At 28.2% G+C, this 67,485-nt stretch overlaps 3 protein-coding genes across 3 annotated transcripts; 2 read left to right on the forward strand and 1 right to left on the reverse strand.

Moving 5' to 3' along the window:
* The first annotated feature begins 11,306 nt into the window (after positions 1-11,306).
* Positions 11,307-14,945, forward strand: LOC100868941 (trypsin-1). Its single transcript, XM_086915847.1, has 5 exons — positions 11,307-11,377; positions 12,180-12,336; positions 13,163-13,301; positions 14,133-14,240; positions 14,560-14,945. The coding sequence occupies exons 1-5, from the start codon at positions 11,332-11,334 to the stop codon at positions 14,854-14,856; spliced, it is 747 nt and encodes a 248-aa protein (XP_086771973.1). The 5' UTR covers positions 11,307-11,331; the 3' UTR covers positions 14,857-14,945.
* Positions 14,946-16,412: 1,467 nt separating this feature from the next.
* LOC100871918 (trypsin-1-like) lies at positions 16,413-25,531 on the forward strand. The gene is made up of 7 exons (XM_012495482.3): positions 16,413-16,470; positions 16,570-16,622; positions 17,303-17,391; positions 17,484-17,622; positions 18,520-18,636; positions 20,993-21,139; positions 25,376-25,531. The coding sequence occupies exons 1-7, from the start codon at positions 16,413-16,415 to the stop codon at positions 25,529-25,531; spliced, it is 759 nt and encodes a 252-aa protein (XP_012350936.2).
* Positions 25,532-27,156: 1,625 nt separating this feature from the next.
* On the reverse strand, positions 27,157-31,886 carry LOC100869057 (trypsin-7). The gene is made up of 6 exons (XM_003689704.4): positions 31,817-31,886; positions 31,006-31,064; positions 29,878-29,966; positions 29,623-29,764; positions 28,829-29,092; positions 27,157-27,521 (listed from the first exon to the last, which is right to left on the reverse strand). The coding sequence occupies exons 1-6, from the start codon at positions 31,884-31,886 to the stop codon at positions 27,375-27,377; spliced, it is 771 nt and encodes a 256-aa protein (XP_003689752.2). The 3' UTR covers positions 27,157-27,374.
* Between the last annotated feature and the right edge of the window lie 35,599 nt (positions 31,887-67,485).

The raw sequence follows: 67,485 nt of genomic DNA on the forward strand, positions 1-67,485 counted from the left end.
TCCACTCGAAATTAAAATTAAGTAAAAACTCGTTTAACTGATTTAGTCGATTTAATGGTTTGCATTTTTTGAACTAGTTTTCTTAATCTGACCACCATGAGACCATCAATTGTCCGTAGTAAAATCTAATTAAAACTTGTTTAATCTAAAGTAACTTTTGAAGAAACATTTTTGTTAATAACATTTTAATGAACAACGATTGCCAAGTTAAATGGTATTCGGTATAATCTTGACAAGATATTATAAAAAATCATCAAGATCGAAAGATGGTACTTTTTTGTAAATAATTATTCAATATTATTATATTTTATTTTATTTTCTTTGTATTCGTCATTAATTTTATTAGTGAGAAAATTGTTATTTTTTTCATAATATATCGCTATTTATTGAGAAATTTGTGGGAAACATATATTTGAGAAATTCTATATCTTCTACTTGATAGTATATTCTACTTAATAATTGTTTGCGAAGAGATTTCTCACGAATTAGATTATTTTCTTCGAGTGAAAAGAAATTCTTCGAGGAAAAATTATACGACGAGAACATATTAAATTATGTTAACGGTAAATCAGGTAAATCAACGCTCTCGAAGAGACTATGTCTTCGTTATTTATGTATAATTTCATCGATTTTTCTACCTACTTTCTTTGTTTCAACGGCGATGTGCGTGAGAATCTTTACAAGTTGCGAAGAGGGAAATTGTCGAGAAATGTTCTTTTCAGGTGGAAAAATGGATCGTTGTTCAAAGCTTTAATAATTAATATAATACATAAGATACTTCGTTTGCAACATTTGCATTAGACATTGGTTTAAATGTCTTTTTCTTTAAATATTTCTTCGAGATCTCATCGTTGAAAAACGATGTTTGTTTTAAACGATTTCAACAAGATCTCGATACATTAGCCGAATATTTTTACCTATTTATAAAGGAATCAATGTTGCTAATTTATCGATAGATGCAATCGATACAAATATGATCATATACAAAAAAATATTAGTAAAAGATTCGATTAATTTTGAACGAATGTAATTGACAATGAGACTTAACAACAAATTGAAGAAAGATTCGCACGAAGAATCGCACGATTGTTAAGTAATTAAAGATATAAAATTGTACAAAAATATGAAGTTTTGCTGAACTGAACACCGAAAGAGACGATCAAATTCTATAATTTACGCTTTGCTTTGATTTCACTTTCCTTACGATCATGCTCGACCGTAAAAAAAGTTCGTGTAGACAGTAATAGAGAGAGAAAGTAACGCTTGTTGCGTACATAGCGCATTTAAAAAAAAATTCCGACATAAATATGTGTGGCGTACGACGGACAATACGTGAAACAGAAATGTGAAAGCTGATTGCTCGGGGGCGAGATGTAACGAAGGCTGTTGTACTTACAATAACGTATTGTTTTAGCGTACCAGAGCCAGAGGCTGTATTGTGAACTACTCGCTTTAATCATTCACGGTGTAAATAAGCTAACAATCGTGTTGAGACGTTACGAGATCGATAAGATTATCTTCTTATTGCGAATCGAATATTCAAATCATACATATCGATATTCATATCGATCGTGAAATTAATTTATCTAATTTTGTCATTTTTTTTTCTAATTAATATATAAAGTATTTAAAAAAGGCTGATAATGAAAAAAAATTTGCATTGTGTCGAGGGTGCAAGATAATTTAATGCAATTAGTTTTTTGATTGATGAACACGGTCAATTTTATTTTTTTAAACAGAATGATATAATTTTTATTTAATGATTAGCCCATGACTGAAAGTTATTCAAGATCAAAATAATTTATTTTTAAGAAATAAAGAAAATCTTTCACAAAATTGTTTCTCTCCTAATTTGGCAACATTCGATACAAATGTAAACCATATCGATCATCTATTTCTCCTTTTGAATAATACATTTTGGAAATTACAAGTTGCTAGATGGATAAAAAATACACAAACTACACCATTGTACGAATCTTAAAACGTTCTAAAAAGAACAAAAAAAAAAACAAAATTAATATGACCATCTATCAAAAAATTATTCGGAAATTACGTACTCCTCGATACCATGCATATTTTTCATTTGCTAATCAATAATAGCCAAGAAAACCCGTTTCAAGTGAAAAAGATTCGCGAGAGAGAGAGAGAGAGAGAGAGAGAGAGAGAGAGAGAGAGAGAAGAGAAGAAAGAAAAAAGATAAACTTTTTAATCGAATTTGAATTTATCACACTTGCAATGTTCCCTAATTATAACTGACAGCTTTATTTACATATTCTATACCACCACTCGCAAAACCAACCTCTTTTGAACCCGAGAAACGAAACATAGAATAGCCTGACCTCATCGAATCTCAATAATATCTCTCACGTATCATCCTTAATCCGTTCGAGCGCTAATCAAATTGAAGAAAATTCAAACGGGCGACAAAGGGACGAAGCATTTATCCCTTTGACAGTTTGACAGGGAGCACGGAACGCCGAGCACGCTTTCCCGTCACGGAAACTGAATTTGAAGGGGTATTTTCAGTTACGAATTACCCCCCCCCCCCGAAACTTGACTTCAGATCTTTTCAACCATTCTATCCTCGCGTACCTCTCGTCGTTGAATTTTACTTACAATTTCTATACCCTCCCCTCCCTGGCCTGCTACTGCCAACATTCCTGGGGAGAGAAAGGGTTGCATAAAAGCGGGACACGTTGGAGAGGAGAGGGATGGAAGAAACGCCCAAGGCTCTCCTCGCGCAACGTGGGTACATACGTTACGCCGTTTTATTTTGTCATTGTTTTCCCGGAACTTTTCGTCCGCCTCTGCGAGCACACCGCCCGTAAACTTACTATTTCCCTTGACGCAACTCCTTTCACCTACAGGCGACACGTTCCACGCTTCCTTTTTTCATCCTGCTCCCGCATCCCTCTCCGCGCCATCAACCATTCTCCATTCCGCCGTTTCTCCTGCCTTTGATTTATTATTTCGTCGTGTAATTTTCGTATCGCGCCTCGAACGCCAAGTTTGCCGCAAAGTTTCTCCCGTTTCTGAAACGATATATTCACCAGTGTTTCCCCTCTCCCCCGCTCCCCTTTTCTTCCGCTTTTAATAATCAGTGACGTTTCGGATATTCGTTTCCGTTTACTTTTCTTGGATACATTTCGCGACCTTCTCCTTTGTTTCTAATAACACGATATTGACGTTTCAGTAATTCAGTTTTTTTTTTTTTTATTATTATTCTTTAAGATGCAAGGATATTGATTATAACGTATAGAAAGAGAATTGTGATTTTTTTTAATTTATCAAACGAAAAAAATTTTTTTTTTTTTGGAAAAGAATTAAACAGAGATTAAGACAAAATGAATTAATCAATTGATCGATTTTTCGATTAATATAATGAAATGGGCGAGAGGCGACTTGGCATGGGATCAATTTTTCAAGTCGCTTTATTATTCACAAGTTTTTCTTTCTTTCTCTTTTATTTTTTTACAACAACGAACGAAGCCGGTATCTCGTTTCTTTTTCTTTTTTCTTTTTTACTTTACTTCACCGTTACGCTTTTTATGACGTTCACGTATTAGGGCTTGTACGTGTTGGAGGGAAAATAGTATGCATCTCGCACAGAGACTCGAGTTTGCGAATGTAATAAATTCCCTCTGTCTTTTGTGGAACAGATGCACCGCAAAATAAGAGTTTGAATCTTAAACTCTGTTTAAACTTTAGCAACAAGCTGCGCCACGCGTGCAGCTGCACGCCGTGTTTATTTGATCTTGATCACAGTATTTAACGAATAATATATGCCTCGTGAATAATTTATTCAGCGGGAGAGGAATTTTTAAAAAAAAGATTAATAGAATCAAAAAGATAATAACAATAATACCGGAGAAATTTATTAAAAGAAATTTATGAAAAGACTTTATTAAAAGATGTTGGAGGATATTCTGGAAGTGTTATGGTATCAAGAGTATCATTTGGTTAGATAGTGTTTTGGAATCAAAGATATCCATACCACTGGTGCCAAGTTGATCCCAATGCAGAGAAGATCCTGAGATACTAGACATCTAAGTGATCTTGATTTCAATCAAACCTACGAACTAAGAGGATTGTTACGTTAAATGGATCCTGCAAGTGTTAGGGATCCTGAGATAGAGAACCTCTTGTCAAGTATATTCTAGAAATAATCTCGCAACATGGAATCTATCGCGGAATAATAATTCATACAAGACCAATGATATAACTTAACAGCAAATGAAATAAAATAACGATATTAATAAATCGCTATTTTTTTTTTTTAAAGTCAAATTGTTGCTATTTCGTCTTTTATCCGTCAATCCAAGAAGATTGAAATTACGACGAAATCTCATGGTTTCCCCGCTCGTCGTTTCATTATTCAATTTATTGGACAGTTTAATAAGGAAGGAAGTTCAGTCTGTACGACGCTTCGGAAGTATTGCACAGTCTCATCGAGGCAGGAAGCGGAAGTGGGCGGAGGCGGGAGTGGAAAATCCAAATTGCGGCACAAAGCTCGAGCGCAATCAGGTTCACGATAATCCTCGCACCTTCGAAGACTTTGGTACAATCGCAGAAGCTAATTATGTATCCGGCTCCAGATCCAATATTACGCGTTCTTATATACGCGATTGTTATAGCAATTTGACAATTTGTGTCAAGAAAGCTTTTATGTACGATCACGTGTCTGTCAGATGGTGTAATTCCATTTTAAACTGACTTATTATTTAATTATCCTTTCGTACGATTCTCTCTTCAAATTAGGCGAAGATGATTTGCAACGCGTTGATTTTCAAGAGCTATCTCTTCTCACCTTTCTTCGATTCAAAAAGTGTTGCGAAAATTTAAATATTTACTCGTGAAAGTTTGAATAAAATTACCGCTTTAAACTCTTTGATCGTTGAACGATGATTACGTCAATGGGTCACTTAGAGATGGAGAAACGAGCGAGTTGGAGATGAGAGGAAGAAATATTTGAAATTATAGTACGAAAGAATAATGTATAACGTTTCAAGTTTTAGATGGGCACGAATTTTTAATCGATATATTCTGGATTACACGAAGCGAGCTTGTTTATGCAAGTAAATCTAATAAATATTATTGTATAAAATTATTTCAGATCTTAGAAGAATTCAAATATTTATTTTTATATAAGAAAAATATAACAAATTTTTTTCTCGTCGATAAAACTCGGTCTTGGTTGACGTTGAAATGAAATTATATGATGGCAACTGTTCTGTAGCAATCACGTTGAAATCTTCGATATTGACAATCAGTAGACGAAGTTGCTCGACGAATGAAAACGGTCAAAGATGAGTAAACGGAACGGAGGGAAGACAGACTTCAGGGAGGAGGAGGAGAAACAGGAAGTGGTAGTAGGAAGCAGCAAGGGAAAAAGCGGTTAGACGAAGAACTAGACTCTTTCAGGATTGCACTCGTTAGCCCTTTCACGTGGACTTACGACTTGGTCACACATCTTGCCAGGGAAAAAGAAACGAACCGTGGTGCATCCTTTTCCTTCCGTTCGAATTGCACTGCCAATTTTTTTGTCGATTCTCGTTTCGAGCTATCGGGAAATTCTCACAACTTCGATATCAATAGCTTTAACCCTCTCGATTTTCGCCAATATTGACAATTTCGTTTTAAACCTCTTTGCTTTCATTTTGACATCTTGAATCATCGTTTGACGATATGTAATGTTGTTATTTCAGTGGTGTCTCTTCGAGCTTTCGACGTCTATTTTTCAATTTTTTTTTATCATTATAATATAACTATGCTCATTCCAGTTAAAAATCCTTCATTCTCGAATCTTTTTATTTTAAATAGAAGCAGTTCATTTGTGAAACGATTATTTCTTTTTAACCAACTATATTCGAGTTTTGCTCAAATTTCATCTTTGAAAAATCCCTTATCAAATATTAAAATACTCGTTTAATACAAATTCATCAAATTATATTAAAAATTCCATTCTCTTTTCCAAATTGTTCACGATTTTGAAAATGATTCGCTCGACGAAGTTAAAAAAAAAAAAAAAAAAAAAGTGAAAAAACCGAGTCATATTTCTTTTTACAATCGCTCGACACGGGCAAGTTGCTCGAAAGAAGTTTCGCGCGAAAGTCGTTTCGATTCTTTGACAGACAGTTGGTTTCCTCTCGATGACATATTCAATCAGGGCAACGAGAATCTGAGAGAAGTTTTGGGGAGGTTGTATCGGGACTAGTTTCGGGTTCTCAACGAGTGGAACGAAAGTTGCACTCGATTCCCAAGGATGAGCACAGGCTGGCGGGGACACGTATCTTACGCAGGATCAGCAAAATCCAGCAGAGGGGGATTGGAAGGGTGGATTCTGCACCGGCGGAGATTTGATTTATATGTTAATCGACGATGGCGGCCGATGTCGGCGAGTGCACAGCCTGTCGTGCTACTCTTTCACCCCGTCGTAACAATCCTCGAAATATGGTGTATAAGTAGACAACGCTGCCTGCTGTCGTGCGGTCGTGGTATTACATTTGATCCGGCACGGTTTGCTAAATCTTAAAGATATTGCTATGCGAGCAAGCCAAATCCATTTTCTCGATGGAAAATATATTTAGTGGGATTTTGACCCGAGTTGAGCTTCGTTGAAAATAAAATTAAAAAAAAATTCCAATATCAGTCGTTTAAAATTTAGAGAATGTTTTTTTTCTCCCTAATCTGATCTGACGTTTCTCTCAATTTTTTAATATTGAAAGATTGCCTTTATTAATTTGGATTGAAAAAAAGAAGAAGAAAAATCAAATCTATAAATATCTTCATTGGCTTTTTCAGTATAATACTTTAATAACGCTATATTCGTATTACTGTGCCTCAAAATTGGAGCAAGATATTTTTATGTTAAAAAGTTTTATCAAGTAGTATGCATTTAATTATCATATTGCAATTTACTTCATATTGCAATATCTGTGAACAAAAACTTATTGATTTATGTATTTTGTTTTGAAGTATGCGTCTGATCTTACTTTATTTTATTTTTGAAAGTTTCTGATTTTTTTTTTACTATAATTTTAAAAACAATTAAAGTAATCTATTTATAAAGATATTGCACTTACATACAGTGAAATAAATAAATATCGTACAAGAAATACATTTTCACGCGACTTCGTTGATTATGAAAATCAAGCGAATGTGAACAATTAAATATACGAATATTTCGAAAGCATATGCACCATTTCGAATCACGATTACGGTTAAATTAGATATTATCTTAAGTAAAGCGATCGGTAAACAACCAAGTATCAAAATACCTAAAAGTAGGAAGTCTCTAAGCCCACCACTCAACAGTTCTCAACCGACTGGTGAAACGCGCTCTAAAAACAAACGTAGCAAAAGCAACTAAGAACCATCTCAACCAGCTACTTCTGCTTTCAACGCAAACTTTCGAAAGTGTTTCCTTAAAGGTCGAACATCCCTCGTCTCTTCGTTCCGTTTCCGCTAGACGCGCGACTCGTTCCGCTCGACCGTAAGTCTGGCTTTTAACTCGTTCCACCGGTGAAATAATCGCAGCAAGAATTTCTATTAGGGAAGTTCCACCGCGGATTAAGAGGGGTTATCAGTGAAGAAGAAGAGGGGAAAAAAAAAAAAGAAAAAAAAAGGAAGAGAGAAACCGGATCATCCATTCGAAAGTCGGTCTGATCGAAAACTAATTAATTAGCAATGAACCAGACGATGTCGATGGAATCTTTGCTTGTAAAGCTATGAGAGATTCGCGCGATTCCTTTCTCTTTACGGATTAAAAGTTTTCACGATCGAAACGTCAATGGGGGAGGAACTGATCGAGCTTCCGGGCGGAATTCGAAAATTGCTCGATCGCCATTGTTGAAAACTAATTTTCCTAATTTTCTTTTTCCTTTTCATTTGTTGGATGGTTAATGAGATGAGGCGAGAACAATCAAACGAATTTGATTTTTATTATATTTTCCAATCTCATTAATAGAAGAAAATATTCCTTTTTTTTTTCTTAGGAGAAGAAATATTTCTTTTTAAATGTTTCTGCTTAATATAGATTTTTTAAACAAAATATTCGTTTTCATACAAAGTTGTTATCTTTAATTATATAGGAAGAATATATTTTATCTAATCATAAAATTGTAAAAATCCAGAGTTATCAATTTGAAATATTTAAAAAATTTTGCCTAATGTATTTTTAATTTTTTGTATATCTATATTTGATCAAACCAATGTACATATGATACATACACATATATATATAGTTTGTCGAATTTTTATTTTCTATTTGTACTACAATTAATTAAATAATATCAAAATAATTACAATCATAATCTAAATCGATTTCAAAATTGTAATTAAAGGAAAAGGAAATCTTTTTCTATGTGAAAAACTATCTTCATATTTCCAAGAATTTTCGTTTATTAAAATTTTTTTATCATCAATTTAATTAGTTTTTTATCAGATATATATATTAAATATATATGATTAATAACGTATGAACAATAAATTATTGTGATAACATTACGAGAAATCTTATTATTATATTGCTATTGTTCAATGAAAAAATTTGGATATCGTTAACAAAAGATTAAAACGATATATTAAGGGATTAAGAAAGATACAATTGTTCAGTATTAGTTGTTCTCGCTTGTAAAACATATTACTGTCTTTGCGTGAACCATCTTTGAACAATTGATAAACGAAAATCTGTTTCTTCTCGAGGATAAGGATAAGGATAAGCTTTTGAAGAAATCTAGATCCGTTCGTTTTGCTCCTTTTCTTGGATACCATTATGGTAATTAAATCTGGTGAACTACACTAGACACGGAACACCTGTGGAAATGTAATGAACGATAATCACGTTCGGTGTTTCAGTAATAGCGGAAGATAAGAAGAAAAGATGGCGTAAAAGATGTTAAAGAGATAGAAAGCTAAAATTAAGCTTAAGAATCCTAAGAGATAGAGTTGGTATAATTTAGTCGAAGCTTTGAAACATTGTAAAAACAATTAATTAAAATATCCAAAGAAACAAAGACTACGTATTTAATTCCAATCATCCAAGACTTTTATCCGCGAAAATGTTGAAATCAATGTTTCTTTTTCATCAAAACGAAATAAAATAAGATAAATAAAGTGATATGCCAGCTAATATTGGTGAATCAATGAGATTTTTATCTGCAAGAAATGTTGAAATCGATGTTAATTGATGTTTTATCGAGGGAAAAAAAAAATGTAACGTCCGATCGAGATGGTTAATAAAAAAAACATAAGTAATTTTGCTCGAGTCGCAATTTCGGGATTTAATGACAAAGTGAGCAACAAAGTTCCCAAAGTGGACAAATTATACAATTGACTTTTAGAATTGTTACGAACTAATACCCACCGGTGTGACACGGTTCCCCTTTATTCCATTTGAATCCTGAATTCTCGATGTTTAATCGCGGGACAAGCGATCCATATATTTGCTGACAAAATGTGTAAATCAACGTGTGCAATTAGCCTTCAAATTCTAACGATCGGTCGCAAACGCGCGATCGGTCCCCGGTTGCTAATAATATGCAGTTACGATTGTAAATTTAGACGAATTAGACTGATGTTTGAAGAAGATTTACAATAATTAATCGTTCTAATAAATTCGTATCGAAGGGTTAATTCTGCGAAAATTTTTTTAAATCATCGCGAAAGTTTGTGAAATATTAAAATTAACATGTATTTATTTGGATTCCATTGTCTTGTAATTAATTATATTCATAAAGATACGATGAATCTTTTTGTATAAATATCTAGAATATAATTAATTCCGTTTATATAGAAATTATTTAACAACGTTTTTCTGATTCTGTTCTGAAATCGACAATTTATAATTTACAGGATTTATTATCCGAATTGTATTAAATTTTAATAAAAATACGCTTATAACGCAATTGATATGATAATATAAAAAATGATTCCTATTATAAAATTAGATATTTCTCTTTCAACTGCCAAATTGCGCACATTTTTTAGCATAAGTATAAAATAATATAAAATTTGCAAGTAATTGTCCATTTTATCCATTTGTTTTTTAATGGCAATGCTTGTATATTTTCAAATGTTATATACTTTTGCAAATTTTATATTCTCACTTTCTAATTTCTTAAGTATTTCCAATTTTATTTCAATATTTAAAACATTATGAACGTTTAACATCGATTTTAAATTAAATTTTATTTCTATTGTGGGAAAAGACATGTACATTGTTAAGAGACAGTATAATCAATCAGTGGTATTATTATAGTCTTTTAACAAAAGCATATAGATTTTTAAAAATTTTAATCATCGATATTACTAATATATATAGTTTTCTTTAATTAACCTGGTTTTTTGATTACAAGCGATTTATTCGTTATTTTATCAATGCATATTCGACGTCGAATTACTAAAAAGAAATAATTACAAAAGAAACAAAGAAAAAAATGTACGCGATATATATATCAAAGTCAAAATTCGCTTTAAATTAAAATTGCACTTCAGTTGTTGAAGTAAGATCACTTTAATCTGTTTTGAGAGCATGAAACCGTTTGATGTTCACACGTTCTCTTTGACATACAAGTAAGAGATTCGTAACGAAAGTTCATCGTGAAGTGTTAAAAAGAAAATTTAATACTGAATTTTGTGTTAATTCAGATGGAATAAACTCTATCTTTCTATATGAATGTACGTAGATATTAACAAAGACATCGATATAAACCTATTTAATATTTTTTTATTATTTGGTATCACATAATTTTTACAGAATATCTATAGTTTTGTTTCTCTTCTTACTTGCATCTTACTTTTTATCACATATTCATATCAATTCAATTCATATTAAAAGTATAAACTCTAGAAGAATCTAATATAACATTCTAATGTAAGATAATGGAAAATATTTCAGATAAACGTATTAGAAACTTCAAATTTGAAATTTCTAAAAAATTTTTTGAAACTTAGTAAAAAATGACGAAAATTAAAAACAAAATCTCTTCTTTATATTTCTTCTTGTTCGTTAGAGTTTCTTTAATTATTAGAGTTTCTAATTAATAACTTACGAAAAAAAAAAGAAAGGATAAAAAAAAAATAGAAGGAAAATTTTCTATCAATTTTAATTTTCAATTTTTTCAGCAATCTATCAAGAAAAAACTCATCAGAAAATGCACACAGGTATATGTTGTAGCGAAATCATTGAAAATTTCTTATCGAGAAAAGCATTGAAAAAAATCCTATCATATTTTTTGCGTATTATCAGACATCTTTTATTTCGCGATATCGTTTGCCTATAAAATGCTTCTTCTATGCGTTTTGCATTCTATTTCTTAGTGTGATATCAAGATGTTTCGATATATTGTAGTTATTTTTTTCTTCACCGAATCCTTCGGTAAGTAGAAGTAAAAGTGATTTTTTTATTTTTTCTATACGATTGTCGAAAAATATTATACACAATAAAGAATATTAATCAAAAATTTTACATTTTTTTGAATTTTCGTCGTTCAATTCTAATATTCAAAGTTCAATAACTTGGCGAAAAGAATCGTACGTTTTGAAGGATCATTACAAAAAGAAGATTTAAGATTTAAATTTTCTTGTAGATTCAGTCATGAAAATAATTTTTCAATGTTTTTCAAATTTTTATGAAGAAAAATATATCTTTTCTATTTGTTACATGATATAAAAATATCTGGAAAAATCGAATTCAGGATTATGAAAAATTTCACAATTTAAAATAAGATTGATTCGATATTTTATTTGAAATAAAATCATACGATATTTTTTTTACAAAATTATAATAATTTAAAATATCGATAATTTTTCATCGGATATTGATTCATTTATAAATAATTCTACTCCGATTTTTATTATAATTTGTTAATTTTAAAAGAAATGCGAGCTAATTAAAATTAAACATTGGATTGAAATTTTAAAAGTGCTTTGAAAAAATATCGGTATTTTCTTTATTTTATATTAATTTACTATCATAAACTTCATAACGAAAATACACTTTTTTTAATCTATGTAGAGATACATATAGTTGCTGTGTGTAACAAAAGAACGAAATAGAAAAGAATAAATTGATAAATTTTGAAATTTTAAAATTGTTTTTCTAAAACATTTTTATTTGGCGATTTTGAAACGATCGATCGATATTAAAAGACTCGTATCTTATTGTATTAATTTGATAGGTTACAGGTTATTTCCACCAGACCCTCAAATCGTCGGAGGAACCGAGGCCGAGATAAGTCAACATCCTTACCAGCTCAGTTTACAAACTACCGGCCACATTTGTGGTGCTTCAGTGCTCAGTTCTCAATGGGTCATCACTGCGGCTCATTGTGTGACGTAATAACAAATACGAAAAGTTAACAGTGTTAAGAAATTTGTGAATATCAGTGAATATTTATAATTTTGCATTACTTTACTGGTATATAGATCTTTTAATAACTCATATTAAAATTCATTATTCAAAATTATTATATATATTGTGAGAAGCAATGAGATCTTGTTTTAATATTATAATTTTATGAAATTCTATTTATATAAATTTTATTTTCGATATTTTGTAAAATCGAAATATTTACAAAAAAGAGAAAATTGAACAGAATTTTATAAAAGAATAACACAACATTGCTATCGCAAGTATTAAAATAATCCAGAATTCAAAGTTCTTTTATGAACATTTATTTGCATTCCGCACAAAGAAAATACTTTTGATAGTGTTAATTTTTATTCAGTATAATTTTTCTTTCTGACTATACAAATGACATCTGTAACTCAAATATGAGTCAAAAATGATTTTTAGTCGACGATTCGAGAATTAATAATCGATAATTATATTTCAAAATATTTTATTATAATTGTGACACGTTAAACTTTTATAATCATTTTTCAAATTCTCTTTCGAATAATTGAATCTCGTTAGATATCATATATATTGTCATCTAGGGATCGGAATGTTTATTGATTCACGATTATAATTATAAAAATTACCGCGATATTAAATTGGTCTTGTGGCTCGCATTCCATCCCGATTTCCATTATGTAATAATAATAAGATCGTTAAACACGATACGCATATTTATTATTAATGTGCATTTCGTGTATGAAGAAAATGTATATAGAAAATACTACAAATCATTGACATTTTGATTTGTTTCATCAATTACAGATCATCATCTGCTAATCGATACAGCCTACGAGCAGGTAGCAACTATAAAAACCAAGGCACTCGCTACACCGTAAAAAGGGTCATTGTACATCCTAAATATAATTCTAAAACTATTGACTACGATGTGGCTGTTTTAGAGGTATGTGAAAAATAAAGACATATGATAATATTATAATAGCAATATTAATATGTCTTTAATATTTATAATGTATTTATACGATATATTATATGATAATATAATATTTTTAAAATCTAATGTAATAATATAACTTTTTGTTTTAATTTTTAGTTTTAGAATTTATTATATTTATTTTTAAGAAATATTTTAAGATTTTACTGTTTGAGAGTTCTCAGATTTGTTTATTAATTTAAACGATATATTTTAAATATTTTTTCATGCTTAAAATGTATTTTAAGAAGTGAGGATCGCCGCATAATTCAGTGTTAATATTTAAATTTTAAATTATAATATGATATTCGAAAGGAAAATTAATTTAATATTATCCTTTTGTGTACTCTCATTAAAAAGAAAAGGCACATGATGATGTATAATATTCTACATTAATGTCGTGTATTAATATATGTAAAAATATATATATATATATAAATTTCCGAACATATCACAATTAAAAGTATTTGTTTGTGATTAAATTATGAAGACAATTATGAATGAAATTAGTTTAATAATGCATGTATGCATTGCTTATCTTAATATTTCTCTATTTATCGTTCATCTAGAGAAAAAATTAAAAATATCAATCATCCGATATTAATAATGCTGATAATTTATACGATAATTTATAATTATAATCTTATCTCTACAATGACATCAGTAATAAAATACAATATTTTAATGTTAAAAAATTTTTTCAATCATGTGCCATATATCACTTTAATTATATGAAAGAACGACAAAGAAGTTGAAGTTGAAATTAATGGAAATTTTGAAATTACGAAAATTCTGATCCAGATTAATGGTAGCATACAATTGAATTCAAATGTCCAACCTGTAAAACTCGCCACCTCAGAACCAAATGCTGGAACGATGGTGACCGTAACTGGCTGGGGCGCAATTAAGGTAAATGAGTCATTTTATCATTATTTTATTTTATCTCGAACATATCGAAAACAGATAAAACACATTTTTACTTGAAAAATTATTCACGATTTGTCAATCAGTTGAGAAATTTAATCGCAAATTTTAATCCCAAATTCCTTATTCCAGCTTTTAATTTACTTTCATACAACTTTATTACTCAATATTTAATTTATAATATGAAATATTTGTGAATTATATTGGAGTTACAATCCATTTTTTAATGAATGGACGTCGTATTTTTTATTTTAAAATTCAATAAAATTCATTTCTCAAAACTCATATACGATATCTATTACAGCAAGGTGGATCGACTTCGACACATTTGATGAAAGTATCGATTCCCATAGTAAGCAGATCTCAATGCCAAGCTGCTTACAAGAATTACAATACAATCACCGATAGGATGGTATGCGCCGGTTATACCGAAGGTGGAAAGGATTCTTGTCAAGGTGATTCTGGTGGTCCTATGGTGGCTAGAGGAACCCTCTACGGTATCGTGTCATGGGGCTATGGATGTGCTCAGCCAAAATATCCTGGCGTTTATACGAACGTGGCTAATCTTGTGTCTTGGATTAAGAGTAACACTGGTATATAAATATGATATATTATAATATTTTTATTCCGATATAATTGTAATATGTATAATAATTGTAATTATAATAAATAATTATAATTGCAAAGAAATAACGAATGTTTTACATTCAATGTAGCATTTTATTTGTAATCCTTCATCTCCTTTGTATCATTAAAAATGTGAAATATATTGTGAGTAAATATTATTCATGAAATTTTTATCAATTGTCAGTATTCAATTATTGACAATTATATTTGTATAAAAAAATAAGAAATGCTGGAATATTCATCAATTTATGAATAACATTAATAATCGTGTTTTAGATATTGCTTAACTTTCGCTGGCACATTTTTTCACACAACAAATATTATTCGGTGTAATTGCAGTTGTCAAGTTATAGAAATAATTTGTCATGATTATAAAGCAAAGACAATAGAGATAGTTTCGTAAAAGATGAATTCGATATTTTGACGACGGATTAACGATACGATATTTCTTTAATCGTGAACTGATTTTTACGTCTGGCTACATTTGATACCGCAATTTGATATACCGCAAACTTTCTCCAACAATTTATCCAGGTGAATAACTCAGATCGAAGTAACTATTACTTTGATTTGTTTCCACATTGAAATTCTTTGAAATATCGTTCTATCTTCTTACTTTATTAACTTTCAATTTCTAATATCATTTGTTAGAAAAGTATATCACGAATATTATTATAATGAAAAATGGAAAATTTATAAAATTATATTCGAGAAGTAATTTCGAAGATTCTTCGAAATAATATTGTGAATAAAACGAAAAAAAAAAAAAAATTGTTTTAATCAATTCTTTAATCCTCTATAATCTTCTAAATCTTTTAATTTAATTTAATCAAAATGAAAATAATGTGTGAAGATAATTAATCTTTGATGATAAAATTAAACAACTATAAATAACTGTCACATCATTTTAAAATTCTGCAATTTATAGCTTTTCTTCTATCTAATCTTCTTTTATCTTTAATTAAGAAGCAATATCAATATTTAAAACAATTTCAATGACACATAGATACACTATTTTTATAATATCTAATAATCTTTAATTTTTAATTTTAGTCAATTGACTAACTGAAAAGAAAACTTGAAAAGTATACCGAGAATGATCGAAGGCAGAGACGAATTACGTATACAAGAAATACGTTTTATCAAATACGCCGGATCGATTAGTTGCGAATTGCTTCAAATTGGACTATATGACTAATCTTGACACGATTGTTCCATTATTTCGGTCTCGATACGATATCGCTAATCGTAATCTCGTTTGAACTCGATGAAACCTTTTTTTTTTTTTAATCCGAAACTCCTGAAAATTCCCTTCTTTCTTTCTTTCTTTTTTTTTTTTCATCGAATTTATCGAGATACGTGAAATGAATTCCTTTGAAGTTCACGCGATGACACACCTTCGACAGTGGATAATGATCGATTGTGGTTATCAACGAAATATTTAGACTGTGCATAGGTATATATCGACAACTTTTGACCTGGTTCCACCTTCGATAATTCAACCAGTTAGTTGTTGATTCCCGTCGATCGATGTTGGAAATGGAAATTAAGAAAATATTACTTTTATTTTCCGTTTTTTTCGCGGATGGTAAGTTTTTTGTTGGTAATATTTGAAAGATTATTTTAAAATCGTATTATAATATTAGTTTCACGAAAAAAAAAAAATTATTTTGATTTGTGTGTGCAGTTCTCGCGTCCGAAAATTTGAAATACGTGAACATCACGGATTATCCTTATCACGTAAGTTGATGCATTGCAGAAATTTAAAGTTTATCGTTTATAAGAAATAAGAATTAAAATTAACAAGAAAAGATTGCATTATAAATCATATAAAAAAATTGGATTAATTTCATTATGCAAGCGAATCTATGATCATTCATAGAGAAATCTAAATATATTAATAGTTTTATTAGCAGAAATAAAAAATTAGAGAACAGATTTTTTTTATTATACAACAGAATATTGTTCTTTGGCTCGTAAATAAATCTATTCTAATGCATAGTTGAATTAATTCTAAATTAATATCTATCAATATCTAATTTTTTAACAATTAAACCATTTTCCAATCCTTAATTGCATCAATTTTACAATAAACGAAATCATCGCTGCGATCAACATTTAAGTGAGCATTTCTTCCATTCACCTAATCTACTAACTCGAAATTTCCGCAGAAAAACATTTATATCAATGAATTTCAATCCTTTTCAAAAAAAAAAAAAAAAATAAAAACATCGTAAGATCTATCATCTTTGCACAAAATGAAACGAAGCCAATGATTGAAATTACACTTTTAGAATATAGAATATTATGTAGGATATGAAGATTGTTATTCGTAATCGTTCAATTTTCTAAATATATATTTTTACACACGCTAAACTGAACACGCTATTTTTCTCGCGATTGTTCATCGTACGATATAGGTATCCATCGAGAAATATGGGGTACACACGTGCAGCGGAGCGTTGGTGCACGAATTGTGGGTAATAACCGCGGCGTCCTGCGTTTTTCAGTGAGTATCGGCTGCGAAATTCCGTGCAACTTCGTACAAATTGCGTATCCACGCGAACAACATGAATAACGAAACGTTGTAATTGCTTACAGGGCAGACCTGTCCACGGTAACCGTGCGAGTGCGCTCGTCCATGCTTTCAACCGATGGAGATCAATTGGAAGTGGGCAATATCGTTGTGCATCAGGATTTTGATAAATACGTTCTGCTCAATGATATCGCGCTAATCAAGGTACGAGATAGCTTTAAAATTTCGGATTTTTTTCGAATAGAATAGATTTTAAATTCAGACGATAGATAAGATTACAGGTAATTTAATTTGTAATTTGGGATATATAAAATAATTTTTTCTTGTAAAATATCGTTTGATTAAAAATTATTGATCTGATTTTGAGAAATTTTAGAAAAAAATTGGGAGACGTGTCCTAAGATTTCTGAATTTTCAGAAATCTAAATATTGTTTTTCAATTTATTTTCAATAATCGTATTTCAATGCATTTTAATATTCGTAGCAATCAAAAGTGTAATCAACCGAAAAATATATAAACGCTTTCGTATGATAAAAAAAAAAAAGAGAGAGTAAAAAAAGATATTAGCGAGATAGAAAAATTGAAAAAATGTGTGTTATTGAACAAATTGCTATTATTTTGATCGATAAATATTTCCATTCTGACTAAATATTTTCATGAAATATATCTTTTCATCAAAAATACATTTACAAAAGACTATTCCGAAAATTTTCTTATATTTCCATCTTTTTTTTTTTTTTATTCCGTTTGATCAATGTTCTTGGTAATTTTCAATTGAATAACTCTTTTACAAACAGATTGTATCGCTATCAAATGTATTAATAACTTGTTACAAAGAGGAATTCGCAAAAATGAAAGCTTTGGTGAACATGGGAAAAATTCAATAAACGTTCCGCCGATGATGTATCATTGGGGAGTTGAACTCGACGCGTATCGATAGCGTGCACGACGTTAATTCCCGAGATTATCGTTGAAATGTAAAAGATAAATTTTGCGGAAGAATTTATGTTCGTAAAAAACAAAAAAATATCATTTTGAACAAAATATTTGAAAGAAAATATTTCATTAAAATGTTCACTATATTCTTTTGTGAAACGCAGTTCAAGCTACCTGTACAATTTGGGGCCAAATTATTACCGATATCGCTTCCGGAAAAGGAAGACAAGAAGCTTAATGACGGAACGACGTGTTTCGTGACAGGCTGGAGAAACACTCTGGTAAGTTGAGATGTTTGCGATGTTAATAAAGTAAAATATTTATCTTAGCAAAAAATTAATTGCATTACTCGGAGATATTTCTAATTTTACGAATTTTATCATAATACGTACGACGTGTAATAATTTAATAGAATTAATGATCGAAGAATTGTTGTAACAATTAGATCGAATCATTCGATAATTAATTCAATCAAATGTTTATTCTATCGATTTATATTACAGCAAATGATTAAAATAGATATTTAATTTCCAATTAAATTGGATAATTTACGATCATTATTTATTATGTCATTAATTTCTTTGAATCGAAAATTATCGATTAATCGATCAAATTAAGAATTTTAATCATTGGACGATCATTATTCTTTTATATTGAACAAACGAAAATAAATGCTCGTATAAATGATGTAGTTGAATGCGATTGAAACGTGCTGCGTTTTCAACATTGTATCGCGATGCAAAATCGTAGAGAATGATCATTCGTTTTATTCGATGCTGATTATCTTTTCGTGTCATCGTACGATCATTAAAACGAAAACTCGTCCACTAAATATTCACTTTCATCTCGATATCTGATTCCATTTCCAACTTTGATACAATATCTATTGGCGAAAAATATACGTGTACACCTTTTCTGACGATCAATTTTCAATCATCGAATAAAGAAACGAGAACACACGTGAATTTCAATTTCGTTTACGCCCAGGCGATATTGAACGAATGATATTTCATGATTTTTTTCAAAAATAATAGATCAAACAATATTTATTTCGTAATAATAAAAATGTATAAAAATTCTTTGGTTGGTTTTTTTTTCAAAAATCAACGATAGAAAGAATTTTTTAAATAATACACAAATACCTATATCATACATATACATATAGTAACGTGTAATATCTATTGTTATTGTTGACCTCTTGTTATTGTTATTCAATAGCTGTTTTGTAAGTGAACTTACATGTATGTGAATATTGCAACATTTATAACATACAATAATCAGCTTATTAATTTTCATTATAAAATTTTCATGTTTAAATCATCATAATTTATGTATATTTTATTTTCAATTCTAAATATATGTTTCTATTATTAATTATTATATATCATGTTAATTTAATATTTCTTTTGAAATTTTAATTATATTATAATTATATTTTAATTATATTTATTATATTACGTTATAAATAAAAAACCATGGTATTTTATTTGTAATTATGAAAATAAATTTAGAATTTATTAAAATTTCTTTTGTCAATAATATATATATTTGTACAAAAAGATATTTATATGTTCACATTGTTTATATTTAATTCATATTTTATAGATTCTAGTTTTTTTCTTTTTTTTTTTTTTTTTTATAAGAAATTCTTTCTTTTTTTCAATGTTTAGTCACTTTTCTAAGTTATCTAATATTACTTGTCAGAGAATATCTTCTGAAATTATGCAAGTATCGCTTTGAAACAGCTTAAAACAAAACTTGTCTCTTGCAATAATTAACTTTCTGATCGATATGTAATACATAAATAGTCTTATCACGTCTTATAATTAGTATATGTCCATACGTCGCCATTATATTATGCCATTAAGAATATTAGACATAGTTAAAATTACGGATATACAAACGAACACAAGCTGAAAAAATTGCGAAGAACAATTTTTTATTGAATTTGATTTGTTGAATCATAAACTTCTTTGTGCTATTTACTACAATAGCACTTTTAATAGTAAAGAAAATTTGTTTTTTACAATTTAAACTATTAATCCTTCATATGTGTATCCTTCAAAATCTACTTTTTTTTTTATTCTACAATGAAATTGAATCATTGTTCATTCCAAACTAATTTGATTATTGTTATAGATTTTAAAAAAATACAAAAATATTCTAGGATAATAGATATATATCTACTAGAATATACAAAATTTTTCCAATAAATAAAAATTCGAATGGAAGAAATACAAATATAAAATTTCTGTTACCCTCAAACTGAACCAGTTTGGCTACTATTTCAAGTGTTGATATATAAATTTGATCGATATATTTTTCGAGAGATCGCAACTTGCTCAAACACGATTATTTTTCTATACAGAAAATACAGAGAATTTTCAATATAACACACAGAGATGAAATTTCTTTTTTACTTTTCGTTTTCAATAGTAATATTTATTCATATTCCATAGTAATATTTAAAATATTGAAATTTGAATTTGAAATTATCTTTCACGCAATAAATCTACATTAATCATCATCAAAATAATCATAAATTTTTCACCCCTTTTTTCACTTCGTATCATTTCTACGAGAGATCATTCGTCTTCCAATCAATTTTACGAATTTTCAATTATCAACGATTTCCAGGTCGGTCCAGTGGAACCTCAACTCACGGTGACAGCAGTGCCCCTCGTGAACCAGAGTACCTGCAGCTCGGCGATGCCCTGTTACGAGCCCGTGCTCCAGAGGATGCTCTGCGCCGGCAACATGACCCAGGGGGTAGAGACGTGTCAGGTAAGATAGAGAGTCGAGAATACGTGGCCTAGAACTATATAGGTCCAAAGGAAGAGACGTCTAGAGAGGATGGGATAGTTGCGTGGATTCGCGAGCCGCGACAACCCTGCGATACTTAAGCATCTTGAAGCGTCTGTTCAGAAGATCCCTCGACTTTCTCGTGCGCGACGCCACTCGACATCTGTGTCTGTGTGTCGATGACGTGCTTCTAGACTCTTATGTGTGTGTATGTGCCTGCACGTACGACCGTGTTCGTGTGTGTGTGTGTGTGTGTGGGTGCACGGATGCTTGGAAAGCATCGCAGTGTCAGGCACAACCGTTTCAGGGAACAATAGCCGAGTCCCCAAAAACGCGGCGCCAAACGCTGTGCGTATGGCATGTAAATGAGAAGTTCCGCGAGTTGAAGGCTGGTTTGGCAGGTCGGCCGGTAAGGAAGACGGATGACTCTGTTTTGGCGATCATTGTTTGCTGTGCAATTAGGGGATCGAACGGGGCGGCATGACTGCGTGGCATGGATGATCGAGTGGATGCTTTAGGGAAACTTGGGCTAATTGTTCGGTGAAGAGGATGGATTTTTTGTTAAGCGAATCGTGCAAGTTTATTTACACACCGACGATACTCATAAAAGATGGAGAGAAAGGTGTTGAATGATGCGTAGGATGGAGAATTATATATTCGAAGGTTTTCAAGTTCTGACGATGAGTTAAGAAGTTTGGTTAAGTAGTTTTAACACGGAAGAAGAGTTTTGGAAAGTTGTTGAAATGCAAATTACGCTTCGTCTGTTAAATTGCTGTTCCTTTTTTAACACATTGTGATGTATTATTGAAATTCAGAGGCAAGTAATATTTACGTATATACACGTATATCGGATAATTTATATCGTAAGTCACAGATTTTGAAAGAGATCGTGTCATCAAGATGGTGTTTATTTCACGATTAAAAATGATCGAAATAAAATCTGATGTAAAATTTAACGTTATTTGTTATAAAAGATCTTTTTTAAAAGATCACTTCGCTTATATCGTATATTCATATTAGATTGCATATTCACGAAATTATCATGAATATAAGTTTATTTATTAAATTTTTTTTTTTTAAAGATCACTTTACTTATCGTATATTCATATTAGAGAGATTGCATATTCATCAAATTATCATAAAAATGAAACTCTACGAGTAATGTTACGAATACAGGTGGCACAACAAAGCTTAATTTATTCTCCAATTTATATTTCATACATATTCGTTCAATATCAAAACACTGAAATTTCTTGGACATTTCCATTGAGATTATTTATCGCTCATTAACACGCATTTGTTTGATCCTTCGATTCGATTTCGTTTTGCCAAAAATTTCCCTCTTTATTTTCAACACTTTTCGACGATGCGTCGGTATAATATAAATTTCAATTGCCACACACTGTAGAAACGTACAAAAGTAAATTGATGTCTCATTATTGCCATTCTGATTGCCTTTTGCCGCGCTTCTACGCTCGTATAATTAAGCGGCAATTCGACGTCTGTCAAGGCGTATACGCGACTAATTTAAGCGTCGATTGAATCAAGCCGTTGATTAATGAAACGCACTCAATTTTAACGAGGTTTGAACCGAGCTTAAAGATAATGTTGGACAGATAAATCCAGGGATCGCTTTTGAACGATTCGGATAGAATTCGAAAAGGTTGGATAAGCCGGATGATCGAGATTGGAAATTTATAGAATTGCTAATTAGCGGGTGAAATGGCAAATTCACTGTATGCACAAGCTGTAAGATAAATAATTTTAGGGATTCGTTTCGGATTCGTGGTTTTGAAAATCTTTGAAGCGTGTGATTAATATGTATGCCATATTTTGTTGATATTTCATCATATTAGCATTAATACTGTTTGTTTGGTTTTTCAATTATGATAATCAAGCAAAAGTAAGTTATTCTTATTATCACGTTATTTCACAAACTTGTGTTTCATATAAATTTATATCTTATTTATTTAATATAAAAAAAAAACGTTTTTAATAAAATATTTAATAATTTGGATGTTTTGCATAATACGATGTATTATTTTTATCCTTGGATATAACATATGGAGATCATTTGAAGGCTACGTTCGTTGTTTTTTTCAATGTAAAAAAATGTGGTATACTTTGTAAAAAATTACGAAACAATTTATAATCAAAAATTATTAAAACGTTATTTAATTATCTTCTATTTCTTTCTCGACATATTCTATAAAAAAAATATATATATTGGACGAAAATATAAGTCGAAGAATGCATTTACTCTTATGTATTAAAAAATACATAACTTTGTTTGATAAATCAAAATTGATCTTTGTAAGATCTTTATGCATTTATGTATGAAAAAATGATTATGTCATATTCTTTATAAAAATCATTGTTTGAAATATTTTTTAATATTTCCAAAATCAAAAAAGATATTTTCCAGGTGATGAAGTTACGTGGAATATCCGGTATATCTATGTAATTTTTCATAATGTAAGTAATATATTATAAGGAATTTGTGAGATATTTCTTTGTCGAAATAGATTATTCTTGACACAGTACACGGAAACAAGAAATTTATTTCGAACATTTTGAATAGACGCCACAATATTTTACGAATGGTAAATCAACAGAAACGATATCTTGAATGTTTAACATAAAAAAGATATGTTCTGAAATAGATATGATGTGAACAATTTTTCTAAATCCATCTGTTTCTGAAACATTTCGTAAAATATGTTTTCAATCTTTTTCTTTGAGAACTATCTTCACCCTTTAGACGAGGATGAACGATTTTCGATAAAAAAGATAAGTAAATATTTCTTCAAATTTTCAATTTCTAAGATGCATTATCTCAAGATACTCAAAACATTCTAAAAACATTCTATTTCTAATTTTTAAAAATTCCAATCAAAAATATTGAAAAATAAAAATTCTTTTCCATTCCTTTACTTTCCTCGTAATTCCTGAAATTCCAAAGGAATTGGCAAAGATTTTCGAGGATATCCAATTAATCAATAAATGCAATTGACAACACGATAAACACGACCATCAATGCCGATATTTGAAATTCATCCCATTTTTTGACAGAATCGTCGCGCTAAGCACAAAAGATGCGTTCGCGTATATAAGCAACGCTTGAATACGGTCGGTTGAATGGGAACTGAACATTATTCACCGAGTATAATAGAAAATTGTCATAAAGTACCAAGATTTTTATACGCTCCATCGTTATAACAATAATAATAAAATTCGTTGGGATCGTACAAAGAGCGATATCTTTCGGTCGGCTCTCTACAACTGCCAATCGATTCCATATCCTTTTCTTCTTTCTTTTTCTTTTTTTATCTCTTTCTCTCTTTCTTTTCCCTCCCTTTCTCTCGTTCTTTCTACGACAACACTTCACTAAACGTACAATTTCATCAAGATTATATAATTTGTCTTGAAAACAGATAGACAATTTTTGAAATATTTGGTTTTTTGAACGCGAACACGATTTAAACGGAACAAACTAATTGGACTTTTTGATTCGTTTTTCGATGACTGTTTTTTCGCTCCTTGTTTCGCAGGTTATTGACGAATGCTGTATGTACAGACAGATGGTAATGATAGATTTTCCAATTCAGAAACGATTCAGTATCATTATTTATGAGTTAAAGAGCAATTGTTTTATTTTCATTCTTTGGCAATTTTTCATTTTCTATTTGAAACACCTTTTTGTCATATTATACACCATTTTCAAGTAAAATTTTATTACTATTTGCATTTGTTCATCGATAGAATAGTAATAAGTTACCCGATTAATCGAATTCGTTTTTACAAATATATATATATGTGCACATTATATAAAATTCTATTATTCCATTTATATAATTTCCGTCATATTATCAACATTTTTTATCTTATGATATTTTTTATTGCATAAAAAAATCTTTCCTTCATAAAAAACAAAAATCTCATTAACCCGATAAACATTTCCGCTAAATGATAATACATACAAGTTTCATTTTAACCACGCCAGAATATATTTCCTTATAATATAATAACCAATCCAATAATTAGTTTGTGCTCTATGAATATTTAAATCGTACGAAACTCAGAGGTGGATAAAATCATAAAAGTGTACACGAGGAAGCAAAAGAACGAGAGAGACGAATAGACGCGTAGAACGCGCGAGAAAGAGATAGGGCAGAGTACAAGTAATCACTGAAACTGTCAACCCTTGTCTGCTTGCAGGGTGATCCAGGTGCTCCGCTGATGGAAGGGCAGACTCTGATTGGCGTTCTATCCTATGGATTAGGGTGTAAAACTATGATACATCCGGGCGTATACACTCGTGTCAGCAGTTACCTAGCGTGGATCTCGGCAAATTCCGGTATCCACTATATATAAGATGATATTCGCGAAACGCTACAATGTCAACATTGCTTTACCAGAAACACGTGGTATGATCAAAGCCTCTTATAGTTTTAAAGGGGTGAAGGATGTGAGATGAAATTTTTTCTTGTTTCCATCTCGTCATTGTAAATCTGAAATTGAGATTGACTAAGCTCTTCTTCCTTAACTGCAATATCATCATCGTACATTTGCATTGTGGAGTCAGAAAATAGTCTGAGGAAAATAGTGGTTAAAAATGGTATTTTTTTCTTTTTTAATAATAATTTTAACATTAGAAAAATGAAGAAATAAAAATTCTATTCTATTCGCATTGTATTGTACCAGTGTGAGACAAGGATTTATTTTTTTTTATTATCCAAATAATATGATACAATTGAATTCCCATTATTATATCTCGAAATTCCGATGATCACACTTTTTCTGGCACTTCTTTGTATTAAATTTAATTAAATTGTTCATACTATTTGCAATAAAAAGTGAATTTGTTTTCAATCATTCTGGTAAAAAAAAATTGCAATTGAATTTTGAAATAAAAATTAACTTTAGTTCTGATCTCAGATACACAAATATCAAAGCGTTGTCACTCTGTAAATGTGACCGTTACAAAAGAGTTTCATGAAAATGTATACTACACTTCCTCTCTTTCTTCATGAATGATTCTTTTCCTATCCCCATTTTATACAAATGTACGGTTTCATTTCGTTGAACGGAATACGAGTTTCGAAGTTGCCAGTGAAAGGGGAAATTTTGAGAAATTTCTCCATCTTTCATGCATTTTCGTTTCATTGAGCCCGAATATATCTGTACGCAATAGAAGAGGAATAATTTCGTTCGAATTTTAAGCGAAATGTAGTATCTATTTTTTTCTTTTTTTTTTTTTCTCGAAAGCGCGATAAATTACCGACATCTGTTACACGAGCTATTTATAAATCGCGAATTAAAGCTGGGAAATATCTATCGATCGTCGAGCAAACTAATTAGCGGTTTTCATCGAGTACCTTGTAACGAACACCAAAGTTCCATAAAACGGAGAAATGGTCCACCTGTTCGTTGTTTTCACGTTCTAGCAACTCGTTCATTATCAAACTGATAGTATTTTCATGCTGATCAGAACTAAAGTATGCACAAAATAGGGGATACTTTCAATGAGAGACAATCGATTTCAATTATAGATACGTATATGAAATTTATAAATAAACTCAAAATATCTTTGTTCTTCGGATTATTTTAAATAAAAAAATTTGAAAGTTATTTTTTGCAAATAATTTTTACTCCAAATGTAACATTAATGTTAACGATGATAATAAGTTGCTCTTGAAAATTTTACTTTCAAATATACGAAATAAATGTATTAATAATATGTATTTTATTCCCTGTCTCAACTTCAAAATTTTTCTCATGATTCATTTCTTTCACGAAAGAGAATTTCAAACGTGAAAATTCGAAGATTATAACAGCATTATTATTTTTTCTCTTGTACAAAAACTCGTACAAATCAAGTCGTATTAACGATTATATGTAAAAAATTGAAGAAGAGTTTAAATAATTGATTCGTGAAAACGACCATTTACCGTCGAGCAATTTGTGATTCGTGGTGATATAATTACGTGGTACAAAAATATAATATAATATTTCAATGTGTCGAGGTCACATCCCGCCATAGCGAAAAACCAACCACGATCCCGGGGGTTTTTCGTGAAACCCGAGCAACTCTCTTCGCAAACAAAGAAGATGACGAGAGTAAAGTAACGAGGCGAAATGTTTGCAGGAAAAATTTCCGAGTTCGTAGCTGGTTCAATAACGTTTCGTGCTCGCGCATAGGATAAACACAAAACGCTCACAGACCAGTTTTCTCAGTAATCCAACTTCGGAGAACTGTCACACGCGTGTAAACGCCTGGATAAGATGGCCGCGCGCAACCGAATCCCCACGAAACAATTCCGATCAGTTTGTCATGTTGCACCAATGGACCGCCGCTGTCCCCCTGAAATCATACGATTTTATCGAGAAGCAAATGAAAATTGTTTAATGCTATTTTTTTTTTTTTTAAGAGGAGGAAAAAGTGATATCCAGTTTTATCTTTCCATCTACACGATCTCGAATCGTAATCGAATTAAATTACACTGATGATTATTTGCAAGAAGGTATCTCTCATCATCTTGATGACTTAATAATATGATATCGATATTATCATCTTGAGTTATAAAAATTTTAATATCGTCGTTTATTGAGAAATCAAAATTTTAAACATTAATTTCTTATCATTCAATCATTAAGGTTTAGGTTAATCGTCAGATTAGTTTTAATTAGATTTATTGATATTGATAGCCTCACGGATTAAGAAAATTAATCCAAACTTAATGTATATTTAAGTGAGTTAAAGTTAAATGAGCTTTTATTTAATTTCGATTTTAGGTGAAATTAAACTTAAAGAATTAACATAAATTAATTAATATGGAACAAAAGTGTATTTAATTTCTTTATTTATTTAGTTTCGTGGTTTATATTATCTAACCTAATCTATCTAAATTGTTTTTGTTAATAACTTTTTAATAAACAACGATCACTAAGTAAAATCTTCACAATATCATTCAATATATTGATCTTGAAAACACATTAAAAAGTCATCGAAATTGGATAGTGATATCTTTTTGTAAATATTTATATCTTTATATTAATTATTTTCTGAGGTTATTATAATAGAATTTTTTATTTCTTGCGAATTTTATATAAGTGGAATATTCAAATGATAAAATATGAACGTTGACGTTAATCTAATTGCTGAAGTCTCGTTTTAATGATCTCTTCGTTATTTCAGTTCTTTATTAATTATTTCTTAATTATTTTTATCAAGGTCGATTAAAATAGAACATCTATATATGTTGAGATTCTACATTGCTTAATCATACAGTGCTTGAGTTTTTAATAAAACCTTTGCTTCTTCTTACTTGTATATTAAAAAATATAAATTCGAATTAAAATTAAATCTTAAATTACTGTAGATTAAAATTAAATTTGACATTATGTAAAAAATTAAGTACATATATACATACTTTTATAGTTACCATTTACTTTTTTCTATTGATTTTTTCTTTATCTACTCATTTACTTCTCTTTATTATCAATTTATCTCTTTCATTTTGGATCGATCGATTAAATTTCTAATTACCCAATACATTTATCTAATTTTATCGAAAATCCAGAGACAAAACATTATCGATCTAATCGTGATATTAAAAAGTAATTAATGTTCCACGTGCCGAGAGATGATTAACGATACGCTACGATTACCTGACACGAATCCTTGCCACCGACATTCACGTAACCGGCGCAAATCATCCTCGGTGTGATCCTTCTGTTCATGTACAATCGAGAACATTGGACGTTAGAAACGAGTGGTATTTGGACTTTGCGTAATTTTGTCGATAATGGACCGTTGCTTCTCAAAGCTCCCCAACCTGTAACCACCGCCTTGCTACCAGCCATGTAATGATCGGCTATCGGCGCCAATAAAATTGGTTCTACTCGCGAATTGTACACCAATGGCTTTCTTAACTGAAATTGTAGTTGGTTGGTTTATGAACAGTGTTAATTGTCGAATTTAATTCACTTTAAATTTATTCCATTGATGAAATTATATTTCACGATTAATTGATATTCTCAGCATTGCTACTTCGTTTAAATTAGTGATACACTGTGTGTATTTTTTGATTTTTGATAGAGTACGCTATAAAAATTATTTTTTTTTTACATTAGATTCTATACTTTATTTTTATAATATCATTTTTGTAATTATATATAAGACACGAATAATTCAATTAATCGCAAATTGAATGTGTTATGATAAATTTAATTGATGTACAAACTATTTTTTGTAACCATTGTACCTTAATTATATAAATAAAAGAAGATGAGAACGTTTTAAAAAATAATACATAGTATTGAAAAATTATCGAAGGAAAATAAAAAAACATCAAATTACAAAAACAACGATACAATTTCATGATCTATCTTTCCATCTAAAAATCTATAAAATAAACGCGAAAATAAAAAATGAAAAATATGTTCAGGCAAATAATACTCACTTTAATCAAAGCAATGTCAAAATCCGAGCTTTTTCTCTCATACCTCTCATGAATGATAATTTCTGCCGCGTTGATTACTGTGGCATTGGTGTCGGTGAGGTCGGAAGTACCTACCTTGATCGAAACGGATCGAACAAAGAAGCTGAAATCATCGAAGGAATGCTCATTAAGGAGGGTCTTGTGCGAATAGTGCTCGAGCACCATGACGAGATCGATGGTGCTTGTTAACGAAATTGAGAACAAAAGAGTGCATACCTCTGGACACAGTGTGCAGCTGTGACGATCCATAGCTCGCTAATGATAGAGCCACCGCATACGTGACGATTGTGAAATCGAAGGGATACCTATAAATTTTAGCAAGCGTGTATCAATTTTGCGGATGATCGGTCTGGAAATGGCTGTGAAACTCACTCATGGAGAAATATGCACGAGGAACTCAGGTAATATTAATATTTTTCCAATCCTCGATCCTGATCAGGAAATTATATCTGTATTTACATTGGGTTGCTTTTTTTTTTTTTTTGAAATCATCTAAATTTCTGGGATTTCAAAAAGATTCGAATAAAATTTCAATTGGATTAATAAATTTTAATAATCTTGCAATTATATATAACTTCTTCGTTATTCTTACTAGAATATTTTTGCAAGTTTTTTTGTAAATATGAAACAGCAAGTCGATAAATTTTTCTAGAGTTTTTGAAAAATATTAATATACGATTCGATAGGTCAAAAGAATAAAATGGGAAGCAATTTAAAATTGAGATTTATTTGAAGAATTCTTTCATCAATAATGTTTTGCATATATAATTTTTTAGAAAAAGAAAGAAATATTTAAATATGAAGTTTTGCTGTTGAGAAAAAACTTTGAAAATTCATCACATATATATACTTGCTATATTTTTATTCTTTTATATTTTCTGTCAATATTGTCTTTTTATCTATAGATTACCATTATTATTACCATTATTATATTATCAATATAATTATTGCACATATGTAGATATAAGATCGTTTAATTTGATTTACTAAAATTTATTCTTTATTTTTACCACCCTAATTGGAATATTTTGTATATAAAATTTAATTTCTCAAGTAATGCTAACTAAGAAAAAAAAAAATGTGTGCAGAAAATATATTGAAGAGAGAAATTTAAGATGGATTTGAGATAATGCGAAAAAGAAACGAGAGAAAGAGATTGATAGATCTTTTTCTTTGGCCAAGGAACGTAAACTGAACGGAAACTTTGGTCGATCGTTGTACACGAGAGTACATCGGTTTTTAATGACTTGTTTTGGCGCGAGCCGCGAAAGAAACGTTTCTACTCGACAGATTTTCACCAATTAATCTTGGCCAATTGTGAAAACGATCATTTAGAATACTTACCTGGTACGGATGTTCATCGATACTCGCTGGCTGCCCTCCAACAATACGACCCTCGTCAACTGGAAAAAAAACCAATAGTTGAATTTGCGTTTCCATCTGTATGCTCGTTGAAAAAATTACTAATTAAATTGTGACGTCGTTCGATGAATTTCGACGGAATTTAAGAACCTTCTTTTTTAAATCGAGAACTTATTGAACAATCGAGAAAGAGAAAATTGCACTCTGATGAAAATATCCAATACTTGGCTTGGCTTTAACAAGTCAAAAATTGAGCGAATAAGAATTCAGAAAGTAATATTTTAGCGGAAAAATATCAATATATTAGTTGTAAATAAAAAATTTATTTATTATTTAGCTCATAATCGCAAAATACGATTTCATTAAAAAAAAAGAATAAATATAAAGAGTTTTTTTTAAAGATAAATACTATATTAATATATTATCACGTTGCAATATTTAAAATAATTTACTAATTTTTTTCATTTAAAATAATATTTTACTTAAAAAAATTAGGATAATCTACATTTTTTTTAACAAGAAAAGGAAATATATTTAATGAAAAAGAAACTGTATAATTCATATTAGCATCAACAAATTTACAAATTATTTAAAGTATCGAAAAAATTACGGATATACTAAACTTGTACCTCTTTTCATTTACCTCTAACTTGTTTTCTAAGTACAAGCAAAAAGAGCATGAACACGCGACAAGTTAAAAATTTAATAATATTTTCCGCCTCAAATATTTCAAGCGTTCAAAGTGTTCTCGTTGAATTATTTCGCTGTACGGAGACCAATCGTGAATACTTACGATCCGTGGTGAAAAAAATTTGCGAGAGCGCGAGTGGAACGAGCTGCAACAACAGTAACGGCGTATACATGGCGGGAACTTGGCCAAAGAACTACCTGGCCGCCATCGGGCTCGCCCTTCTTTTATTTCGATATTCGGGTTAATTGTCGTTCGTATCAATTTAACCGAATATGAAAAAAATTTCCGAAAGTTTCGAATTGTTGACCTAGATTTCCCATCGATTACACAAAAGCGGCAAGACTAAAATAAAAATTCAACGCCATTAATATCATTCTTTTCGATACGAACCAATTAAGCGAAATTTCTTAATGGTTCCTTCGAGATTTTTGTAAGAAGCAAGAAACGTATGTCTCATCGAGAAGAAACAAAAAGGTTTCACGATATTTTAATAGATTTATTGATCATGTAAAATTAATAATTTTTGTGACGAAGTGTGATGATTTTGTTTCTCATTTTACCATGGCTTCTTTGTTAATTGAAAGCTGAGATTAATCTATTTTTTATATAAAACGTTATTAATATCGAAACATTCGTTCGATATATATATGGGAAATAAAAATTGGTATTAAGAGTAATTTTAAAAGTATAATTTTAAATAATTCTCGAAACCTTTTAATCTATCAACGATCAGTTGATAATTGATAATAAACATAACTGTTTTATTCGAGACACGTTTCTTAAATCTTAAACATTTTAAAATTAAGTTATAAAGTTCTAAGAAATATATAATTGTATACTATTACCATGCTAAAAAGGAAATATTTCTAGATATTAAATTAGTTTCGATGGATTTCATTTTATCAAATTTAATCATTATTTATAAAACGAAATTGTACTTACTTCATTTTTTCTTTACTACACCCTCAATATAGTTAATGCCTTTTCCAGACATAAATATATATCCATCAGGTCCAACTGACTCTCATGCCACGAGTAACAACAGCAATTCAACTCTCGTTTAAGAATCTTGCCTTCTAAAAACTGGTTCGTAGGATTGAAAAGAAAATTCAAAATACAAATAACGTATCGAATAATCATTAGGCAAGTTCGACGTGCACACGATATAGAAACTGGTGAATCGACAGGCAACGACAGACTGCCGTTGATAGAATACCGATTGTTCAAGGAGCATGACGCCCATTGTATACCGGATTTAATATAATTCTTACGAATGCGTAACTATAATCGGGGGTAAACTCTCCCTCTGTTGGAATCATGGCCTCTCCACCTCTTTTTACGAGATGAAGACGCCGATCAACAATGGCGACGCTCGTTTCCTTTACGAGTTAGCCACCTGTGCAAAGCTACAAAACCGTTTATACAACGGTACAATGACGAAAGAGCCAAAGCACGTCCCACTTGGCCGTAAAATTAATAATTTTCGATAAGGAACGATCTCGTATACTCGAGATAAGGTGAAAACTTGTACAGATTGTTCGCTTAAGAGCAATGTTTTTGATTGGATTCCTTGTCTAAGGTTCAAATAATTCTTATAATTCATGGAACAGATTATTTAGCAATAAAAGGTTTTTGGATCTAAATTGTTATAAGGTATTATTAAGAAAAATTTCTTTCAAAAAAAATTGTAATTAGAGAAAAAAATATTGCACAATGGATATATATTAGATCTAGGAAAATTGATCTATAATTAATCTATGTATAATAAATTTCATTATTCACGTAATTCACGATGATATCATTTATATTTATTTTTTAAAAAATATATTGGAGAAAATTATTTTGTTCATGTTCGATTGTACTTTATATATATATATATATATATATATTTCATGCTTAATTAAATGCTTCAGAATATTGAATATTTTCATTTATTATATTATATTAATAATTATATAAATTAAATTTGAGAATTTTTATTTAAATTTAACTTGAAACGTCTTCATAATTCACAATGTGTATATTTTAATAAATGTATTGTTTTTAATTTACACATAATTAATTTTTAAATTACAAAATAGTCGTTGAAAATAATTAATACGAATACGATAACGAAGCTTCATATGCATTTATAATTGCTAATAAAAAAATACCTTTTATACCAAAAGAATAAATCGTGAAATATGTATTATATTTTTACATGCATAAACACGTAATGGACGAAATTTATAAATGTATGTTCCATTTAAACGATATTATTTTCAAAGAGTGAAAATTGAAATTCAATAAGAGTCGATATATTTTAAATCATAATGTGTTTTCCATGTAATTATAAATATATTTTATACTTTGGAGGAAAAAGTTTTTTTTAAAAAATTTATTGAATGTTTATATCTCCGAAATAATAAATAGTTTCGTTTCTATCGTAAACTTAACGATTTATGTAGATATACATAAATACTGTCTATCACCACACACACGTATCTAAATTTCATCTTATAATTCGTAATCGATCTCTTTACATATACACCACCTGAAACTCTATTTATATTATACTCGCGAAACTTATACGAAAAATTCTCAAGATTTTTATTCTCAGATTTATTTGCGTCAATCTCAAAGCATTGACACAAGTACTTTTGAACAATCACTCGTAACACAGCGTGAAGTAATCCGTAAGAGTTTTACTCTCAAATGGCTTGCACAACAATACAATTTCACAAAAATATTTATAGTGAATTGATTGTTGTGGCGAGTGGTTTTTATTACTATTTCCGGTTCGACCGCCATTAACATCGTAAGCGCTCATCGATACGGTTCGATGGCATGGAACTTAAAATTACGTACCGCTTCCAAGAAAATGAACAATATCGCAGTTACGTCGATCGGGTGGAAAGTAAACTGCTTAATCATAGTATTCCGTGATGCAAGAAACATTAATTGTCTGAAGACATTCGCGAAATAGTTTCTTTGATAATTGATTGCCGCTGCGGATGCCATGATATAACTCATTGACTGATTAATGTACGTTCAAGAAAGTCTAATGGATTATTAAAATAAAAAAATTATTATATAAATAATTAGATAACGGCGTAAATAAAAAAATAAATAAAAAAATTTATAAGAAAATCTGCAAATGAATTAAAAGAAAAAATAAATAAATAAATACATACATGAAAATAAATAAGTCAAGAAATAAAAAAACAAAGTCAAAATAAAAATAAATAAAATAAAGAAGTGTTTTACGAAATCTAGGTAATTCAGTACAAATAAAAGAATAAATATATAATTTGATCCATAATCTACATAAAAGTTTAGATATAAATCACGAATGAATAAAGAAATGAATAATTAAATAGATAAAAGAATTCATATGAATATGTTAATTTATATATAAAAAAATACAATAAAAAAACATGGGAAAAAGTTTTTAGCCATATAAATATAAATTATTAAATTAAAACAAGAAATAAATTATTTATATATTTACTTTTTCTATATTATTTACTAAAAAATTTATAGTTATATCGAGTTATATACAAAAATAAATTATGTAGTAAATAATAATGATTTCTAAATCTCACTAATTTGAAAGTTGCTGCGAATTTCAAGGAAAATCGAAAACCTAAACCTGAAAGTAAAAATTGAATTAAATCTTAATCTTAATATAACTCTAAATGAAACACAAATACATTACTTCGTACGTATATCAATATTTTATATTATTATGAATATAAATATATAAAATATTAATATATTACGGAGAGAGAAAGCAAAAAAAAAAAAAAAAAGTGAAATGCATTTCACAGAGAATTATACTTATTTTATTAATAATCACCATTTTTAATATCCATCATTCTTACCACTACTAAACATTATAAAACATGCATTTACGAATATATTCTACTTTCTACAGCAGCAATTTTACAAGCCATCTACTTATTGCATTTTAAAATTTTTCAATAAAAAAATTTTTACAATTCAATTTAGAAATATCCGAACCATAAATGTGATTAAATATAAATCCTTAAGGAAATTATCTATATAAAAATCTTAATACAATTAAGATTAAAAATAATACGAAATATAAACATCCATTGTTAATTCCACACTCTTTAAAACAAATAAGACTATAAAAGATTAGTATAGAATTTTATAAAATACAGTTTCTTTTCAATTCATTACATACTCACACGATCCCTACCTACATAGAATCTAATTTTACAAAATACAGTTACACCTTTCCATCATCCTTTTCATTCATCACTTTACATCCTATCGCACCATCCCTACCTACATAGAATCTAATTTTATAAAATACAGTTATACCATTCCAATTCATTACAGAGTCACACCCTATCATACCATCCCTACCTCTCCACAGAATCTAATAACATACAGTTATACCTTTTCCACCAATTCATTAGACCTTATCACACATTATCATACCATCCTTACCAACACAAAATTTAAATCCATTTCTCTCTATTATAAAGGAAGATAGTAGCTATTCTACATAAAAATCTATCTAAAAAATTCGCTTAGGGGCCCCTCCTATTTAAAAATAAACACAACCGAAAAAAGATAGAGAAACTAATATGAGAAAATTATATGAAATATGATGATTGATTAATTTCATAATAGGACCTGAAACAAATCAAATTATAAATAATTAGTAACATATAACTATTTATTAATCGATAATACGAAATTTTCTTGAAATAAATAACTGCATTCCTAGAACTGATATACCTGAAACAAACTTAAATACAGGATTAGTATAATAGTGTAAAAAATATTCCAAACATTATAATTTCTTAAAAATTCGAAAAATGATAAATATAATGAACATTCACCATTACTGACTTCAAGAAATTTCATAAAAACAATTTTAATTCGAAATTTTAATTCATGACTAAGTCTTCATAAAAGAGAAAAAATATACAGAATAAATATTATAGCAATATTTTTTGCAACGAATGCAGAATGTGATAAGGGGTGCTGAAAAAGAAAAGAATGTAGTAGCCAGAAGGACTACTAAAATAAAAATATTTTCCATTCGATACGAAACCGAATAACAAACCGTGAGTGAAATATTTATTTTGTATCGCAACACTAATAAAACAATATAATTTTTTATAAAATAAAAAATTTTATTAAATCAAACGCGATGAGTGCTTTCTTATACTTGCAATATTGATTAATTTATATTGAAAAAAAAAAACAAAAAAAAAAACAAAAAAGATATGCAAAATTCCCGGAAACAATCAATTATTTACGCAACGTTACTTATGCACTCAAATTTAAACAACGCAACACTAATAAAGAATGATCCGAAGAAAATCCAATGGTCTCCTTAATGACTGCCATCGTATAATCACCCTTGTAGCTTTTTTTAGCCACTTAAGGTGATTCAGGAACAGGAACGTGAGTTCTTCCACAATTCCAGTGAAAGAAATTTGGGCATTCAATATTCGCAACACTACTTGAACAAACGCGATTATTTATCAACGCAACGCTATATTTTAAAACAAATTAAATCGAAATCGTTAATTCTGACCAAAAAGCTACTATTGATTAGAAATAAAGAATCTTAATCACAAAAATATAAAATTTACTTTATAAGAAATTAAAACAATTTATAACAAACAAATCGCGATATCTTATAATTAACATATCTTATAATTCACGATATCTTATAATGCAAACGCGATTCTCATCTTAACGCAACACTAATGCAAACGCGATTTTAATCTTAACGCAACACTAATGCAAACGCGATTCTCAATTTAACGCAAAATATGTAATAAAGGATTCTAATTCAACCCGTTATTAATTATTCGCAACACTAATAAAAAACGCGATGCCCATAATGACTGGATCTTAATGATGGGCCGGCATGCAAAACGGCCAGACGATACAACAACAATTACTACATATTACTAAAACGAGCACAGTGACAAAATAGTAACAATGACTTCCCATTCTTTGGATCCAAGCAAGAACCAAAAAATGAGAAACCATTCGTTGCAGCCCTCTTCGTGACAGTTTGTCGGGCCTCTTCGGTCTTCCTCCTTCGGGCGCAATGCCCGCTGAAACTTAAATCTAGGCTCGAGACTCACTAATCGCAAATCAAAAAAAAAAAAAAAAATGAAAAAAAAAGGACTAAATCGCGGAAACTGAGTACACATGAACGAATAACGATCTTAATGATCGTCCATCGTACGCGTGCAGAATCTCGAGCTCAACGTTCGTTTCGAAATCTTTCGCGACCGCGACCGCGAAAATTCGAAAAATCGAATGAGCAAAACCAAAAACGAGTGGCATTCTCCACTCGTTTCGACCGGCTTCACTCTCGATTCTTCAAATTTTATTTCCTGAAACAGATTGTCACGCGAAAGAGCGCGCCTACCCGATCAGAGACTGTGACAACCTGCCCGGCCCTACCTACTTATAATTAACATACACACCAGAAAGTATGCTACCTATCCTACCTAGCCCTATATTTAAAAAATAGCAAAACAGGCACGCCAACACACTCATTCAACGATTCTCACACATAATACTCGGGCGCAAAATCCTACACTAGGGAAAACGTCCCGGGACGCCTCCGACACCCGAGCTTGGCACACTACTTGCATACTCTAACTTTACGTACCATTTTCCTGAAATCGATTGACGATGGCTAGCGATCATTGCGTGAAATGTCATGAAAATATGTGTATATCTTAATTATTAATATTTCTTAATAAAAGAATATGCCTTTTACGGTCAAATTTGTTATAATTTAAAAGTAAAAAATCTAATATTGTGGATAATTTATTGCTGGAAATTGTAACGATATTAATCATAAAAATGTTAAATATCTCGAGTTATATCGTATAGAATAACATACTAAACGACGCAATTCCACAGCCTAACCACACACACAAAATGTGGAAAATACGTCGTGCACGATACACTAACGCATCGTCAATCGCTAAAAAATTTTTATTAGCTTATGAACTAAAATCATCATGCTTTTCGCCTCTCTCTCACCCAAGTAACACCTGGGCACGTGAGTGAGATCCTGGCAAAGAACACGGAAAGGATTAAACCTGAAAATCCTGAGCTAAAAAAATTATTAGTATATCTAACGGACTAATATTTTCTCATTTTAGATTTGCTCATTTTACTTCAAACTTTAATAAATTCTCTTTGTAAATTTTATGAATACTTATTAATTTCAAGAAGCAAAAATATTGAAATAATAAAGAAGAAATTTATTTTTGATATATATATCATTGAATTAACTATATAAGAAATTTATGTATGATAATTAATAATAGAAAATAATTGACTCTAAAAAGAATTTCAATGAAAATAACCTCAGGCGATCTCTTTATCAAAACATGTTTTCGAAAACATAAAACTAGCGCAAAAAACTTTTTACTGTTTAGATTAAGAAATCTACCTGTCGCGAAGTATCTTCTTGCACATAATATTTCACATATTCTTTTACGGAAAAAATAAATATTTTTACATTTCGAATCATACTTAGGTTTATAACAAAAATCAAATAATCAAATATTACGATAAAATGGAAAATAAAATTATTATATAAATTGTTCATTATCGATAACCATACCATAATGATATTATGCACTATCAATTGCATTATGTATTATAACTGATATTTTTATTGTAACGAAATCGGAGGGAATCCGATTTCTTCACAATTTTGAATTCATTGCATTCTATATCAATTTATTTGAATCTTAATTTTTATTCATAAATAATATTCATAATATTATTCATAAATGAGTTCATTCACTTTACAAATAATCATATAGAAAATATTTTCAATAATAGATCAATGAAAATAATTATTCGTATCATTCTATATCGTTAATTAATGTGTTATTTAATATAGAACTATCAATATCATCTTTCCAAAAACGCGACATGCAAGAAGATCTATCCTGATCTAATAAATAAAATACAAGAAAAATGTTACTATTCACGAGTATAATAAATACCCATGGTCACTGTGCTCGTGCAAAATTCTACGTATACAACCAGTCATTCGTGTCGATTCGAACCTTTTGTTCTACGACATGATTGAATGACCGGAGGAACATAAATGCATGCGACTCACCAATCGATGCGAAGAATCTGCATTTTGTTGAGGCCCAAGATGTCATCACGAGGAAGGGAAAACTGTAACCAAACATGAAACACTACCATTAAAATTCTGATTATTGGAAAAAGTCGAAGGGAGCAGAAAATATATATAAAAATAATTACCTCTTCGCGTGATGGATGATCGCCCGATTCCTCAAGGAACACTGATTCTACCCTGTACCGAAAACGAATATTCAAAAATATAAAAAAATAAAAATAAAAAACTACTAACGCGTCGATATCAAATAACAGCGGCGAATAAACACTGACTCTAGTTTCGCGAATAATTATAACAACTTAATTAGAGCTATTGTGCCCTAAATACTAAAAAATTATTACGAAGCAAACACTGAATCTATCAATCGCATTGCGCGCGATCACAAATATTGTTAAAAACTGAAGTCCATGAGAAATGAAGATCCTCTGGCATCTTTAACAAAATATAAAATATTACGTGTAATTACGAGTATTTATAAGTACAACATTGATGATATAAAAATATTGAAATAAAATATCTTTTAATATGAATAAATAATTACCTCTTCGCGTGATGGATGATCGCCCGATTCCTCAAGGAACACTGATTCTACCCTATACCGAAAACGAATATTTAAAAATATAAAAAAATAAAAATAATAAACTACTAACGCGTCGATATCAAATAAAAGCGGCGAAAAAACACTGACTCTATTTTCGCGAATAATTTAATTAAAGCTATTGTGCTCTAAGTATTAGAAAACTATTACGAAGCAAACACTGAATCTATCGATCGCATTGCACGCGACCACAAATATTGTTTAAAACTGAAGTCCATAAGAAATGAAGATCCTCTGACATCTTTAACAAAATATAAAATATTATGTGTAATTACGAGTATTTATAAGTACAACATTGATGATATAAAAATATTGAAATAAAATATCTTTTAATATGAATAAATAATTACCTCTTCGCGTGATGGATGATCGCCCGATTCCTCAAAGAACACTGATTCTACCCTATACCGAAAACGAATATTTAAAAATATAAAAAAATAAAAATAATAAACTACTAACGCGTCGATATCAAATAAAAGCGGCGAACAAACACTGACTCTAGTTTCGCGAATAATTATAATAATTTAATTAGAGCTGTTGTGCTCTAAATATTAGAAAACTATTACGAAGCAAACACTGAATCTACCGATCGCATTGCGCGCGATCACAAAAATTCTCTGGAAATAATTCGCTATATTAGTGGGGGGGGAGGGGGGGATTTTTTTTATAGAAAAAGTAAAATACTTTTTCTTTTTTTCTATCGAACATTTGTTTCAGAAAGAATTACGCGCTTTTATTAAAACTACGAATCGATTATCAATATTTTATGAATAAAAGAACTTAAAATATGTATCATGAATGCAAAAGCATTAATAATTATGGTGAATATTCATTATACATATAGAATAAAGTATACTTTTCTACAATGAATAAATATATCACATAATAATGATCTAATAAATATAGAATAAATACATACGATACACGAACGAAAAATCAAGCTTCCCTTTGAAAAAGTACAATGACGTCCATGTTGGAATTTTTCCCGCCTTCTCGATGCACAATATATCTGTTCAGTAATCGGGTAATAATCTGCATAAAAGAAAACGAGAATTTTCAAATATACACATGAAATGTATAAAATTAATCGATCACAAATAAAAATAAAGCAATTATCAAGCACAAATTTTATCTTAAAAAGTCACAACGTGAGAATTAAATAGCACTGCAATCGTCAAATAAATAAATAGAGAAAAATTAATAATTTAACTTCAAAAGATTGCCAGATATAATAATAATAATCGCGTATTTATTGAATAATAATGATAGGAACAATTGTTTAAGGAAAAAATATGTACGTACTACGCAACAAACGAATCGTAAGAAAAAGTGAAGCTTCTAATACGAATAAGGATACATAATGACGTAGCACAATTTCGGTTAACGTATTTTCGCGGGAGAGAAGGAGGGAGGTGCGCGAGGGAGATGCGCGAGGGAGATGCGCGAGTCGAAACCTCTCGAAGCCTGTCGAAACATGTCGAGCGTGGGAAAATATGCGAACTCCTAATTTCTTAGAAAAGCGATATTATGAAAACATCTAACCAGTCTCGACCAAAACAAAACAGAAAATAATATATGAACATTACAGAGAGACGCATTTAGAAACGAAATATGATATCACCGATCTAATATATAGTATATAAAATATGCAATAACGGATATGAAATAAAATTGCCTTCGTTTCGTTTGTTTCAATATGAATCAAAAAATTATACAAATCTATTCTAAATAAATTTATTCCAATAAATTTATTTGTCAAAAGATATGAAATATCAAAATCAGTCATAAATCATCGTAATATATATGTACTACAAGTCATTTTTTCTTTCAAGTTATCCCGAAAATTGATAATTTTTTCAAATGACAATCAAAATCGTGAAATAAATGCGTAGGAAAACTATATCAAAATGAAGCAACAAGTCGAATTTCGCCTAGAAACAACGAAGCACGAACTACCGGTATTCAATGATCGAAAACACAAAAAAAACTCAAAATATCAATTAATTTCGACACTTAAAATAATAAAGGGATGATTAAATAAACGAAAATAATAATAATTTATAAATTCGGTACAGAATTTGATCAAAATTACTTACTGCGCAGTAGAATTTTCCAAGCCGGCAGCGATCAACACGTCCTCTCTTGTTCACTTTCCACTGAAGACTGACGCTGCGCGCCAAAATTCGCCAAGAAGCTCTCTCATTGGCTGGCGACGAAACTCGATATTTCGATTATTTCGATAATCGAAATCGTATGGAAAATTAAAATATTGCATAATATATTTCAATTATTTTAATTAACAATATTAAAAAAATATATTATTAATTTATTTGTATTATTAAATTTTAATTAATTATTTTTTATTTGTATTATTTTTTTATTTGTATATTTTTTATTATATAATTTATTTATTGATCGATTTATCGATTTATCGATTATTATAGATATATTTGTTCAATGATTTATTTGTATACATAAAATTGTATATTTGTATACATAAAATACATTTGTTTTACATAAAATTATTTATTTATTTAATAATCCATTTATTAAATTTAATTAACAATTAATTAACAATTAAAAATTAAATTTATTTTTATGATCTATTTAAATATTTATATTGTATTTTATCTTTTTTCAATAATTTTCTTGTAAACTTTTTTGTTTTATTCATTTAAATATATTACATATATTTATATTCAATTTGTTTATTTATTTAAATAATATTATTGTATCCATATCCTATATATCCATTTACTTATTGAATTACTTACATATTTATTAATTCATTTATATAGTGTCTTGTTTTTTGTTCATTTATATTATACTTCAAATTATTCATTTATTTAATTACTTATAACATAAATGTCAAAAATATATAAATGATTAAAACAAAAAAGTCTACAAATAATTCACTACAAATATATAAATAATTGAAGCAATGAGCAAATAAATAAATAAATTTGTGAAAAACAATGAGTGAATAAAATATAAAGATCTAAAAATTAATCACTAGATAAATGAATGAATAAATAAATTTATATAATGTACACAAATGACCAAAATGTTTAATAATAAAGCATATACAAATAAATCAATAAAAAAAATTATTAAATATATAAATAATTATATAATTAACGAAATAAATACACAAACAATTTGATGAAAATGTAAGTAAACAAAATAAAATTTATAGAAATAAGTTAGACAAATAGATGAATAAATATATAAATAATTATATAAGTAAAGTAATAAATATATACAGATGACATGAGTTGATGCATACATAAATGTACAAAACTAAGAATCATGTATATATTTATTATTTTAGTTATTTACTTATTTACATATCTCATCCTATTTCTATATTTTTTGTTTTGTTTATTTATGCACATTTTAAATTATTTATACATTTAATTTCTTTATTTACTATAATATATATACTAATATACTATTTACTATAATATATATAATATATATATATATTATTTACTATAAAATTTATAGTTGTATCGATGATACAAAAATAAATTATGTGGTAAATAATAATGATTTCTATCTCACCAATTTGGAAGTTGCTGCGAAATGGAGAATTATCCTATCCATACGGTCCCATCCATCTTCCATTACACAAAAATTTATTTAAAATCAATGAAAAATATTCCTTTTGATATAAATTTGCAAAATGTTCAATCTTTGGTCATTGTACAAAACAAACAGTAAGAGGAATCTCAAGAAAAACCGAAAAACTAAATGTGAAAGTAAGAATTGAATTAAATCTTAATCGTATATAATTCTACATGAAACACAAATACATTTCTTCGTACATACATCAATGTTTTATATATTTTATTATAAGTATCAATATATAAAATATTGAAGTTTGAAAGCAAAAAAAAAAAAAAGTGAAATGTATTTCACAGAGAATTATACTTATTTTATTAACCATCACTATATTTAATATCAACCACCATTACCATCACTAAGCATTATTAAGGATACATTTACAAATGTATTCTACTTTCTACTTTCTCAGCAGTAATTCTACATCTACAAACCATCTACTTACTATTTTTATTCTTATTTTTATTTATTATTTAAAATTTTTCAATATAAAAATTTTTACAACTCAATTTAGAAATAACCGAATCATAAATATGATTTAGTTAAGAAAACTTAACATATCTTCAAGATTAAGTTTCATCTAAACCTCTTACTCTCTTTATTTGCTACCTATATTTTAGCTAAATCCTTATTTCAATCACTTTATTCCTAAGTCTAAAAATAGTACCTTCCTATTTTAAAAGTTTAGGAAGTCTACCTACATAAAAATACAATTTCTTTCCAATTCATTACAGACTCATACGATCCCGATCTACATAGAATTTAATTTTACAAAATACAGTTATACCTTTCCACTTCATTACTCAGATTCACATTCTATCATACCATCCCTACCTCAGAATCTAATAAGATACAGTTATACCTTTCCAATTCATTACAGAATCATACCCATCACAACCATCTCTATCAACATAGAATCCAAATGCATTTTTCTCTATTCTTAAGGAAGGTACTAATTATCTAAAAGATTATAAAAATCTATCTAAAAGATGTGTTTAGGGACCTCTTTCACATAAAAATAAACATAACCGAAAGAAGAGAGAGAAACATATAAAATATGATGAATGATGATTGGTTGATTTCATAATAGATCCTGAAACAAATCAAATTATTAATAATTAGTAATATATAATTATTTATTACTTAATCGATGATACAAACTTTTCTTGAAATAAATAACTGCTCTCCTAGAATTAATATACCTAAAACAAACTTAAATGAAGGATTAGCATAATAGTGTAAAAAAGTATTCCAAACATTGTAATTTCTTAAAAATTCATAAAATAATGATATAAAATGAAAAATATAATGAACATTCATCATTATTGTCTTCAAGAAATTTCATAAAAAAGAATTTTAATTCGAAACTGAAGACTAAATTTTCATCGAAGAGAAAAACAAATATTGCAGCAATATTTCTTGCAACGAATGCAGAATGTGATAAGGGGTGCTGAAAAAGAAAAGAATGTAGTAGCCAGAAGGACTACTAAAATAAAAATATTTTCCATTCGATACGAAACCGAATAACAAACCGTGAGTGAAATATTTATTTTGTATCGCAACACTAATAAAACAATATAATTTTTTATAAAATAAAAAATTTTATTAAATCAAACGCGATGAGTGCTTTCTTATACTTGCAATATTGATTAATTTATATTGAAAAAAAAAAAACAAAAAAAAAACAAAAAAGATATGCAAAATTCCCGGAAACAATCAATTATTTACGCAACGTTACTTTATGCACTCAAATTTAAACAACGCAACACTAATAAAGAATGATCCGAAGAAAATCCAATGGTCTCCTTAATGACTGCCATCGTATAATCACCCTTGTAGCTTTTTTTAGCCACTTAAGGTGATTCAGGAACAGGAACGTGAGTTCTTCCACAATTCCAGTGAAAGAAATTTGGGCATTCAATATTCGCAACACTACTTGAACAAACGCGATTATTTATCAACGCAACGCTATATTTTAAAACAAATTAAATCGAAATCGTTAATTCTGACCAAAAAGCTACTATTGATTAGAAATAAAGAATCTTAATCACAAAAATATAAAATTTACTTTATAAGAAATTAAAACAATTTATAACAAACAAATCGCGATATCTTATAATTAACATATCTTATAATTCACGATATCTTATAATGCAAACGCGATTCTCATCTTAACGCAACACTAATGCAAACGCGATTTTAATCTTAACGCAACACTAATGCAAACGCGATTCTCAATTTAACGCAAAATATGTAATAAAGGATTCTAATTCAACCCGTTATTAATTATTCGCAACACTAATAAAAAACGCGATGCCCATAATGACTGGATCTTAATGATGGGCCGGCATGCAAAACGGCCAGACGATACAACAACAATTACTACATATTACTAAAACGAGCACAGTGACAAAATAGTAACAATGACTTCCCATTCTTTGGATCCAAGCAAGAACCAAAAAATGAGAAACCATTCGTTGCAGCCCTCTTCGTGACAGTTTGTCGGGCCTCTTCGGTCTTCCTCCTTCGGGCGCAATGCCCGCTGAAACTTAAATCTAGGCTCGAGACTCACTAATCGCAAATCAAAAAAAAAAAAAAAAATGAAAAAAAAAGGACTAAATCGCGGAAACTGAGTACACATGAACGAATAACGATCTTAATGATCGTCCATCGTACGCGTGCAGAATCTCGAGCTCAACGTTCGTTTCGAAATCTTTCGCGACCGCGACCGCGAAAATTCGAAAAATCGATGAGCAAAACCAAAAACGAGTGGCATTCTCCACTCGTTTCGACCGGCTTCACTCTCGATTCTTCAAATTTTATTTCCTGAAACAGATTGTCACGCGAAAGAGCGCGCCTACCCGATCAGAGACTGTGACAACCTGCCCGGCCCTACCTACTTATAATTAACATACACACCAGAAAGTATGCTACCTATCCTACCTAGCCCTATATTTAAAAAATAGCAAAACAGGCACGCCAACACACTCATTCAACGATTCTCACACATAATACTCGGGCGCAAAATCCTACACTAGGGAAAACGTCCCGGGACGCCTCCGACACCCGAGCTTGGCACACTACTTGCATACTCTAACTTTACGTACCATTTTCCTGAAATCGATTGACGATGGCTAGCGATCATTGCGTGAAATGTCATGAAAATATGTGTATATCTTAATTATTAATATTTCTTAATAAAAGAATATGCCTTTTACGGTCAAATTTGTTATAATTTAAAAGTAAAAAATCTAATATTGTGGATAATTTATTGCTGGAAATTGTAACGATATTAATCATAAAAATGTTAAATATCTCGAGTTATATCGTATAGAATAACATACTAAACGACGCAATTCCACAGCCTAACCACACACACAAAATGTGGAAAATACGTCGTGCACGATACACTAACGCATCGTCAATCGCTAAAAAATTTTTATTAGCTTATGAACTAAAATCATCATGCTTTTCGCCTCTCTCTCACCCAAGTAACACCTGGGCACGTGAGTGAGATCCTGGCAAAGAACACGGAAAGGATTAAACCTGAAAATCCTGAGCTAATAAAATTATTAGTATATCTAACGGACTAATATTTTCTCATTTTAGATTTGCTCATTTTACTTCAAACTTTAATAAATTCTCTTTGTAAATTTTATGAATACTTATTAATTTCAAGAAGCAAAAATATTGAAATAATAAAGAAGAAATTTATTTTTGATATATATATCATTGAATTAACTATATAAGAAATTTATGTATGATAATTAATAATAGAAAATAATTGACTCTAAAAAGAATTTCAATGAAAATAACCTCAGGCGATCTCTTTATCAAAACATGTTTTCGAAAACATAAAACTAGCGCAAAAAACTTTTTACTGTTTAGATTAAGAAATCTACCTGTCGCGAAGTATCTTCTTGCACATAATATTTCACATATTCTTTTACGGAAAAAATAAATATTTTTACATTTCGAATCATACTTAGGTTTATAACAAAAATCAAATAATCAAATATTACGATAAAATGGAAAATAAAATTATTATATAAATTGTTCATTATCGATAACCATACCATAATGATATTATGCACTATCAATTGCATTATGTATTATAACTGATATTTTTATTGTAACGAAATCGGAGGGAATCCGATTTCTTCACAATTTTGAATTCATTGCATTCTATATCAATTTATTTGAATCTTAATTTTTATTCATAAATAATATTCATAATATTATTCATAAATGAGTTCATTCACTTTACAAATAATCATATAGAAAATATTTTCAATAATAGATCAATGAAAATAATTATTCGTATCATTCTATATCGTTAATTAATGTGTTATTTAATATAGAACTATCAATATCATCTTTCCAAAAACGCGACATGCAAGAAGATCTATCCTGATCTAATAAATAAAATACAAGAAAAATGTTACTATTCACGAGTATAATAAATACCCATGGTCACTGTGCTCGTGCAAAATTCTACGTATACAACCAGTCATTCGTGTCGATTCGAACCTTTTGTTCTACGACATGATTGAATGACCGGAGGAACATAAATGCATGCGACTCACCAATCGATGCGAAGAATCTGCATTTTGTTGAGGCCCAAGATGTCATCACGAGGAAGGGAAAACTGTAACCAAACATGAAACACTACCATTAAAATTCTGATTATTGGAAAAAGTCGAAGGGAGCAGAAAATATATATAAAAATAATTACCTCTTCGCGTGATGGATGATCGCCCGATTCCTCAAGGAACACTGATTCTACCCTGTACCGAAAACGAATATTCAAAAATATAAAAAAATAAAAATAAAAAACTACTAACGCGTCGATATCAAATAACAGCGGCGAATAAACACTGACTCTAGTTTCGCGAATAATTATAACAACTTAATTAGAGCTATTGTGCCCTAAATACTAAAAAATTATTACGAAGCAAACACTGAATCTATCAATCGCATTGCGCGCGATCACAAATATTGTTAAAAACTGAAGTCCATGAGAAATGAAGATCCTCTGGCATCTTTAACAAAATATAAAATATTACGTGTAATTACGAGTATTTATAAGTACAACATTGATGATATAAAAATATTGAAATAAAATATCTTTTAATATGAATAAATAATTACCTCTTCGCGTGATGGATGATCGCCCGATTCCTCAAGGAACACTGATTCTACCCTATACCGAAAACGAATATTTAAAAATATAAAAAAATAAAAATAATAAACTACTAACGCGTCGATATCAAATAAAAGCGGCGAACAAACACTGACTCTAGTTTCGCGAATAATTATAATAATTTAATTAGAGCTATTGTGCTCTAAGTATTAGAAAACTATTACGAAGCAAACACTGAATCTACCGATCGCATTGCGCGCGATCACAAAAATTCTCTGGAAATAATTCGCTATATTAGTGGGGGGGGGGGGGATTTTTTTTATAGAAAAAGCGAAATACTTTTTCTTTTTTTCTATCGAACATTTGTTTCAGAAAGAATTACGCGCCTTTATTAAAACTACGAATCGATTATTATGAATTTTTTATGAATAAAAAGAATTAGAATATGTATCATTATAATGCAATTATTAATAATTATAATGAATGTTCATTATACATATAGGATGTAATGATATCATATAACACGATCGAATAAATAAAAAATAAATACATACAGTACAGGAGCGAAAAATCAAGCTTCCCTTTGAAAAAGTACAATGACGTCCATGTTGGAATTTTTCCCGCCTTCCCGATGCACAATATATCTATGTCCAGTAATCGGGTAATAATCTGTACGAAAGAAAACGAGAATTTTCAAATATACACATGAAATGTATAAAATTAATCGATCACAAATAAAAATAAAGCAATTATCAAGCACAAATTTTATCTTAAAAAGTCACAACGTGAAAGTTAAATAGCACTGCAATCGTCAAATAAATGAATAAAAAAAAATTAATAATTTAACTTCAAAAGATTACCAGATATAATAATAATCGCGTATTTATTGAATAATAATGATAGGAACAATTGTTTAAGGAAAAAATATGTATGTACTACGCAGCAAACAAATCGCAGGAAAAAGTGAAGCTTCTAACACGAATAAGGATACATAATGACGTAGCACAATTTCGGTTAACGAATTTTCGCGGGAAAGAAGGAGGGAGATGCGCGAGAGAGATGCGCGAGTCGAAACCTATCGAAATCTGTCGAAACATGTCAAGCATGGAAAAAATATAAATTTTTTTTCCTAATTTCTTAGAAAAGCGATTTTATGAAAACCTTTAATCAGTCTGGACCATAACGAAACAGAAAAAGATATTTAAACATTACAAAGAGACGTATTTAAAAACGAAATATGATTGCCAATTTAATATATAATATATATAATATATAATAACCGATATGAAAAAAATTGCCTTCGTTTCGTTTGTTTCAATACGAATCAAAAAATTATACAAATCTATTCTAAATTAATTAATTCCAATAAATTTATTTGTTAAAAGATATGAAATATCAAAATCAGTCATAAACCATCGTAATATATGCGTATTACAAATCATTTTTTTCTTTCAAGTTATCCCGAAAATTGATAATTTTTTCAAATTAATCAAATTTGCAATCAAAATCGTAAAACAAATGCGTAAGAAAGCTATATCAAAATGATGCAACAAGTCTATTCGAATCTGACCTCAACGAAGGACGAGCTATCGGTATTCAATGATCGAAAATACAAAAAAAACTTCAAATATCAATTAATTTCGACACTTAAAATAATAAAAAGTTGATTAAATAAACGAAAATAATAATAATTTATAAATTCGGTACAGAATTTGATCAAAATTACTTACTGCGCAGTAGAATTTTCCAAGCCGGCAGCGATCGCACGTCCTCTCTTGTTCACTTTCCACTGAAGACTGACGTTGCGCGCCAAAATTCGCCAAGAAGCTCTCCCATTGGCTGGCGACGAAAGTCGATATTCGATTATTTCGATAAATCGCATGATAAATTAAAATATTTTACAATATATTTCAATTATTTTAATTAACAATATTAAAAATATAAATTATTAATTTATTTGTATTTTTAAATTTTAATTAATTAATTATTTTATATTATTTTTTTATTTGTACACTTTTTATTATATAATTTATTTATTAATCGATTTATCGATTATTATCGATATATTTGTTCAATGATTTATTTGTAGATTTTTCACATGAAATTATTTATTTATTTAATTATCTATTTATTAAAATTATTTAATAATTAAAAATTAAATTTATCTTTATGATCTATTTATATATTTATTTATTCATTTTTTTTTTACAATAATTTTCTTGTTTTATTCATTTAAATATATTATATATTTCAATTTGTTTATTTATTTATTTACTTATTTAACATTATTATATCCCTACCCTACATATATATTAATTCATTTATGTAATGTCTTGTTTTTAAATTTAAATTTTTTTGTTTTGTTCATTTATATTATATATCAAATTATTTATTTATTTAATTACTTAAAGATTTATTTATTTATTTAGGTAATGATTTATTTGTAGACTTTGTTCATTTATATATTTCATAAATTTATTTATTTATTTATTTATACATACATATATTTATTCATTCATTTATTAGTGATTTATTTTTAGATTTCTTAATTTTGTTAGTTTCATTTTGCATTTATGCATGTATACATCAAATTATTTGTTTACTGTTTCATTATTATTTAGTTATTCAACATATCAATGTATTTTATTTATAATATTTTATAATTAATAAATCTATATAAAAGTTTAAATATAAATCATGAATGAATAAAGAAATGAATAAATAATTAAATAAATAAAAGAATTTATATGTATATATTGATGTATATATAAGTGAACAAAATAAAAAAGCATAGAAAAAAGGCTTCAGCCAAATAAATATAATATTATTAAATCAATGTAAGAAACATATATATTATTTGATGCAGAAAAATGATCAGAACAAATGGACAAATCTGTAAATAAATAAATAGACAAATTAATCTAATAAAATAATGAATAAATATATTAATAACTAAATAAATAAAATAAAAGATAAATAAATAAATAATTGGATGTAGGTATAAATGTCAAAAATATATAAATGAATAAAACAAAAAAGTCTATAAATAAGTCACTAAACAAATGTATAAATGTATAAATTGAATAAATATAGCAATGAACAAATAAATAAATAAATTTGTGAAGAATACAAATGAACAAAATTTAAAGATTTAAAAATTAATCACTAGATAAATGAATGAATATATAAGTTTATGTAATGTGTACATTATTTTAGTGAGCAAAAATAATACAATTTACAAATACATCAATAAAAAAATGATGATCAAATATATAAATAATTATATAACTAAAAAGAATAAATACATAAATAATTTCATGAACATATGTAAGTAAACAAAACAAAATGTATATAAAAATGTAATAAGCTAATCAAATGGATGAATAAACATATTAAATAATTAAATAACTAAAGTAGTAAATATATATAAATGACTTGAAGCATACATAAATGAACAAAACTAAGAATCATATATATATATTTATTATTTTAGTTATTTAATTATTTATATAACTCATCCTATTTTTGTTTTATTTATGCACATTTTAAATTATTTATATATTTACTTTTTTAGTTATTTAATTATTAATATATTTATTCATTCATTTGTTCAGTAATTGTATTGTTTTGTTCATTTGTTGATTCATTTCTTTACTAATTTCCTGTGCAAAGCTTCTTTGATACATATATTATTTTTTTATTCTTTCCTTTATTTATTTAATTATTTATATTTATTCATTCTTTCTTTCATTCATTTATCTACTGATATATTTGTACACTTTTTCTTTTGTTCATTTATATATACATCAAATTATTTATATATTCACATTTTTAGAATTTATTTGTATGAATGATGTTTATTCCTTCATTTATCTAATGATTTATTTCTTGATTTTCTTATAGATTATTTTATTCACTTGAGATTATTTTATTCATTTGCATATGCATATTTTATTTAACTTCTACTTCATTTAATTACTAATTCACTTACCTATTCATTTATTTATTTATTGAATTATCTACTAAGTTTTTAAAGCCTTTTTTATTTCATGTGTGCAGCAATTCATTTATTTGTTAATTTATTCTTTCATTTCAATTTATTCCTTCAGTTTTCTTGATTTTTATTTTACTTTATATTTTTATTTACTTATTTATTCATTTATTCTTTTATTTATTTATTTCTATTTATTTATTTTTTAATTTTTTAATTTACTTTTTCACTTATTTAATTTTTCAATTATTTTTTTATTTACTTATTTCTACTTTTATTTCTTCATTTATTTCATATGTTCATCTAAATTAATAAATATACATATAAACAGATACTTTCAAACAATAAAATATATTTCTAAATCAAAGAATGTTTGTCTGAAGGAATAAATTGAAATGAAAGAATAAATTAACAAATAAATAAATTGCTGCACACATGAAATAAAAATCTTTACAAAGTTACTTAGTAGATAATTCAATAAATAAATAAATGAATAGGTAAGTGAATTAGTAAATAAATGAAGTAGAAGTTAAATAAAATATGCATATGCAAATGAATAAAATAATCTCAAATGAATAAAATAATCTATAAGAAAATCAAGAAATAAATCACTAGATAAATGAAGGAATAAACATCATTCATACAAATAAATTCTAAAAATGTGAATATATAAATAATTTGATGTATATATAAATGAACAAAAGAAAAAGTGTACAAATATATCAGTAGATAAATGAATGAAAGAAAGAATGAATAAATATAAATAATTAAATAAATAAAGGAAAGAATAAAAAAATATGTATCAAAGAGTTTTACATAAATGTATCAATAAAATCTTTGCACAGTATACATTAGTAAAGAAATGAATCAACAAATGAACAAAACAATACAATTACTGAACAAATGAATGAATAAATATATTAAAAAGTAAATAACTAAAAAAGTAAATATATAAATAATTTAAAATGTGCATAAATAAAACAAAAAATAGGATGAGTTATATAAATAATTAAATAACTAAAATAATAAATATATATATATGATTCTTAGTTTTGTTCACTTATGTATGCTTCAAGTCATTTATATATATTTACTACTTTAGTTATTTAATTATTTAATATGTTTATTCATCCATTTGACTAGCTTATTACATTTTTATATACATTTTGTTTTGTTTACTTACATATGTTCATGAAATTATTTATGTATTTATTCTTTTTAGTTATATAATTATTTATATATTTGATCATCATTTTTTTATTGATGTATTTGTAAATTGTATTATTTTTGCTCACTAAAATAATGTACACATTACATAAACTTATATATTCATTCATTTATCTAGTGATTAATTTTTAAATCTTTAAATTTTGTTCATTTGTTTTCTTCACAAATTTATTTATTTATTTGTTCATTGCTATATTTATTCAATTTATACATTTATACATTTGTTTAGTGACTTATTTATAGACTTTTTTGTTTTATTCATTTATATATTTTTGACATTTATACCTACATCCAATTATTTATTTATTTATCTTTTATTTTATTTATTTAGTTATTAATATATTTATTCATTATTTTATTAGATTAATTTGTCTATTTATTTATTTACAGATTTGTCCATTTGTTCTGATCATTTTTCTGCATCAAATAATATATATGTTTCTTACATTGATTTAATAATATTATATTTATTTGGCTGAAGCCTTTTTTCTATGCTTTTTTATTTTGTTCATTTATATATACATCAATATATACATATAAATTCTTTTATTTATTTAATTATTCATTCATTTCTTTATTCATTCATGATTTATATCTAAACTTTTATATAGATTTATTAATTATAAAATATTATAAATAAAATACATTGATATGTTGAATAACTAAATAATAATGAAACAGTAAACAAATAATTTGATGTATACATGCATAAATGCAAAATGAAACTAACAAAATTAAGAAATCTAAAAATAAATCACTAATAAATGAATGAATAAATATATGTATGTATAAATAAATAAATAAATAAATTTATGAAATATATAAATGAACAAAGTCTACAAATAAATCATTACCTAAATAAATAAATAAATCTTTAAGTAATTAAATAAATAAATAATTTGATATATAATATAAATGAACAAAACAAAAAAATTTAAATTTAAAAACAAGACATTACATAAATGAATTAATATATATGTAGGGTAGGGATATAACAATGTTAAATAAGTAAATAAATAAATAAACAAATTGAAATATATAATATATTTAAATGAATAAAACAAGAAAATTATTGTAAAAAAAAAATGAATAAATAAATATATAAATAGATCATAAAGATAAATTTAATTTTTAATTATTAAATAATTTTAATAAATAGATAATTAAATAAATAAATAATTTCATGTGAAAAATCTACAAATAAATCATTGAACAAATATATCGATAATAATCGATAAATCGATTAATAAATAAATTATATAATAAAAAGTGTACAAATAAAAAAATAATATAAAATAATTAATTAATTAAAATTTAAAAATACAAATAAATTAATAATTTATATTTTTAATATTGTTAATTAAAATAATTGAAATATATTGTAAAATATTTTAATTTACCATGCGATTTATCGAAATAATCGAATATCGACTTTCGTCGCCAGCCAATGGGAGAGCTTCTTGGCGAATTTTGGCGCGCAACGTCAGTCTTCAGTGGAAAGTGAACAAGAGAGGACGTGCGATCGCTGCCGGCTTGGAAAATTCTACTGCGCAGTAAGTAATTTTGATCAAATTCTGTACCGAATTTATAAATTATTATTATTTTCGTTTATTTAATCAACTTTTTATTATTTTAAGTGTCGAAATTAATTGATATTTGAAGTTTTTTTTGTATTTTCGATCATTGAATACCGATAGCTCGTCCTTCGTTGAGGTCAGATTCGAATAGACTTGTTGCATCATTTTGATATAGCTTTCTTACGCATTTGTTTTACGATTTTGATTGCAAATTTGATTAATTTGAAAAAATTATCAATTTTCGGGATAACTTGAAAGAAAAAAATGATTTGTAATACGCATATATTACTATGGTTTATGACTGATTTTGATATTTCATATCTTTTAACAAATAAATTTATTGGAATTAATTAATTTAGAATAGATTTGTATAATTTTTTGATTCGTATTGAAACAAACGAAACGAAGGCAATTTTTTTCATATCGGTTATTATATATTATATATATTATATATTAAATTGGCAATCATATTTCGTTTTTAAATACGTCTCTTTGTAATGTTTAAATATCTTTTTCTGTTTCGTTATGGTCCAGACTGATTAAAGGTTTTCATAAAATCGCTTTTCTAAGAAATTAGGAAAAAAAATTTATATTTTTTCCATGCTTGACATGTTTCGACAGATTTCGATAGGTTTCGACTCGCGCATCTCTCTCGCGCATCTCCCTCCTTCTTTCCCGCGAAAATTCGTTAACCGAAATTGTGCTACGTCATTATGTATCCTTATTCGTGTTAGAAGCTTCACTTTTTCCTGCGATTTGTTTGCTGCGTAGTACATACATATTTTTTCCTTAAACAATTGTTCCTATCATTATTATTCAATAAATACGCGATTATTATTATATCTGGTAATCTTTTGAAGTTAAATTATTAATTTTTTTTTATTCATTTATTTGACGATTGCAGTGCTATTTAACTTTCACGTTGTGACTTTTTAAGATAAAATTTGTGCTTGATAATTGCTTTATTTTTATTTGTGATCGATTAATTTTATACATTTCATGTGTATATTTGAAAATTCTCGTTTTCTTTCGTACAGATTATTACCCGATTACTGGACATAGATATATTGTGCATCGGGAAGGCGGGAAAAATTCCAACATGGACGTCATTGTACTTTTTCAAAGGGAAGCTTGATTTTTCGCTCCTGTACTGTATGTATTTATTTTTTATTTATTCGATCGTGTTATATGATATCATTACATCCTATATGTATAATGAACATTCATTATAATTATTAATAATTGCATTATAATGATACATATTCTAATTCTTTTTATTCATAAAAAATTCATAATAATCGATTCGTAGTTTTAATAAAGGCGCGTAATTCTTTCTGAAACAAATGTTCGATAGAAAAAAAGAAAAAGTATTTCGCTTTTTCTATAAAAAAAATCCCCCCCCCCCCCACTAATATAGCGAATTATTTCCAGAGAATTTTTGTGATCGCGCGCAATGCGATCGGTAGATTCAGTGTTTGCTTCGTAATAGTTTTCTAATACTTAGAGCACAATAGCTCTAATTAAATTATTATAATTATTCGCGAAACTAGAGTCAGTGTTTGTTCGCCGCTTTTATTTGATATCGACGCGTTAGTAGTTTATTATTTTTATTTTTTTATATTTTTAAATATTCGTTTTCGGTATAGGGTAGAATCAGTGTTCCTTGAGGAATCGGGCGATCATCCATCACGCGAAGAGGTAATTATTTATTCATATTAAAAGATATTTTATTTCAATATTTTTATATCATCAATGTTGTACTTATAAATACTCGTAATTACACGTAATATTTTATATTTTGTTAAAGATGCCAGAGGATCTTCATTTCTCATGGACTTCAGTTTTTAACAATATTTGTGATCGCGCGCAATGCGATTGATAGATTCAGTGTTTGCTTCGTAATAATTTTTTAGTATTTAGGGCACAATAGCTCTAATTAAGTTGTTATAATTATTCGCGAAACTAGAGTCAGTGTTTATTCGCCGCTGTTATTTGATATCGACGCGTTAGTAGTTTTTTATTTTTATTTTTTTATATTTTTGAATATTCGTTTTCGGTACAGGGTAGAATCAGTGTTCCTTGAGGAATCGGGCGATCATCCATCACGCGAAGAGGTAATTATTTTTATATATATTTTCTGCTCCCTTCGACTTTTTCCAATAATCAGAATTTTAATGGTAGTGTTTCATGTTTGGTTACAGTTTTCCCTTCCTCGTGATGACATCTTGGGCCTCAACAAAATGCAGATTCTTCGCATCGATTGGTGAGTCGCATGCATTTATGTTCCTCCGGTCATTCAATCATGTCGTAGAACAAAAGGTTCGAATCGACACGAATGACTGGTTGTATACGTAGAATTTTGCACGAGCACAGTGACCATGGGTATTTATTATACTCGTGAATAGTAACATTTTTCTTGTATTTTATTTATTAGATCAGGATAGATCTTCTTGCATGTCGCGTTTTTGAAAAGATGATATTGATAGTTCTATATTAAATAACACATTAATTAACGATATAGAATGATACGAATAATTATTTTCATTGATCTATTATTGAAAATATTTTCTATATGATTATTTGTAAAGTGAATGAACTCATTTATGAATAATATTATGAATATTATTTATGAATAAAAATTAAGATTCAAATAAATTGATATAGAATGCAATGAATTCAAAATTGTGAAGAAATCGGATTCCCTCCGATTTCGTTACAATAAAAATATCAGTTATAATACATAATGCAATTGATAGTGCATAATATCATTATGGTATGGTTATCGATAATGAACAATTTATATAATAATTTTATTTTCCATTTTATCGTAATATTTGATTATTTGATTTTTGTTATAAACCTAAGTATGATTCGAAATGTAAAAATATTTATTTTTTCCGTAAAAGAATATGTGAAATATTATGTGCAAGAAGATACTTCGCGACAGGTAGATTTCTTAATCTAAACAGTAAAAAGTTTTTTGCGCTAGTTTTATGTTTTCGAAAACATGTTTTGATAAAGAGATCGCCTGAGGTTATTTTCATTGAAATTCTTTTTAGAGTCAATTATTTTCTATTATTAATTATCATACATAAATTTCTTATATAGTTAATTCAATGATATATATATCAAAAATAAATTTCTTCTTTATTATTTCAATATTTTTGCTTCTTGAAATTAATAAGTATTCATAAAATTTACAAAGAGAATTTATTAAAGTTTGAAGTAAAATGAGCAAATCTAAAATGAGAAAATATTAGTCCGTTAGATATACTAATAATTTTTTTAGCTCAGGATTTTCAGGTTTAATCCTTTCCGTGTTCTTTGCCAGGATCTCACTCACGTGCCCAGGTGTTACTTGGGTGAGAGAGAGGCGAAAAGCATGATGATTTTAGTTCATAAGCTAATAAAAATTTTTTAGCGATTGACGATGCGTTAGTGTATCGTGCACGACGTATTTTCCACATTTTGTGTGTGTGGTTAGGCTGTGGAATTGCGTCGTTTAGTATGTTATTCTATACGATATAACTCGAGATATTTAACATTTTTATGATTAATATCGTTACAATTTCCAGCAATAAATTATCCACAATATTAGATTTTTTACTTTTAAATTATAACAAATTTGACCGTAAAAGGCATATTCTTTTATTAAGAAATATTAATAATTAAGATATACACATATTTTCATGACATTTCACGCAATGATCGCTAGCCATCGTCAATCGATTTCAGGAAAATGGTACGTAAAGTTAGAGTATGCAAGTAGTGTGCCAAGCTCGGGTGTCGGAGGCGTCCCGGGACGTTTTCCCTAGTGTAGGATTTTGCGCCCGAGTATTATGTGTGAGAATCGTTGAATGAGTGTGTTGGCGTGCCTGTTTTGCTATTTTTTAAATATAGGGCTAGGTAGGATAGGTAGCATACTTTCTGGTGTGTATGTTAATTATAAGTAGGTAGGGCCGGGCAGGTTGTCACAGTCTCTGATCGGGTAGGCGCGCTCTTTCGCGTGACAATCTGTTTCAGGAAATAAAATTTGAAGAATCGAGAGTGAAGCCGGTCGAAACGAGTGGAGAATGCCACTCGTTTTTGGTTTTGCTCATCGATTTTTCGAATTTTCGCGGTCGCGGTCGCGAAAGATTTCGAAACGAACGTTGAGCTCGAGATTCTGCACGCGTACGATGGACGATCATTAAGATCGTTATTCGTTCATGTGTACTCAGTTTCCGCGATTTAGTCCTTTTTTTTTCATTTTTTTTTTTTTTTTGATTTGCGATTAGTGAGTCTCGAGCCTAGATTTAAGTTTCAGCGGGCATTGCGCCCGAAGGAGGAAGACCGAAGAGGCCCGACAAACTGTCACGAAGAGGGCTGCAACGAATGGTTTCTCATTTTTTGGTTCTTGCTTGGATCCAAAGAATGGGAAGTCATTGTTACTATTTTGTCACTGTGCTCGTTTTAGTAATATGTAGTAATTGTTGTTGTATCGTCTGGCCGTTTTGCATGCCGGCCCATCATTAAGATCCAGTCATTATGGGCATCGCGTTTTTTATTAGTGTTGCGAATAATTAATAACGGGTTGAATTAGAATCCTTTATTACATATTTTGCGTTAAATTGAGAATCGCGTTTGCATTAGTGTTGCGTTAAGATTAAAATCGCGTTTGCATTAGTGTTGCGTTAAGATGAGAATCGCGTTTGCATTATAAGATATCGTGAATTATAAGATATGTTAATTATAAGATATCGCGATTTGTTTGTTATAAATTGTTTTAATTTCTTATAAAGTAAATTTTATATTTTTGTGATTAAGATTCCTTATTTCTAATCAATAGTAGCTTTTTGGTCAGAATTAACGATTTCGATTTAATTTGTTTTAAAATATAGCGTTGCGTTAATAAATAATCGCGTTTGTTCAAGTAGTGTTGCGAATATTGAATGCCCAAATTTCTTTCACTGGAATTGTGGAAGAACTCACGTTCCTGTTCCTGAATCACCTTAAGTGGCTAAAAAAAGCTACAAGGGTGATTATACGATGGCAGTCATTAAGGAGACCATTGGATTTTCTTCGGATCATTCTTTATTAGTGTTGCGTTGTTTAAATTTGAGTGCATAAAGTAACGTTGCGTAAATAATTGATTGTTTCCGGGAATTTTGCATATCTTTTTTGTTTTTTTTTTGTTTTTTTTTTTTCAATATAAATTAATCAATATTGCAAGTATAAGAAAGCACTCATCGCGTTTGATTTAATAAAATTTTTTATTTTATAAAAAATTATATTGTTTTATTAGTGTTGCGATACAAAATAAATATTTCACTCACGGTTTGTTATTCGGTTTCGTATCGAATGGAAAATATTTTTATTTTAGTAGTCCTTCTGGCTACTACATTCTTTTCTTTTTCAGCACCCCTTATCACATTCTGCATTCGTTGCAAGAAATATTGCTGCAATATTTGTTTTTCTCTTCGATGAAAATTTAGTCTTCAGTTTCGAATTAAAATTCTTTTTTATGAAATTTCTTGAAGACAATAATGATGAATGTTCATTATATTTTTCATTTTATATCATTATTTTATGAATTTTTAAGAAATTACAATGTTTGGAATACTTTTTTACACTATTATGCTAATCCTTCATTTAAGTTTGTTTTAGGTATATTAATTCTAGGAGAGCAGTTATTTATTTCAAGAAAAGTTTGTATCATCGATTAAGTAATAAATAATTATATATTACTAATTATTAATAATTTGATTTGTTTCAGGATCTATTATGAAATCAACCAATCATCATTCATCATATTTTATATGTTTCTCTCTCTTCTTTCGGTTATGTTTATTTTTATGTGAAAGGGGTCCCTAAACACATCTTTTAGATAGATTTTTATAATCTTTTAGATAATTAGTACCTTCCTTAAGAATAGAGAAAAATGCATTTGGATTCTATGTTGATAGAGATGGTTGTGATGGGTATGATTCTGTAATGAATTGGAAAGGTATAACTGTATCTTATTAGATTCTGAGGTAGGGATGGTATGATAGAATGTGAATCTGAGTAATGAAGTGGAAAGGTATAACTGTATTTTGTAAAATTAAATTCTATGTAGATCGGGATCGTATGAGTCTGTAATGAATTGGAAAGAAATTGTATTTTTATGTAGGTAGACTTCCTAAACTTTTAAAATAGGAAGGTACTATTTTTAGACTTAGGAATAAAGTGATTGAAATAAGGATTTAGCTAAAATATAGGTAGCAAATAAAGAGAGTAAGAGGTTTAGATGAAACTTAATCTTGAAGATATGTTAAGTTTTCTTAACTAAATCATATTTATGATTCGGTTATTTCTAAATTGAGTTGTAAAAATTTTTATATTGAAAAATTTTAAATAATAAATAAAAATAAGAATAAAAATAGTAAGTAGATGGTTTGTAGATGTAGAATTACTGCTGAGAAAGTAGAAAGTAGAATACATTTGTAAATGTATCCTTAATAATGCTTAGTGATGGTAATGGTGGTTGATATTAAATATAGTGATGGTTAATAAAATAAGTATAATTCTCTGTGAAATACATTTCACTTTTTTTTTTTTTGCTTTCAAACTTCAATATTTTATATATTGATACTTATAATAAAATATATAAAACATTGATGTATGTACGAAGAAATGTATTTGTGTTTCATGTAGAATTATATACGATTAAGATTTAATTCAATTCTTACTTTCACATTTAGTTTTTCGGTTTTTCTTGAGATTCCTCTTACTGTTTGTTTTGTACAATGACCAAAGATTGAACATTTTGCAAATTTATATCAAAAGGAATATTTTTCATTGATTTTAAATAAATTTTTGTGTAATGGAAGATGGATGGGACCGTATGGATAGGATAATTCTCCATTTCGCAGCAACTTCCAAATTGGTGAGATAGAAATCATTATTATTTACCACATAATTTATTTTTGTATCATCGATACAACTATAAATTTTATAGTAAATAATATATATATATATTATATATATTATAGTAAATAGTATATTAGTATATATATTATAGTAAATAAAGAAATTAAATGTATAAATAATTTAAAATGTGCATAAATAAACAAAACAAAAAATATAGAAATAGGATGAGATATGTAAATAAGTAAATAACTAAAATAATAAATATATACATGATTCTTAGTTTTGTACATTTATGTATGCATCAACTCATGTCATCTGTATATATTTATTACTTTACTTATATAATTATTTATATATTTATTCATCTATTTGTCTAACTTATTTCTATAAATTTTATTTTGTTTACTTACATTTTCATCAAATTGTTTGTGTATTTATTTCGTTAATTATATAATTATTTATATATTTAATAATTTTTTTTATTGATTTATTTGTATATGCTTTATTATTAAACATTTTGGTCATTTGTGTACATTATATAAATTTATTTATTCATTCATTTATCTAGTGATTAATTTTTAGATCTTTATATTTTATTCACTCATTGTTTTTCACAAATTTATTTATTTATTTGCTCATTGCTTCAATTATTTATATATTTGTAGTGAATTATTTGTAGACTTTTTTGTTTTAATCATTTATATATTTTTGACATTTATGTTATAAGTAATTAAATAAATGAATAATTTGAAGTATAATATAAATGAACAAAAAACAAGACACTATATAAATGAATTAATAAATATGTAAGTAATTCAATAAGTAAATGGATATATAGGATATGGATACAATAATATTATTTAAATAAATAAACAAATTGAATATAAATATATGTAATATATTTAAATGAATAAAACAAAAAAGTTTACAAGAAAATTATTGAAAAAAGATAAAATACAATATAAATATTTAAATAGATCATAAAAATAAATTTAATTTTTAATTGTTAATTAATTGTTAATTAAATTTAATAAATGGATTATTAAATAAATAAATAATTTTATGTAAAACAAATGTATTTTATGTATACAAATATACAATTTTATGTATACAAATAAATCATTGAACAAATATATCTATAATAATCGATAAATCGATAAATCGATCAATAAATAAATTATATAATAAAAAATATACAAATAAAAAAATAATACAAATAAAAAATAATTAATTAAAATTTAATAATACAAATAAATTAATAATATATTTTTTTAATATTGTTAATTAAAATAATTGAAATATATTATGCAATATTTTAATTTTCCATACGATTTCGATTATCGAAATAATCGAAATATCGAGTTTCGTCGCCAGCCAATGAGAGAGCTTCTTGGCGAATTTTGGCGCGCAGCGTCAGTCTTCAGTGGAAAGTGAACAAGAGAGGACGTGTTGATCGCTGCCGGCTTGGAAAATTCTACTGCGCAGTAAGTAATTTTGATCAAATTCTGTACCGAATTTATAAATTATTATTATTTTCGTTTATTTAATCATCCCTTTATTATTTTAAGTGTCGAAATTAATTGATATTTTGAGTTTTTTTTGTGTTTTCGATCATTGAATACCGGTAGTTCGTGCTTCGTTGTTTCTAGGCGAAATTCGACTTGTTGCTTCATTTTGATATAGTTTTCCTACGCATTTATTTCACGATTTTGATTGTCATTTGAAAAAATTATCAATTTTCGGGATAACTTGAAAGAAAAAATGACTTGTAATATGCGTATATTACGATGATTTATGACTGATTTTGATATTTCATATCTTTTGACAAATAAATTTATTGGAATAAATTTATTTAGAATAGATTTGTATAATTTTTTGATTCATATTGAAACAAACGAAACGAAGGCAATTTTATTTCATATCCGTTATTGCATATTTTATATACTATATATTAGATCGGTGATATCATATTTCGTTTCTAAATGCGTCTTTCTGTAATGTTCATATATTATTTTCTGTTTTGTTTTGGTCGAGACTGGTTAGATGTTTTCATAATATCGCTTTTCTAAGAAATTAGGAGTTCGCATATTTTCCCACGCTCGACATGTTTCGACAGGCTTCGAGAGGTTTCGACTCGCGCATCTCCCTCGCGCATCTCCCTCGCGCACCTCCCTCCTTCTCTCCCGCGAAAATACGTTAACCGAAATTGTGCTACGTCATTATGTATCCTTATTCGTATTAGAAGCTTCACTTTTTCTTACGATTCGTTTGTTGCGTAGTACGTACATATTTTTTCCTTAAACAATTGTTCCTATCATTATTATTCAATAAATACGCGATTATTATTATTATATCTGGCAATCTTTTGAAGTTAAATTATTAATTTTTCTCTATTTATTTATTTGACGATTGCAGTGCTATTTAATTCTCACGTTGTGACTTTTTAAGATAAAATTTGTGCTTGATAATTGCTTTATTTTTATTTGTGATCGATTAATTTTATACATTTCATGTGTATATTTGAAAATTCTCGTTTTCTTTTATGCAGATTATTACCCGATTACTGAACAGATATATTGTGCATCGAGAAGGCGGGAAAAATTCCAACATGGACGTCATTGTACTTTTTCAAAGGGAAGCTTGATTTTTCGTTCGTGTATCGTATGTATTTATTCTATATTTATTAGATCATTATTATGTGATATATTTATTCATTGTAGAAAAGTATACTTTATTCTATATGTATAATGAATATTCACCATAATTATTAATGCTTTTGCATTCATGATACATATTTTAAGTTCTTTTATTCATAAAATATTGATAATCGATTCGTAGTTTTAATAAAAGCGCGTAATTCTTTCTGAAACAAATGTTCGATAGAAAAAAAGAAAAAGTATTTTACTTTTTCTATAAAAAAAATCCCCCCCTCCCCCCCCACTAATATAGCGAATTATTTCCAGAGAATTTTTGTGATCGCGCGCAATGCGATCGGTAGATTCAGTGTTTGCTTCGTAATAGTTTTCTAATATTTAGAGCACAACAGCTCTAATTAAATTATTATAATTATTCGCGAAACTAGAGTCAGTGTTTGTTCGCCGCTTTTATTTGATATCGACGCGTTAGTAGTTTATTATTTTTATTTTTTTATATTTTTAAATATTCGTTTTCGGTATAGGGTAGAATCAGTGTTCTTTGAGGAATCGGGCGATCATCCATCACGCGAAGAGGTAATTATTTATTCATATTAAAAGATATTTTATTTCAATATTTTTATATCATCAATGTTGTACTTATAAATACTCGTAATTACACATAATATTTTATATTTTGTTAAAGATGTCAGAGGATCTTCATTTCTTATGGACTTCAGTTTTAAACAATATTTGTGGTCGCGTGCAATGCGATCGATAGATTCAGTGTTTGCTTCGTAATAGTTTTCTAATACTTAGAGCACAATAGCTTTAATTAAATTATTCGCGAAAATAGAGTCAGTGTTTTTTCGCCGCTTTTATTTGATATCGACGCGTTAGTAGTTTATTATTTTTATTTTTTTATATTTTTAAATATTCGTTTTCGGTATAGGGTAGAATCAGTGTTCCTTGAGGAATCGGGCGATCATCCATCACGCGAAGAGGTAATTATTTATTCATATTAAAAGATATTTTATTTCAATATTTTTATATCATCAATGTTGTACTTATAAATACTCGTAATTACACGTAATATTTTATATTTTGTTAAAGATGCCAGAGGATCTTCATTTCTCATGGACTTCAGTTTTTAACAATATTTGTGATCGCGCGCAATGCGATTGATAGATTCAGTGTTTGCTTCGTAATAATTTTTTAGTATTTAGGGCACAATAGCTCTAATTAAGTTGTTATAATTATTCGCGAAACTAGAGTCAATGTTTATTCGCCGCTGTTATTTGATATCGACGCGTTAGTAGTTTTTTATTTTTATTTTTTTATATTTTTGAATATTCGTTTTCGGTACAGGGTAGAATCAGTGTTTCTTGAGGAATCGGGCGATCATCCATCACGCGAAGAGGTAATTATTTATTCATATTAAGAAATATTTTATTTCAATATTATTGTAACTAATGTTGTACTTTTAAATACTGGTAATATTTTATATTTTGATAAAGATGCCGAGGATCTCATTTCTCATGGACTTCAGTTTAAAATAATATTTGTGATCGCACGCAATGCGATCGATAGATTCAGTGTTTGCTCGTAATAATTTTTTAGTATTTAGGGCACAATAGCTCTAATTAAGTTGTTATAATTATTCGCGAAACTAGAGTCAGTGTTTATTCGCCGCTGTTATTTGATATCGACGCGTTAGTAGTTTTTTATTTTTATTTTTTTATATTTTTGAATATTCGTTTTCGGTACAGGGTAGAATCAGTGTTCCTTGAGGAATCGGGCGATCATCCATCACGCGAAGAGGTAATTATTTTTATATATATTTTCTGCTCCCTTCGACTTTTTCCAATAATCAGAATTTTAATGGTAGTGTTTCATGTTTGGTTACAGTTTTCCCTTCCTCGTGAT

This window comes from Apis florea, unplaced genomic scaffold, assembly GCF_048593485.1.
Source record: "Apis florea isolate Af1SG1 unplaced genomic scaffold, ASM4859348v1 contig_2190_pilon, whole genome shotgun sequence".
NCBI classification, from domain to species: Eukaryota; Metazoa; Arthropoda; class Insecta; order Hymenoptera; family Apidae; genus Apis; species Apis florea.

Coding starts and splice junctions, on each gene's coding strand:
- LOC100868941 (XM_086915847.1), top strand. CDS start 11,332: ATGTTTCGATATATTGTAGTTATTTTTTTCTTCACCGAATCCTTCG. Junction 11,378..12,179: donor TTTCTTCACCGAATCCTTCG/GTAAGTAGAAGT, acceptor TTAATTTGATAG/GTTACAGGTTATTTCCACCA. Junction 12,337..13,162: donor ACTGCGGCTCATTGTGTGAC/GTAATAACAAAT, acceptor CATCAATTACAG/ATCATCATCTGCTAATCGAT.
- LOC100869057 (XM_003689704.4), bottom strand. CDS start 31,886: ATGTATACGCCGTTACTGTTGTTGCAGCTCGTTCCACTCGCGCTCTCG. Junction 31,065..31,816: donor AATTTTTTTCACCACGGATC/GTAAGTATTCAC, acceptor TTTTTTTTCCAG/TTGACGAGGGTCGTATTGTT. Junction 29,967..31,005: donor TCGATGAACATCCGTACCAG/GTAAGTATTCTA, acceptor TAAAATTTATAG/GTATCCCTTCGATTTCACAA.
- LOC100871918 (XM_012495482.3), top strand. CDS start 16,413: ATGTTGGAAATGGAAATTAAGAAAATATTACTTTTATTTTCCGTTTTT. Junction 16,471..16,569: donor TTCCGTTTTTTTCGCGGATG/GTAAGTTTTTTG, acceptor TTGTGTGTGCAG/TTCTCGCGTCCGAAAATTTG. Junction 17,623..18,519: donor ATGATATCGCGCTAATCAAG/GTACGAGATAGC, acceptor TGTGAAACGCAG/TTCAAGCTACCTGTACAATT.